We start from the raw sequence: 62,610 nt of genomic DNA, 5'->3' as shown, positions 1-62,610 counted from the left end.
GTGACTACACACTGGCCCGCTCTTTGTATGGCTTCATTTAGTGCGTAACTAGGGCAACCGATGGTATTACTTCGTTCGAGCATGGAACGTTATGAATCGCACCCAGAGCCAGGTCTTTCCCTTTCGAAACTTTCCTTTGCCCGTCCGCCACCATTTTGCGCTGTATGTATTGTAATTATATCAATGTTTGACGTTGTAAGTGTGAATAACCGATTTAATTTTAACGCGATAGCTTAACCCCATTTCGTTTTCGTCCAGCTCTCCGGGGGCAGTACACACATTCGTTTGTTTTGTGGATTTCATGGGCTGCGGTGCACAGAGCACACTCGGCGGTACTCGACGCGGCGCGTACGTTTGGCTATGGGGCAACAATTTTGATCTAGTCATTGGCGGATTTGGTCGATTGCAGACTTTAAATCGTAGCCGCCACCGCGTTCATGAAGCGGCAATCGAAAGCGTTACCGGTAGAGGAAATTGATCAAAATTATGAACAAGAACAAGAATCGCTCAGTAGGCAGTGCTCCAGCCATTGTAAAGACTGTAAATCAAACATTAAAAACGAATCGCTGCGAACCCTCTGGGGTGGTGCGTCCTCCGGATTGTGCTTTGGGATGGGTTGTGAGTGACGACTAACCGGACTTTGAATCGTATTGGCCCCACGGGACCGTGCTTTTTTGTAAATAGCACCGTGAAAAGGACGACAATAAAGAATCTTATACACAACTGGACTAGTTTTGTGAGTAACAGTTACGGGTGGAGCAAACCTTCTGACCGACACAGTATCGCTGCTTGATGCAACGTTGAAGTTTCCCGACCGGACGACGCCTAAATTTATACACGAACTACTCGATCGTTTCAAGGTACATTTATGCAAAACGAAAACGTTACAGTAAGTCACGAAATGGGGCAAAAGATAAGCAATGGAAAACAACATAATCGGTTTCTTTAGCAGCGTTTATTCACCACCATCATGAACGATCTAGCATGATAAACATCTGTTTGTGGCCTGTGAGTGATAAATGATAACAGTTCCTCGTAAGCAGAAATAACTGTATAGGTTTTACGTTTGGCTCTTTGGTTCGTGGTTTCACAGCTGTGTCACAGACGATTTAATGAATGCTTCGGTAATGCTTGATAATTGTCCTACAATGGTTCGGATCACACCGAACACGTGAATACTTGAAACGGAAAATTGGTGCAGACAGCAGCAGTCCGTGTTGAGTTTGCAGGACGAGCAAACAACTGGATGGCCGGGTTCCTGTTATTATTGTTTTGAGGCTGTGTATATTTATATTCTCTCAATCTGATGGCTAGAACTAGAATAATGTGTGAGCACTGATTCAATCTGTTACTGTCCCGCGAACCGTTTTGCCTTACTGGTTAATAGTCCTGTACCGCCTCCCTTAGTGAAGCCGACGTTTTGTAGGAACCACCGCAATCGCAAACCAGTAGCGTGTTCCGGCGGCCAGTGTCGCCACTCAGCTAATAATGATAATGTTGGTTTCCGGGACGCAACGATGACTCAGTACGGTATGCTATGTGTATATCTTTTAACGTTCTATTAAATACTATCTGTGGTGGATTAAAACGAAACTACGCGCCAGCTCCCGGTTACCCAACAATTCCTTTTCGATTTGTGCAGGTTTTAACGATGGTCCGAAAGCCGGTTCAAAAGCCCATCCTGAATAAGAACTGGTTGAAATCCGGTCATGGTTCGAATGCGGTGCGTGCAAGTTGGATGCGATCAATTCAGGGGGCTCAATTGAACTGATCCTTTCGGGGGGTGGCCGAGATCCGAACCCCATTCGAACCGTAAACGATTTCGTTAACACGGGACGAAACAGTGGGGCTTCTTAAGTATCTGCATTTTGATTCGATTGGGCCCAACGATGGCCGTTGCCTTCGCTGCGGGAAATACGTAGCCATGAAAGCATGGCTTACCGAATGGCTTGCGAATGGGTGGCTGGGCCCGGGTGAAGGCTGCGAACGAAAGTGCGTGCGTTTAGCGTTTTTCTCGGTAGAAACCTGAATGAAGTTCTGGACATTTCGGGGGCAACAATAGTGTTCCACGCGATTTAATAGGCTACCACCACACTCGCGACGCTCAGACTCCAAAGGGGTGCTATGCTTGGCAATTTCCAACTATTCTACACATTCATCAGTCACCGCGTCGTGGCACGAGAGACGACTCTATGAAACCATTTTAATTTTGTAATGGGTCTGGGCCAGCTCAGGTTGGTTCTTCAACAAACCATTCCGTCGTGTCCTGGTCCGCACACAGGACCTGTTCGTTCTGTGGCTGCTAGAAGAGTCGATACCTTGTGTCGCTAGCGTGTGTATGGTTGACGACCAACTTTTTATGTAACAACGGGATGTGGATATTGGGCGTATTTGTGCAATTTGCGACCGCCACCAGTAAGCCGCTGCTTACAGTGGCGTCAGTACGGAGTTGCGCAGATCGTCCTGCTCGAGTTTGTCCTTCATGCTCAGCTCCTGCAGGTCTTGCTGGATCTGGTCGAAGATGCTCATCCCGGGCAGCGTGCCGCCGCCGTCGGGCGCATCCCCTGCGGCCGCGGTCGCACTCGGGTCCGGATCATCGCTCGGCGAAAGTCCTTCTTCGTCCTCTTCGTTCGAGGACTGCAGTTGCCGCACCCGTTCCTGGGCGCTCTCGCTGGGCCGCGTGACAACGGCCGCAGCGATGGCCGCACTCGGGTGCATCTTCGTCGCGATGGCCGTCGGTTTCTTGCCCGGCTCGTTGCTCGGGTAGTGGTAGTGGTGCGACTGGACGTGCGTTCCGGTGAGGTTCGTCAGCGGGATCCGGTAGATCCGCAGCGGCTTACTGTTGGAGCCGTTCGAGGGCGACGTTTCGCCGTCGGCCGGTCCCGATTTGCCCAGGTTCAGCGTTGGCTGCCGGATGAAGGACTTGCGCGTCGGTGAGCTGGGTGAGGTGCCCTTCACGATGGTGCTGTTGCGGGGCGAGTTGGGCGGTACCGAGGCCTCTCCGAAGTGCCGGCACAGGTCCTTCGTGTTCGGTAGCGGCTGGGCACCGAAGTGCTTCGCCAGGTCCTTGCTGCACGTCGTGGTCGGTATGGAGAACGAGGAACCAGCCTCGCCGTACGAGTTACTCTTGGACATCGAACGCTTCAGGTCGTCCACGGAGAGGGTCGTCGCTTCTTTCGCCTTGCCACCGCCGGCACCGGCCTCCGGTTCCGGTTTGGGGTTTTGTAACGACTTCGCACGCTGTATCTGTGGCGCTGCGAGTGAACTGGCTCCACTGGCCGCCGGCTCCTTGCTGGCATCACTCGGATCCCCTTCCGAGACGGTCGCCGAAGGCGAGGCATCCTCATCGGAGCTCAGCCGGCTGCGGCCAGGGCTCCCACCGGACGAATCGTCCCCGGGTGCTACGCGACTCTCCTCGATCCGCGGCTTGCTCATCTGCTCGTGGTCCTCCGCGTCGAAACCGCGCAGTTTGGCACCTTTGGGAATGAACTCGGGAGCGGTCGTGACGAAGAAGATGTCCTTCTTCGAGGTGATCAGCTGCAGCTCGGCCATCGTCACCGTGTGCACCAGGTTCCCGTTCACCAGCAACCGGATCTCCATCGTGTCCGGGGTGAACGCGATGATATACGGGAAGGCGCACACCACCGACGACGGTGGCGTATTGAACTGGAAGTCGAACTCGGTGCTGTTGTTGCACTCTTCCGACAGCTTCTGAAAGTGGCATGTATCTGGAAAAAGGAGGATCGGAGGAGTTCATCGGAACCAGTTGTCGATCGGTCTCACGGCCACTTACGGTTATAGCACAGCAGGATCTCCGTGTCCTGCCCGTCATACAAATCGAGGGCCGCCACCAGGTGGGTCTGGGAACGCTTCAGCGTGTCGGTCTCGTGCAGCTTCGTGGCGTGCCCGCTCAGCTCGGAAACGATCTCGAAGTGGTGCCGGTAACCGACACAGATCAGTAGACCCGCATTCGGACACGAGCCCTCCAGAATGGTCATGATCGTCGGCGAGTCGTGCAGGTGTATCTCCTTCAGAAACAGGAACCCCTCGACCGTGTCATTGTCGCTGTTGGGGCACCACGAGGTCCACGCTGCCGTGTGTTTCCACTGGTAGATGAGCAACTTCCGGCCGACGGCTACGGCCATCCGGAGGTGCGCCTCACCGGCTCTCGAGATCGCGTACAGATGGCACCCGCGGGTCTTCTCAATCCGGCGCTCCTTCACGTCAACCCGCGAACGCTGAACGAGCCGCTCGTCCGTGAACTCGTTCAACCGGAACACGTGCATCCGGTGGCCATCCTTCTGCACGGCCGATCCCCCCCGGACCAGCATGATGCCGTGGTCTTCCACCACGTTCATCTGCCGCACGCAGAGTGTCCGGTCGAACACGGCCCGGTGCGTTTGATCCTCCTTGATCAGATATGTACCCTCGTCCGAGGCGAGAAACAGCTGGTCCTGACCCCAGCTATCACCGACCAGATCGTTCCGCGGCTGGAACGTCGGATAGAAGCACTGCGGTTCCCACGGTGGCCGTTTGAACACCGTGCCCGCCGAGGCTATGCTCGTCGGGGCGTCCCCGCGCACGATCGCCTCCAGCTTCAGGGCCTGGCCGATGCGCACAAACTCAACTTGCCGGGCGTCCTCCTTCAGCTTGGACGTACGCGGCACATCGTACAGCACCTCCGAGAAGGCCCTCCTGTTAAGCATATTCTGTTTGGCGTGAAAGAGAAAGAAAATAGCGTTATTAATTACACATGGTTCGACGGGCCAAGAGATTAGATGGTTCCAGCGACAGACTCCGGCGAAAGTCTTCCTGGACGGAAGAAGATTAGTATTTTCCCGCCCTGACCCTGGGGGTGACTCGTCCACATCGAAAATGAGACGCAATAGTGGGATGTGGGGCGGGCGAACTGATGCCAAAGAGCGTACCGTATGGCCGTTCGGTTTTATGGCCCGAACTAAGACAATCATTTATCTTTTCGGCTGTTCTTTTTCGACCCAACGCCCCGTGGTCCTGGGAAGCGGGATATTACACTCCATTCCCGCAGCGCGGCCAGGTGCGTAGTAATTGCGACCCAGCACGGCAGTGGGACCGCTTTGGAGCACAAACACAGACACACAGAGAAGGGACTTACCATTTTATTGTCGTGTACGTACTCCTCGTACAGGTCCTTGATCAGCATCTCGAGCGTCCGTTCGCGTTTCCGGGCGAAGGTTGGCGTTTGGAAGGTGGCCTTCTCGCCGTTGATCAGCTTCACCAGCAGAAAGTCCCGGAAGACGGCCGGATCCTGTCGTAGTTGATGATGGTGAGCAGGAAAAACCCATTTTCAGGTTGATTACTATTCACTTGGATCCAAATTTCGATCTCGCTTTAATGTGCGTGCGGTCCGTTTTTCACGAACCGGAAGCTTTATTTGAGGGAAGGCCGTAGATAGCTTGCTGTGAGTTGCGCCGGGAAAATCATCAATCATGGCAACATTTGAGACCTGACCTGCTTCTGTCGCGGCAGGGTTCGTTTTCAAACGGATTCATTGTGGGCCTTCTACGCTCATAGAGGCGAATGAACGAGCTGTCCACTACTTTAGCAGGATATGTCTGCTTGGAACCTTGCAACAGTAGCATAATCTGGATATTGAACATTAATCGTTCAACGAGGAATCCCCAAAGTGATTTATAAACCGGCCTTAGTACTAAACGGCTATTGCATTTTGAACTTGAAAAATTTATTTCCAAAGTGGGAGGTCCTCAACTCAAACAGTAAGATATTTAAAAAGCTCAGTCCCTCCTAGGTGGTTATGTTTATGGGCATAATTGCTATTTTTTGGGTTCGGAAAACACACACATCGTGCAAGAGAAGCCCCAATGCACCCAAAACGAGTGACTGTTTGGTGTGGAATTTGGTCTGGCGATATCATCGGCTCATTTTGATCGAAAATTAAGAAGGAGTCGCCATAACCGTTGACAGCGTAGGCTATCGAGAGTGGTTCTTCGACGAAATTAAAGCTGAGATCTTGGATGAGATTTGATCGTAAAAGGATGGCGCTATCTGCCAGCCACAATCAATACTCTGCGCCCCATCTTGTAAAATTGAATAATCAGCAGAAATGGTGCAGTCTATAACTGTAATGAATAAACCTTTCTCATAAAAGTTCTAGCATCGAAAAATATTAGGCCGTTTTATTTAAAACTAAATGAATAAAGAACCTTGAATTGACCACCCTGTACTAAGGACGAGAACTGAGGCGGAACTGCTCCATTCGTCCTTCTAAAATTGTCGACGCAACAAACCACTTCATCCAAAATGGGACACCATTATTGCGGGATAACTGTAAGTTTTCAATTTTGGACAAAACCCCAACAAAATGTTACTATTTAAAGTTCACGGTCCCAGAAACAGTCGACGTGGCGTTGCTGCAATTTTGCTAATTCAGCGTGTATCGTTAACGCTGGTTGTGCCAATGTCCGGTGGAAACGGTGGCGAGTGCAACAATGTTCATCACAATTGGATTACCCGGAATGCCAGTTAGCCATTACGATGCGAACAACGGCCGTCCGTCCGTCCACCCGCCCGCCTTCCGGTTCCGGTGGTCGTGGCCGGAGAAAGGTCCCCGACTTTGTCTCTGACGAACTTTTCTGCTTTGTAACACCGGCGGGGGGTTTCCGGATCCGGATTAGTCACTAGACGTACATGAATATGCATTGTATCGCCGTCGGCACGATTCCGGAGAACTCTCCAGACGCTGGCCCCAGATTGCAGCCATATGGTGGTTCGCTGCTCTTTGGTTTTTATGTGCTTCGTAAACCATTCAGTGGCGGCTATAATCCTCACTAATCCATAAGCAAACCACCAATCTGGGCGCGTGCGACATCAAGACGGTCACTCCCAGGTCTGGGGGTTGGGAACGTCCTTGAACGCGCCCCATTTCGGAGGTGCGGCGTTAGCGAAGGACAACACCCTGTAACCGACCTACGACATTCGCCGCCAACACGCTGCTGCTGCTGCTGGTGCTGCTTGTGTCAGTCAATTTATTGAGGAAGTGGCATAGAGCGATCCCACCCCGGGCCACACTTTGGTGGTCTGACTCGCCCAATGTCCGCACTTTAACGCTGCGAGCAGGATGCGAGTAGAAACGGTCAATCAACACAACAATGAGATTTAGATGCCACCCAATTAAGGCACCGTTAAAAGGCCGACCACACAAAAAGCACACGGCAGGCAGTGCCTCACGTGGCCCGACGGCATGACAGGTGAGTGTTTCGTGACACGCCATCATTTTCGGGGGTGGGTCCCCTTTTCGGAGAAAGGTGCGAAAGGGTCCTCGGCGATGGAGCACCGTACCTACCTCGAACTCGGGCGGGTTGGGTAGCGTTGGTCCGAACGGGGGAACCGTTTCGTCGCAGTACACGGCCAGCCGGTAGCGTGTCCCTCGCTTCGTCACCACGGCGAAAACATCTAAAGTGGGAAGGTGAGGGAAAAAGATAATCAACAGAACGGTCCTTTGAACGTAACGGACGTAGGTGTGTGATCCGGTTGAGTGAAAATGATTTATTACTAGATGCGCGATGTGACGCCGTGGACCAGATTGACCCAAGGGACTCGCCTAATGAAATTGTAGCGAAAAGCCACAACAACGACCTTTAATCTGCGTGAGTCTCTTATGGCCTAATATGCGACATGTCAAACAATTTAATCGTCGAAAGAACGGCGATTGTAGCAATTTGCTGTTTATGGGCCAAGTCTGTGACTTTTAATGTGTGTTCTATCTACAAATGAAGAACTAAAACTAGAATAAGGATTTTTGTAAGGAAAAAGTCCACAATTTTCACCGAAATCTCAGCAATAGTTGGGGCATTCTGAAGCAGAATCAAATCAAAGAGGATAGCAGCGAGTGGCGAATGCGACCCACGTTTGCGATTAGGAACCTCCCAATGTAACGACGATACTTACGTGTAAATTGACTCTTTACGTTATTTGGAATGAACTCCGTCGTCTCCTCGCTCCCGGTGTCGTCGTCGATGAAGATGATGTTGACGATGTCATTCCCGATATGTCGCTTGCGCTCCACCTTTGGAATTGGAAATCGAAACCGGACGGACGGACATGCCGTGGGAAATTAACAATCACGGTAATGGAACGGTAACGACCGACAGGTAAGCTCTACAAAGTACCACCACCCGAAATCGATCGAGTCTTATCGTGCGGCCACCGGCGGCCGCGCATAAATTAGCGGCCAACTCACCTGCTGCCGATTATCTCTGCTGAAGGGCAGCAGCGTCGATACGTGGAACATAATTTCGTGACCTTCGTACAGCGTGTAGACAGAGTACTTTCCCGTCATGTCCCCTAGAAGCGGAATAGAGGGAACGATAGACAGGTTAGCTGGGTTAATTTTAGGAACCGAACTGCGTACACGCCCCGTTATTATTAGCTCAAACAACGAAAAGAAAAGAAAAACCCACGAAAACGATTAACACTTTCGTGGCGTTCTACCTACCTTTAACGTCCAGCCCACCACGGTACCGTTCCCATTCTTTTAGGCGTATTCTCTCGCCCAGCAGGGCCAGGAAATCGTCAAACTCCGCACTTCCGGTTTCTGTGTGGCGCACGGATTTCACGGAGGAAGAAGAAGAGAGAAACGTTGTAATGGCACCAAAAATTTCAGTTCGCATCCCAACCGACCATTGCTCAGCATTTCGTCGTCCATTTTCTGGCCGGCCTTCATGTAAACGACCCCGAACTTGAAGTTCACCGAGCCCTCCTGCTCCTCGAGCAGCAGCAGGTCCTTCTGTATGTCGGCCGAGAAGATTTCCTTCGGCGATTTGTTCGCGTCCATGAGCGTGAAGTTGGACAGGATCTGCTTCACCGTCAGCTTCTGCTGGGGGTTGTAGGGCAGCGCCAGCTTCTGTGCACCCTGGGGGAAAGACACGACGCCGGAATTATTAGCATGGATCGCCCCCCGAACCCAACGTGATAACCGTGATATATCCCCCAGACGCTACCCACGGAATGTTTCTGCTCCATGTTCTAAGCCCACGCTCCCCACGGACTGGTCGCCACTTTACATGCTCCGTGACGTCACGGAGAACCGTTGCAAACATGCTGCGTGTGGTTGTGTGTGTTTGTGTTCAACATAACCGCTTACACGGCACGTTGCGGGCGGAAACATCAAAGTGAGTGAAAGATTTGGAAAATTACTCTTCTATTCGCCGTTTTTCTTCTGCGTTATTTTCAAGGCGCGGTACAGCAAAAATCGTATCCTTGATACTTGAATCTGAGCTTCGATGTGGTGGTCTGGGAATTTTAACAGACCACGAGTGCCCTACTTAGCACCCGGGAAGCCCCTTGTTTTTCGGGTGTACCTTTGGGACTTGGGCTCGGCAGCAAACGGGTTCCGTTTTGGCCAATCCATACGAATCAATAAATGTCAGCTCGACACGAGTTTGCTTTTCCGGGAAGTGAGGTTCCTGTGAATGGCCGGTTCTATTACATCCATTACATATTTATGCTCCTTCCTTCATTTGCGTTTTGTTTGAATAATTTTGCAGCATCATATTCTGTTACTAAATACGGCCAAACTTGCGACGCATTACATTGCTGCACTGGCGATAGAGAAAAGGCTTGATGTCGGTGAAGCACGTGTCGTATGGGCCCGTGGAGGCTTTTGGCGCCGATCGATTGACAAATTTTCACCTTTGCCCCTTCGAACGGTGGCCTAAAAATAGACGAAGATCTACGACTGTTACCGCTGGGGACGTACGCCATCGCCGAACACTAACGTGCCGGGCGTCCTTTTGGCCGTAGCCGCCTTGGAGTGGTTCGTTGTCTCCAGGCACGCACCAGGAACAAAGCCTGCGGCCCTACGTGTACCTAATATCCATCCCTGCGCATCCATTTTCAATTTGCCAACCCTCGGGAGCCGCCGCCGGCCGGAAACCGACATCGACAAATCGTCCGTAAAACGAGGCGGCCGGCTCCGAACCGAAAACGAATGGCACGAAACTTTCAGTGGCCGGAACATCAACGTTCGGACATTTATCTCCGGCAGCCGGCCACGTGGGCCGGAAGCGTTTCTCGGCTTAGGACTCCCCAATGCCCTTTATCTTCCCGATGGCTAGGGCAGTCACCTGAGAACCGGCCTAGGTTAGTACGTCTACGTCAAGTGGGATATTTCCCGCCTAGTTGGCTTGGCCACCCTGGTCCAGAAATGCTGACACCGGAGACAGCGAAAATAATGGTGGGCACATTGAATGTTATTATGTTCTCGGACACAGATGACGGCAGGGTAAGAGAAACCCCCGAGATCTTGAGGGACACTTTCGGGGCACATTTAATTAGTCTCTGCGGGTCGGCAAAAGGCCGCCAAAAAGTCCATCCATGGATCGTGGGGCGTAGGAGATTGGTGAACTATGTTGAAGAATTATGCACGCCACAGTGCCCATTCTGAGAGATATGTCTTCTTTAACAGCAAAGTATAAAAAGTAATAAATGGCGAAGGGTGTAGTTACCTGCTTCCGGAACAGCATGACCCGATACAGCGGCATGCACTTGCTGCCCGAGTCCTGTGAGACGATCGACAGAAAGTATGGATTCTTCTCCGAGTCGATGCCGACGTAATTCTGATGCACTGCAAAAGGTAAACGGTAAAGCACAATGCGGAGAAGTTATTGAAGGAGTTTTCCAATAGCCAGCCACATTACGTCGTAAAATATTTCATCGGAAACGTATAACGAGAAGGAAGCGAATTAAACTGTTAGGACCTTGAAAGACCTTCCACGAAACGGACCAGGCCCGCCAGGAAGTGCAGCTGTCAGGTGCAAGGTTATATATAAAAATAAAATCAACAAACCAGCCGATGAGCACGGCGAGTGATAAAAATGGCGTCTTACTTACACTTTCCGAGAAAATACTTGAAGTACCATCGCGTTTGATGTTCCGGATTCTCGAGAATGGGTATGCTGGGTGAACCGAATACCTTTTTTCCGGCCAGGCGAACGTCAGCAGAGCACCACGGTTCGTTCCGTTCGTGGCGCGTTCCATTTCCGGGAGAAGGAAGAGAAAAAAAAGGGAAAACTTTCAATGAGCATCTCGCTCGACGGACGTTTCCCGAAGCCCCGAAGCCCGGGGCCCCAACCGTGGCTCAGCTTTCTCGTTTCTGTTTTGTTTTACATCAAAATAAGTATAAGCACCATGCGAAAGTATTGAAAAGCGATAAAAACGTGGGGCGTAAATTGGAATTTTCGGGCGGCCTTCGCCGGTGATTTAAGGAACCACCGAGTGGCACCAGACCCACTGAAGTTGAAGGTTGAAGACAGAAAGGATCGAATGGTTCCCCTATCGCCGTTCGGGGCCGTTGCTTCCGGGAAACTTGTCATTCTTTTCGACTTTAAAATTGCGCGCGATGCTCTCTTTGCGATGGCCTTCTTGAGTTCCGCCACGCAAGCGGCAACGTAATTCATTCGAATTACCGACAAAGTTTTTGAAAGAAAATTGATCTTCGTGCCGAGATTATTATTGACTGAAGGCAAATAGAGAAGGAAAAGCCAATTTAATATACGAGGCGCCGCTATGGAAGACTCGACGAGCCGCTTACGCCACGTACGTTCTCGAGTGCTGTAAGACGATTGTGTAATGATGTCGGAGCTTGGGCACGCCGGGAAAGTTTCGAACCGTTCTCGCGATGTGCTCGTCCACGTGATCCATTGACAGGAACCGGCGATGCAATTTACTGTAATGGTGTAAAGCTGCAGCAATGTTCTAAAGTAAATCTTACAACACAACACAGTGGAGCGGAGTGTTTTGTTGAACAAAACAAGTCATGGATAAATTCGAACCAAACAAGACGCTACAAACTAGACAAACTTATTATGGGCGGTAAAATCTACGGTCAACGCTACGTACCTCATCCTTTTCGGCTAGCGACTCTCCGTTCTCCAGGCGAAACCGACGACAGTTGGGATCGAGTCCGTCAATTTCCGACTGCGGCAGCTGTGACGGGGAAGCCGACAGGAAACAAACCGGAAACGAAGAAACAAATCAGAAACTGATGCGAGGCCCTAGGGAAGGCCCTCAAGCGTGCTGCTGGCTGTGCGCCGGTTGAAGTACGCTCGTCGTGTGCCTTCAAACCAAACCGCCATAAACTCAAAGCTAGACCAGCCGGGGCCGAGGATATAGGTCTATTCCGGTGTGGCGTGGTTATGTCCTACGCCCAGCCACTCAGATGAGAGATTGAGATAGGGCGGCCGTTCTGGTGAATAATTAAAAACCATTGTCCTGCTCCCGGTGTAGCACGACTCGGGCAATTATGACGTACGATTGCGCTCCACCGAGCTTAGGTGCTACGCGGGCGCACCATTCCTATCAGGACCGCTGCGCTGCGCCCATAAAGAACGTTCAAATCTCTTTTGTCATCATTTCTTTTGCTGCCGGTTCACGCGGCCCACGGCAAGCAACCAGTGGTGTAGCAGCGGACCGAGGTTCTGCTGACTGCTGCTGCTGCTGCTGCGGGAGCTCGGAGCAACGTCAAGGACACGGCCTGTGGGCCACGAAATGTATAATTCATTACGAAAAGATTGCCCATTCGCTATGGTAATTTGGTGTGTCAAACAAGATGACACCTTAGCGCCCGAGCGTTGCCACAGCGGGTCACAGCGGTAAGAAGCCGACTCCACGTGGCTCTTCCGGGGCGCACAGATGGCGAACGGCGCGCAGATCACACAGGAACCACGCGGTCCAATTTCAAATGGCTACCCATCAATAATGGGTGAAGGTTACGCCAGCTGCGAGCCCGTGAAGTGTGCCCGTACCATCCGGTTTCCGATCACTGCTGCTGCTGTTTCCACTTTTTCGTGTTCCGATATCCCAGAAATTGATGAAACGAATGCTGTAACGCTACATCTGCTTGTCCCCTTGTTCCTTTGGCCTTGGCTTTGGCGCAGTGAAAAGCTAATGAGAAGCTTCGGATGCGACGGTTACACTGTTCGGTCTGCTCTGTTCCGTCACCACACTGACACGGTTTTTATTGAAAAATCGACCGACCGAATGTGGAAACGTGCCCTATCGGGGACCAAGAGGTAGTAAATTGTGTCTCGTCCTGTCGTGTCACTCGGGGCAAAGCGGAACCGGAACAATCCATTTCCCTCACGCAAACGGTTCATTTTTGGAGGACCAATTCAAATGTTATTGTTTGCAAGACATCGACTTCCCTTAGCGACCCCTTAACGGTCACTTCTTCCTGTTTCGAAAAATCCAATCACTCTACTGGACCCGTTGCAGCCACAGCTCAGGGTCCGGCGAAGCGAGTTGCATCGTATGAATTAAACATGAAGCATGAAGCGGCCATGTCATGTCACAACAAGTGGAACCTCCCCGATCGGGTCTTTGGAGCGTGTGATAGCAACTTTTCCCACTCGAGGGATGCGATAAAAGGCATCCAGACGCTGGCCAAAACTTTTGGGCCGCCGATCACAAACCGAAACGACCGGGATGCACTCGGCCAACGGGTTGACGTTGAGAGCTAACACTTCTTTAATGTGAAAAAGTGCTAAAAACAAAAAAACTCCCTCGCTGAGCATAAACTCGGATGGGAATTAAACCGAATAAATGACCACTTTTCGTGCCGTGCTCTTTTGTGTCTCTCTCTCCAGTTTAAAAGTGTTGGACACCATCCAACAAAGCGCATCCAAAGCGTTTGCCCGCCCCAATTTTATGACCTCGGCGAGGGCGATGTTTTTTTGTTTTCTACTTTGTCAACAGGTCGTCCCGCGGCGTGATAATTTGATCAACTTTGGCGCCAGCAAGCAATCATTTTCGGTGCATCGCTAAAGTGGGCCAGTTGTGCTACCAAACGTACTAGGTTGTTCATTAAATTCGGAGCTTCGATAGGAAAAACCTTTTTTGTGGATTGAAATGCTCTTCAATATTCAGTATAGCCTTCCTGAACATCAATATACTTGTTCGAAGGAGACTCCAATTTATAAATACCATCCCTGAAGTGATGAACTGAAAGGGCTTCAAAATACGCTTCCACATCTATTATGACGTCATCATTTGATGAAAAACGCTTTCCACGCATGATTTTGGTTTAGTCTGAAAACAGATGAAAGTCGCTAGGTGAGGATGGAGAATGAAGATTAAACATTTACAAAACGGTGACACGGTCCATTATCCGGGTGAAAAGGATGTTTTTCTTCTTCAAACCGGGTCGTTTTTCACAGGGACCCGGTATTTTAATTTTCAGTAACCCGTTTTGCAAACAGCTTTCTGAAACCCAATACTTCAGTCCAAATATTGGTTACACTGCTCAATAACATGGCTGGGCCTTATGCTCAATCTCTTTCAGGGATTCGACGATTTTCCAATACGATATCATGTATTTTATCTACGATTTCAGGTGTTGTGTCTGTTTTTTCGACGTTTTTGACATGGATCATCTTGAGGGCCACGTTTAAACTCAGAAACCGCCTTTTTCATTTTCTAATTGAAGGCAAAGAGTCTTTATATAATTTCAATATCCGTTCAGTAATATCCTTTGCTTTTAAACCTTCCAAAAATAAAAATTCCATCGCTGCACGATACTTGATTTATGACATTGATTTCTGTGACATGTCGGTACAAAATGGCTTGTAAAAATAATTAAAGAGACCGATTCAAATGAAACTTCGCATACGTTCATATGAAGAGTTTACCAATGTAACATAAAAAAGGCTCGTAGTACCGCTCTCTGTTATCGAGGCTCCGAATTTAATGAACAACCTAGTAGAATTGACAATGTGACATGATGGCCGCGGAATGTGACTCAATTTTGCAATGTGCCTTAAATTCAATCACTTTCGCTCGACGGCTGTATGTTTTCGGAGCGCTGGGTGCATCCTAGCGCCTTAAAACAACACAAAGTCGTGCCACCATAAAGAGTTCAGCGACACTCCGGACATGGTCGTCGAGCGGCGACATTGTTGACCGATTAAAATCAATTTTAATTGAAACCATTTAACCCACGGCTCCCACGGCCCCAGTCGCGGGCGCTTCGCGTGGCAACCCGCGGGGGGTTCATGCGAAAAATGGCGCCACCTTATGCTGCCGTCGTCGTCGTCGTCGTGGTCGTCGTTCATTGATGCCAATTGATTGACACTCCCAGGCCAGCAGCCCGGCCATGGTCAGGCCAGAGTGGGTATAAATATTACTGGCCCGGCGCGACCGCGAGCAACATTGTATCCGGCCGCCGTCGTTGCTGTGCGTGTTCTGCATCGTTTACACATCCCGCGGGATAGTTTCGTCCTTCGTCTGGTGCACTGCGTGGCGTGTGACTTTTTGGGAGTGTCCGCCCCGTGAGGACTACAGTGAGTTTTGTGTGAGAGAAAGTCATTTCAGTGACGGTGAGAAAGTGCCCGCCATCAATCGGGCGCGTTCGGAGTAATGAAGACGGCAAACGGATCCTTGCCCCGGGCGGCCCTGTACGTGCTGTGGCTGTCGAGCGTCCTGGCGGTCCTGGTCCGTGCGCACGGCTCGAAGGAATCGCTCACCGGGGGCACCAAGTACGACAACCATCTGAACGCCAGCCAAGCGTTTGTGGAACCGGACATGATCTCCGTCAGCCGGTACGACTCGTCGGCCGACGGAGTCCACAGTGATGGGGCCGATTCACCGTTCGGCAACCACCAGCATCACCACCACCACCACCACCAGTTTAGCTGCCAGGCGTGCCAGTATCGGAACGTGTACGCGATGGCTTCGCTGAAGTCGATCAAGGCGCACTTCCTGATGAAGCTCGGCATCGAGTACACGCCGAACCGGACACGCTACCCGGAGGTGCCGGAGCGCATCCTGAACAGCTTCCACGACAAGCTGGCGCACCGCCAGTCCAGCCCGGCCAGCCAGCTGAAGGACAGCTTCGACTACCAGGGCGACGAACCGTCCAGCATGCAGGCGGACGAGCCCGAGGAGGCAGAGGACGACTACGACTACTATCAGATCACGAACAAAATCTTCATCCTGCCGAACCGTGAGTAGCAGGCCGGCCACCGGAAGCGCATACTAATCTCCGTGCTGCTGTTGGGTCAGCCCGCGTTTCTGATTGATCTATTCGCAGGAACGCTAAACCACACCGAAACCACTCGAATCACCGTCAACCGAACTCTGTTACATAAACGTTTTAATTACTTTTACGGGGCATTTTCAAAAGAACACTTCTTCTAACCCTAATGCGTTTTGCAGCGACAGCGTCAATTTACGTCTCTCTTTCCAGCACCGCATCGTTTCCGATTTCCGTTCCAGGCATTTCACACTACCCACTCATCGGCACTGTAATCAAGATTGATTCCCTTTTCCAGAACCGGGACCATCGGCCAAGGTGCGAGATGCACAACCCATTCGGATGTTCCCTTGTGCCGAGCAAGCATTTTCGCCCCGCTTTACGGGCACGGGATTTCCCTTCCCAAGTCCCAATTAATGCGGATTAATTCGTGTAAACGGAGCACGGACTGCACGGCGCAGTTTGTGATAAATGAACATTACGGACCGTTCTCCGGTTTCACGAACGGTCTATTCGGTCCAACGTCCGGCCAGCCCACGGTGAACACGGTTTGGAGATTGTCTAGATATCAGCTCAGTTTTAAAATTTGTGGCCAGGCCAAAGGAGACTCATTTTTTGCCTAATAAAGAGATCGGATGAAACCGAAAAAACCTGACTGTTTGGCGTTGTTCGTGGAAAGTTAAAACAATGTAAAATCACTAGGGTAAAATCGTGAAAGACACCTATTAGATGAATTGAACGTAATTTGCATTAGGCAACATAAATTGTCCGGTGAGTATCATTACGTTTTTTACCCTATTACTAACGACTAGCCAACCAGTCGTAGCGAGTGGCGGCGATCGTGTCGTTTTCGGCTTTTCCACAGTCAACGTACTAAGCGTGAACTTTAGCGTTCTTTAAACGTCTTTCCAACACGTTTCCAGCACGCTTTTGGAATGTTAATTATCACTTACCTGGTCCACCGATCCATAGTGCCGCCTGGAGAAGACACCTCTCCTCGATATAAGTTCGGTAGCGGAAGTGCTGTAAGTGAAAAAAGTAAACCCACGGAAATTAGTATTTTTTGTCACCTCCGGGGCCGGTGCCGTCCTGGCGAAGGCAAAAGGTGGAATAGTGTTTCGACAACGAAAGGAAAAAAAAACAACGATCGTTATAAAGGATCTGCAGAACCGGAGAAATGATGATTCCGTCCAACGGGCGATGCGACGACTGCAGCTGTCTGCGTTTCTTGCTCCAATTATCATTAACTAGACTTTGCCGGAATCTGCCATGCGCTTTTGTGAGAGGAATGCAAACGGTGGCCATCAACCGAACGAACAAACTGTGCAGCCAGTGCGATGTTCTTTTAATCCCGTTTCGGAGGCGACCATTAATCAGTGTCAACCGTGTCCGTCCACAGTGCGATGGTTCGTGATCTTCCTGTCGGTAGTCTGGTGACTTTTGGGTACCTCAAGCCACAATAGTGGCGGCCGCTGAAAGAAGTTGCCATTGAATCATCCCATTTTAATTTTCATTTACACATTTTTTTTCTTTTCGATGTTTTCGCTAAAAATGTTAGGAACGAGACAGGCTTATCGATTAAACACAGCGCACCGGAAGCGTTGCTCGACCGGTAACCTGTAGCACCGGCCAACATAGTTACATTCGTCGGCAACGCCGAACGCCGAGCCGATATTTCGCCAAGCATCTGTTTATGTAGGCCAACCGCAAACATAAACATCAGCTGGCACGGAACGGAACGTAGAACCGTAATGTGTTTTTGGCGTTTTTCGGCCCCAAACCTAAAACGGGCGGTCGGTCGGCAATCTCTTTTGCGATGACTCGGCAGAACCAACCGCCCCCGGTGGAGGTCGGTGCTGCCGACTCCTGCTGGCTTTATGTTGCGGAATCGACACGGTTTGGGATGTGGCTTTATGGTTGAAGGTGTGCCACGCTCCGTGAAGCCGAAAGGAAGATTATGAACTATCGTTGCAGCCGACTTGCTGAGTGCACAACTGGATTCGACCGATCCCGGCTCATTCCTGATTAGGTGCAGCGAAGCGCAGCCCATTTATGCTGTCGTATTCGAGTTCTTTTGGGAGCCACAAAACTCGGTGTTCTTGGTTTCCTAAATAAAACCCCAGAGATGATGCCTTTTTTGATGCTCCCTTTACGGAGTAACTTTTAGCGATCGAGATTCGGTCAAGTGTTGTTATCAAAATGAGCCTTCCAAAAACACGTGAAGCATATCGTAATGGCGTCACCGGCTGACTGCGCCATTGCCAGGCGACGGCATCACAGTCCCAACAGGAACCGGAAATTAAAACGCTTCTCGTTAATTGCCATTACGAGATAAAGGCAGCAGCATCCTCTCGGCCGTATCCTTGACGTTTTCGTTTGTTTTGTTAGAACGGGGTCTCGAATGACGTGGCTCGAAATGTGCCACTCACTCGATCGAAATCTTAAGCACCCGCATTCCAAAGTTTCGTCAAGCAAAACCCCGTGGCCACACGGGAACATGGCACGGGGCCGCCAATTCGGTGCTCACCGAAATGACGTCTTAACGTAGCAAAGCTGGGCGGGCTGGGCGCGTGCTGATTCATGCGGAAGGCTGTGTTTTATGTACGGGGATTTATGGCAGTTCGTGTCTGCGCGCCGTATGCAGTGTACTCTGAGGTCACGTGGCGGATTTTATCGGCACAAAAATAAGGTGCATTACAGCACATAAAACGGGGCAAATAAGCTGGAAGTTGTTGTGGGAAAAAGTGTTCGTGGTAGGAACCGAATAGAGCTTCTCCTTGGTTTGCCTACACTTCCGGGCATCTCAGTCGTTCGTTATTATGTTTTATGTTCACTCGAGTTGGCAAATGTTTTCATAGATAGCGACCTGTTAGAGGAAAATTTAAAAGGGCAACAGAAAAAAGGAGGTTGACACCTCTGCCAAGCGGTAAGCATAACTTTAGGCGTTTTGGGCAGGGCAAACTCAGGCATCAGACTCAGCCTATTGACCGTTAAACAACTCTGTGCGTTGCTCTTTTAATAAATGAAACCTCCGTCGACAGGGTAAATAAATAATGATCGCCCGCAAAGTGCGAAGCCGAGTTGTAAGCTCCCCGTATCGCTAATGTGCCGTTAATGGGCAAACAACGTGGTACGCTATTTACACCCCGTACAGGAACCAACATTGTGTAGGTCCAGCTGGGTTTTCGCATTAAGCGAGCAGCCGGAAACTTACATAACGCTCGATGCACGCCGCTGCAGGACCCGCAGTGCACCGATGTCCCGGTGCGGGGCCCTCGGTGGTGGGGTGAACAAACTTTGGCTCCGATCGCGCACAGGATCCGTTTCCCGGTACGCCCGGAAGATGGTCGCTATTTTCAGATTGAAGCACAACATTCTGTCCACTGGTCCACAGCTTTCGGCAAAGCGAAGGGTAGGGCCCTTCACCTACGCAAACCCCTCATTACGCGCAGCGGGACCGTACGAAACTTTGTAACGGAGAAGTGTCAGCCAAAACCGCCACCGTCAATCGAGACGCAATCGAGGACTCGCAATTGGTTGTAACTGCTCGGACAGGGGCAACTCCTTGCTGCTGACGTCGATCGGCCGCTGCTCGTGATACGAACTGGATTCCGGATCAGGACACTCACACGCACACACAGACACTATCCGGTTAACGCTCCCCGGGAGACTGTTTATGGTCGGAAACACTTTGGCGCGGTTGTTGTTTACTTGGAAATTCAATTTCCGTTAACACATCGCCGGGCGGCTGGTCCCATGGACGTCACACTAGGCTTCGCTGTTCGGGAAACTCATAACCTGGTAATGGTCCACACAGATCATTGGATTAGGACAGCGCGGAGGGTGGCGTGACAAGTGACAGTAAACCATTCTCTTCGACTGCGACCTTCACGAGTAACGTCACCGAAAGTAATGGGAACAGAGGAGCCGTGATAACTTCAGTGCGGTCTGGCCACTCCGACTTGCATCGGAACAGATCCTGAAGTTGTCAACGTCAGCTGCCAAGCCAGGGTGGTGCAACTATCGACTCAATCTCGGTTCGCAGCACGTGCCAAATCCGCTCGCACTTATCGAACGCAGCCCCTGTCAAGTTCATGGCGCTCGGTGCGCTGAGCCCTCAGCTCTGCTCGTAATTAACTGGGCCGGTTAAATATGCTCTTAACATGCGGCACAAGACTTATGCAGCTGGGATGGGTGGGGGGCGACATACTGAGAATCGATGCGCCCCACGGCAAAGTAATTTATACGCCGAAACGGCTCATTTACGTCGGTCCGGAGCCGGCCCGGAATGGGTTTTGGGATTTGAGCAATTTCGGAGTGGCCATTCCGTGAAAAGTACAACCCCGAAGGGACAGCTCGAAGGTTCTGTAATTGGAAATCTAAACGATGCAATTAATCGAAACGTTTAATTGCTTCCCGAGAGCGTTATGGGGCCCAGGGCGAGGCGGCCTTCGAAATGCAACTCTGGAAAACGGACTTCGCGCGGAGGGATAATTTTATGGTTTCGCCTTTCGAGAACAGTTTTGGGACCACCACTTTTTATCAAATGGGCACATTAATCGGAAGCCAAATGGTTTCGAATAAAGACGCTAAACGCACATGGTGTCCAGTTGGTATTTAAGTTTGCATAAACATTGCTAACAATGGGTCCTAACCATGCCAAAGTGCACGCGAAAACGAACAAAAAATCCGCATTTCGATCATGGACAAGAGTTTTCTCATTTGCACGCTTTGGCTGCACCTCTTGTCAAGTGTCAGTCCTGTGACTCTCTGGAAGGAATCGATCTATTTGCTCCACTCTCGGTATTTTGGATTAGTTTTTCCAACACCATAGTGTCCCGGACCGGTGATGGGACGGCCCATAGACCATGATTTCCTGATGGGCAGCAATTTTTTGCTCCCCAGTTTTTCCACTATCCTTCTGGCCCAGTGTCACGCCTGGCGGTGACCTGAACCACACCCGGCGTGATGGACAAAGGATGCCCAGGCACACAACGATGACCTTATTTGCTTACCAACGCATAACAGTGTTTTTTAACGCTTTACCAGCACACACTGGCGGGGCACACTGTAAAGCCAGTACGGAACGTATGGGCCACAACCGGGCGGTCCTGGAACGTGAGGTTGTTCCGATGGTCAAGAAACGATGTACTTCCGATGTAGGGCATAGCAAGTCGTCTGTGGGCGAGAGTGGTGCGTACCTTACGCTTGTTTAGCATCCCTTCTCCGTTGCGTTTACCCTCTTCTGTTGGCTTCATTTTCTGGCAGATTGAATCCTTTATAATCGTCTCCCGGAGACGATAACAAAACGGGTGTGGATCTGAAAAGAACTTTTCACGCTCCTTTTGATGAGCAAATCAGCAATTACTCGATCCATCGCAACGTGCACCGTTCGAGTGACGCCAATATTGTTGCACGCCCCAAGCTAATGGCTCGTAAATCGTTCAAAATTCTCTGAAGTGCGTACTTCAATCGAAACGGTTACATCTCTGCACAACGTGAGCCAACGTGAATGTAGTTACAAAGAAAAACGATGTAAGCTCTAGTGAATGAAAATGGTGAGCAGAATAATTAAATCAAAGTCCCAAAGCCACGGTCTTACGTGGACGTGTCGATAGGAAAATTAATTATCCAATCACCGTCGGTCGGGCCGGTGTTTTGCAAATAGAAAATTAATTACCACTACCGGTGTTTTCGGTGCGTGAGGTACGAAGCCAATTACGCGAACGTGCCCCGTCGATGGTGTTGATCCGCTTTTAATTAATCACTCGAACGTAAGCGATTCGAAGCGATCTCAAGTGGCACTTCGCGTCGCTGTAAGCAGATTGTAAGTGCTCGACCATCAAATCTGTGCCATTTCGCGGGTTGTGCGTTATTTATCGCACTGCCGGGATGGAGCCAAGTGGGTCGCTAGGACCCAGGGAATAGATGAGCTCATGGTGCGCTGTGAGTTCATTATCACTTTGGTGCTGAACCGATTCCAACCGATTTGGCTGGTGGTACGCGTATGCGGATCACGATGCATGTGCACTTTAAAATTATATCCTCTCCCATCATGCATTTTTCCGGAGCCTGTGCTCCATTTTGGGCTTCTGCTGTTCGCCCAGTAAACATAACCCTGGCGAACAGCATCACACGGATGACCCGGATTGGGGCAGCAAAGTACAATGACCTACAATGGCACCGAGTCCGTCCGGAAGTGCGAGTCACCAAGTGTGCTAGGAGCTGCTAGGAGGAGCTGTGGCCGGAGTTTACTGGCCAATTTTTGGCATGCCCTTCGGTTGCGGTGGGATTCCCTGCGGTGCGATCTAGTTTTAAACTGAACATTCACATTCCGGTGCGCTCTCATGGGTCGCCAGAGTACACAGGAAATGATATGATATGTTATTTTAAGCGCCAGCGCCATAAGGTGCATCGGGAGGGAAAACGAGGCTTCCTTTGTGTCGCCGTCGTCGAGGAATTTCACCGGAAATGGTAACTCTGAAAGAGTTCCGCGCTTTAAAGTAAACAGGCTCCCAAACACATTCGGATGCAAATGTAATTTTGTCTTCGTGGAAACCGTGAAATGTGCCGGACTTAAGTTTCGTTTTTGACCTCACGGAAAGCCGCCGTGATCAAAAGTTTGTAATTTAAAAAAAACCATCCCATTGCGTATTTGTACAGTACCGGCATGATTTTCTTGAGATTGAATTTAGAAAAACTTTTAGCTCTGCTTTCCGAATATGTGCCAAATCTTACTGGTCTTAAGGGCTATCGTGTTGTCGATTCAGTCCCTCTCAATACACCACAAAGCGTCCAAATTGGAAAGCATCGTATTCGAACATTAGTCCAATTTGTTTCCAGAATCCGGCAGGTAGTGCTTAGTACCTTTTCGGGATATTCCCGGTTGAACCGATTGAAGCTGCTAGTTGATTGATGGCCGAAAGCTATACCAGAATGTGAACGACCCACCATCGGCCCAAGTGCTACTCAAGAAGACTCGGGCCACTTCGGAACCACCAAAGTACGTAACGAAAGAGGCAAAAGGTACAAACTCCGGTACCGGTAATGAAGAACGATATGCTTTTGGGCTTCAGGAGAGGCACTTCAAGTACCGATCGATTGGTTTCGCTCTTCATCTTCAGTCCACCTCGCGGCACGACTCGAATTTCTGAAGCACGCCAAACTTGTAAGTCGAAACTTTGGCCGTCAGCCGGCCGGAGATCGTTGATTTTCTTCACTTACGAGATCGAGATTTTCCGATTCGGACTAGACTCACCCGTATTGGTGGGAGCGATTTCTCTCACGTTCCATCGTACAAAAGACCGCTTCATCTCCGCACGAGATTCGTGATTACGAGGGACACAAAAAAAATTTTATCGGACCGGAAAAACCGATCCATCGTGTCTAGTCAAACGATTGATTACTTCAAACTTTTGTGCGACCCCGTTCGTGGAAGCATGGGCCCCGCAGATTGAATGTTACAATCAATCGATTCTTAGCACTTTTAGTCACAAATCGACACATTCAATGTAAAATATTATTTGTTTTAATTTATCATACTTTGTTTTTTATATAAATTGTATGAGAACCATGCGACCATTGCGTGTAACCATTATACTTTAGGAACTAAATTTAGTACCACCCCGAACGTTTGTGCCGAAAAAGGGCAGGGATGGTTCATTAATTGCTCCATTAAGCTGAAACGCAACAGCACACAACGCTCGCCATAACCTTGGTCAGGCTTCGTAAGGGCATCATGTAATGACCCCTTGGTTACACTATCTCTTCGTTCTGGGATGATGGCGTTTTAATAGTTTTCCATCGAGCGACCCGATTGCTCAATTACTAAGAAGTTTCACGTGGCGCTTGCAACTAGCTGTGGCTTGAGTGGCTTGGTGGTCCTAACGTTTACGTCGCCAGTCATTCATTCGCCTCAATTGAAGGCTCCAGGCCCGTTGACAGCCACGCCGACTAAATTAATCATTTTGGTCGGCTCGGAGGAGCAGCAACAAGACCCATCCATACAGGCGGCGGCCTCCGTGAACAATGAGCAGGATTAGAGGAGGAAAGCGTTACATTAATGTTGGCAGTTTATAATTAAGAATAATTGTCGTCCCGTAGCTCCGTTTAACACTCGGTTGGCATGCGAGACTCGCGGATTACGATCGCAACGGATTACGCAGAAAAATGGGTTAATCCTTACGGGAACTGAGCCCCGTATCGTAGCTCCTAGTTATGGAAAGCAAATTGGAACTTTGTATAGGCCCACCGCGTGAAGGTCACGTGCACCAAAGTTAAGACCCGTTAAGGTTGCGAATTTATTGCAAGTGTCAAAATCAGATACCCTTTAAATTATAACATTGCTCATAGTCATGATTACTAATACGAATGGGAGAACCAACATCTTTATATCGCTTTAAATCCAATATCGTGCCATGAAGCAAAGTGAGTGGAATTGAAAAACTCCATTGCCTTCGTAGCAAACGCCCAGAACTTTGCTGTTCCTTTTATGCCTCACTGGCTGCGTCGATTTCAAAACATCCACCATCGCCAGCAAGAAGTAAAATAAGTTTCAAGCAGTCCCATATTTTTGCAACAATTCCCGGTTGGATCTTTTTCCCCGTCGGTTGACGAGCTGAAATAGTTGAAAACTCATTTTATTTCCGCTTGGAAGCATGGCCCGTTTTTGTGGGGACTGGAAAAGCGCTTTTGTTGGCAGACGCTAAAGTTGCGAAACAATTCGTTTTGCTGCAAAAAATCGTCCCCAACGTGTCAGCTAATCATCGCAACAGATTAATCAAAAACTACAGCCACGAGGACACACCAAGGGTTTTCAACTAGCAGGATCGCAAAAATAGCAGCTTCTGAGAATCCGAAAAGTTATTTTACCTTCAACATTTTGCCTATATCCATAAGAGCTTGAAAGACAAATAAAGTTTAATAAGCCAGTTTCTGTATTTATGTATACAGGATAAAAATCAATTCAATTCGAAACTTTGCTTCACGATTCCCGTTCCCTGTTTGGCGGATGTGCGATGCATCGGAGATTAGAAAATTCAGTCCTCCAGAACCGCCACGAAAGATTGCTTCGGCAAACAAGACGAATCCCATTCGAGCGATCGACCTAAACCGGTTGAAGCCATGTTTGCACGGACGGCCAAAGTGCAAGGCAATATCCCTGTATCGCCGTTTGATACCTACCAGGCGCCTCCATCGCCGTGGTACGGGCAGCAGCAGCAACGATTGAGCTTATTCCTTTGTTATTCGCCTCCCAGAGTGGCAAAATGGGATGGTAGATGACATGAGCTGACTGTTGAAAGTACCGGCCCGGACGGGCGTACAAAGGAAAGAAGTCGATTGGGATCGCAATCGAAGCGATTCGCGTGCCAGGTTGGTGGCGCATCTGCCTGAATCGGCACCGTCGTGTAACGTGAGCTATCATCTCTGCAGACGGCAGGTAACGTGATGAGCGCTTCCGGGAATTGAAGGCTGGCTCGTGGCTCCGTGCGCACCACGTGAGAACTTCGCCCAGGATACGGATAGCTCCGGCTGTGGGCCAGAGTTATGATCACGGTGAAGGGCACGCTCGGGGGACAAATAATGCAGCCCATTGATGACGCAACACGCACTCAGCCCAGCAGAGGGTAGTTCGAGCGGATTGTCAAGCAGCGGCCCAGACAAATGTGCCCCATAAGGCCATCGCATTTCGTGCCTTTATTATAAAAGCGTACAGTTGCGAGTGTACTATCGAACAGAAGGAAATTCGTCGTTTTTCCAGCAACCTGAACGGCTTCAAAGGGAAAGTGAGAAAAGCTCGGCAACTGTTAGTGACTGATGGTGATTGACAAACGGAAGCTGACGTTTCAGTCCAGATTTCCCTTGGGCGTCTCGGCGTCCCATCAGAGCGTATTGAAACATCGTAGCAGAAGCACCAGAATATCCATGGCACATTAATTTTTATTTTAAGTGTGTGTTATCCTTTCATAAATCGTATAAATCGAATCAAAAAATAGAAAATCACAATGAATCCCAGGAAGTCCCAAAGGTGATGAATGGATAACAATGTTACGTAAACGCAAGACGATTTACTTCATTTGGGGTGCCTTCGTTTGCGCCAGTCCACGCCAAGAATTTGGTTGCAAATTCGTTTATCATGAAAATGGGTCCAACACTGGCCAGTCGGACCGAAAAAAAATCAAAACATGTTATGACTTTCCCATAAATTGATTCCATTCATGCCATGCCTGCATTAAGGGGCTTGATACAATCAATCCCTCCATTCCGAGAACACCAGCACCAGCAGACCATCAATTTCGCACCAGTCTTCGGTTCAGCAGCATCCCGATCCCGGCCCGAAAGGTCCATCTGCAACCAATGTTGCCGCCGAAGGTTGTATACGATCCGTTATTTCGGAATATTGAGTAGTTCGAATACATTATGCGATTCCGCTTGGGACACTTGCGGACTTTTTTCCATATACATATCCCGGGGACTTAATGAGGGGCGACTACCGTTATTGACAGCCCCCAAAATGGACACCGACGACGTGTCAGCCTTTGGGGGGTACTAAAAATAAATCAAGAGGTCGATCACCAACCGGACAGGAGTCTTTCGGGAAAACACCGTCCGTCCTGTGTCCCCAACACGTGGAATTGAAGAAAGCTACTTGAATACTTGAGCACTCGAGGTCCTTGCCGGACGTGTAGAAAGTCTTTAAAACATTCTCTCGAAATGCCCCGCACATTTGAACTCGACTCAACTGGACCCAACTGCCAGAGAACCGTGCCATTTTCGCTACCCATCGTTCCGCGAGTTTTTGTAGCCGACTTCCGGAATGGTGCGGTTCTGTTTGTATTCCGGTTGTCGGTGCCCAACCCGGGATTCGCTGCTTTTTGCTTCCCAACTGGTGTGCTCCAGTGGTGTGTCTCTCTAATTTTGGTCGATGTAAATTTTGCCATTTTTGTCCACCCAATCCTTTGTGTGCCCAATTTTTCGCCCCGGACCCTGTAGGATACGGAACAAGGGTCGCAGGACGTTGGGTTCGCGCAACTGCGCCCATTTGTCTATGGATAGTGATTAATTTAAATTTTTGTAAATGAACGTTCGGTTCGCGCAGTCTGCTAAAAAAACGAAGACTAACCGCCGGTCTGACGAACAATGTTTAATTGTGTTTCAAAGTTGTAATAGGAAAAAAATCACCCTCCCCAAATCGAGTTTACTGCCCAAAAACGGCGGATCGACGGTTCGACTCGAGCGGTAATCTAATAGAGGCTTAGTGACTTTGCCCCGCCAAGCAGCCGAGTGCGGCAAATTTCCACTCGGTGCCGACGGCCGTGACGGCAGCGGGTCTCAGGAGATTTGAAATTGATTTTACTATTTTAGCATCCCACCGAAAACGAACCGCGGGGAAACGGGGAAATCCCATCGACACTTTGGCGTTGCCCTTTCGTCACATGCTCGATCAAACGTCCATTAGCCGGTGCCGGTTCACTCATCAGCATCCAGGAAGGATAGAGAAACGAAGCAACAAACGATCAACTTCGCGCGCTCGCTCCGAAACCCGTCACCCTCAGAGGTCCCGATCCGCCCCCGTGACACCAAGAGTTGCACATTTTTTGCTTGTTTTTTTCGCCCTCAGGGAAGTCATTTTACTCACATGCCGTGCAGTTCGAGCGACCCATTTCGGAGAACTGTCTCTTCGTTTTTTGTTTGGCCAAAGTACCGTTTTCCCACTCAAGGACACGCGGCAGCCGGTTCGCGACCGACTCCTAAATTTCCCACCCTTTACAGCAGCCCGAGTCCGAGGCACGTAGGCGAAGGTAATTAAAACTTTGACCCATAACACGTTTGTGTGTGGTTAGGCTGTGGGCCGTGCGGGGGAAACTTTTGCAAAGGGCCATCAGCTCGCGAACATCAAATGGGTCCTTAAACACGCTTTGAAGCAGCTACCGATGCCGATTATGGTTTGCAGCTGGAACTAATGATGTTTTGAGCCGGATGCAATGCGAAGTATTAACGACTCCTTAGCATTCTTTTTTGGAACGACCAGTGATTGAGGACAGTGTCGGTAAACGTACTGCTGCTCGCGGAAAGCAAGGAACGTAAGCCTTCCTCGAGGGCTTATCTTCCCCGGTCATAATTTCATTTGTAACTCCCCGGGAAATTACAGTCACGTAATAAGCGCATTGACGAAGCGGATGTCGCATAGTGACTGATGATAGAGCCAATTTTGACCAGACATGGTGGGCTACAAAAGTGAGGTTGTGTAGTATTTTTGCCCAAACGAGTGGGTCACCCCAAGTTTACAATCAGGGCCACTTTACGGATAACGTTCTCCATGCAAAACAAATCAATTTCGTAACACTGAAAAGAATCACGGTTTGTTTCCCCACATTTGCAGCCACATAAAACATTTCAACCATGCGTTGAGTGTTGGCATAACGATTGGCACAACGGCTGGCTCCCGGTTTGCCCACCGGGCCGTAGTCAATTAGGGGTCGGCGACACACAATTCGACACCTCCCCGTCGTGACACGTGACCCAAACGCAATCACGCTCGATCATGGGGTTTCCACCACCGGGAAAAACCACATTTTCCCATTAAAACGAGTGCTCACAATGCTCACATTGCCGACCTATAATGCGCCGCACTAACACGCGTCGTCACCTGGATGGGTGCGTTACCGGGAAAATTCAATCTTCGAACCGTGTTTGATTACCGTCGGCGGTTCGCGATGGTGTCAATTAATCGGCCATCATCGGTGGTCGGTGATGGGTCGGCGTTGGGACTGACCTCAGCGTTGATCAATGTCAAGCACCGGTTCCGGTTGGCCCGCCAGAGCACTACTCATCGCAGATGTAATTTGATGCCAATCCGAACCAATTCCCTACCGTTTGTTATGAATAATGAATGCAACAGCCTTTGCGGCCACAGAAAAAAATGTGATTCCAGGGAAGAAGCCCAACATGGCAGCGAAACAAATGCGAAGCTCAACCACGCTGCCGGCCCCTATTATTGGTTATTGGTACGCTCGGTGAACGAAACAACGTCGTACTGATTCAATTATCGAGCTTTCGGTTAATTGATACCGTATCGTTCGCCGACGAAAGAATCCGCCCGGTTGCGCCCCCAAAGGGCCGATGACTGGAGATGAATAAATTACAGCTGTGGCCAACTCTTAAACCTGCAGAGAGTAACGGACTCGGAGGGGACTGTGGTCATGTGTTCGAGGTCGGAAGAGGAACTTTGGCTCCAAATTTGGCCACTTGTTCGAAGAATGATTTATTCAGCCCCTCTTTCGGTGACCTTATTCACTGAGATGGTTAGATCCCTCCCAGTGAAACTCCGAAACTTCACGCGGTTTTGCAATGGAAATACGTTCCGGCCATAACTGGCGTGCCGTCCAACAAATCTGCAATCCGTTCCACAGTTAACTAGTCACTGCCAGGGCACTCAGTGTTTAGGGAAACCTTCATTTCCTCGCTGCTCACACTATTCACCATCCCACCTGAGGCGTAAAACCAAACGAGAGACACACACAAACACGATATGTAGAACGGCCGAGAGGTGTGGTCCCTAGATCCCTGTCACCAATGCAGGTTGTTTGGCGCTTTCGGAGAACTGCCACCCGGACTCGCTGACCATTCACTTTCCGTTCCGTTGCCCACGTTCCACGAAACAAACACGCATCGATTGGCACACCAGTGGACGAGTCGAAGGAAGACCACGGGTAACGACTCACTTTGGCGCGCCGGAAAATTGTGAAAAGCGAAAAGCGCGATACCGGTCCGGGTCCGTGTCGGTCGAAAGCTCGTCGAAAACTGACTGCCGAAGCGTGGCGCGTTGTCCGAAATAGCGTTAGCCGGATCCTTCCTGCCCGTGTCTCCGCCTCGGCGACGGCGGCTGAATCCTGCGCGCTGCGGGATCGGCGGGAAATGGAGAGAAAATCGAGAGGGAAAATCGGTGGTGCTCTGCCGACGGAAAGCGTCATCGATTGGATGGGCGGGCGGACGGGTGGTCGGCTGGCGCAGTTGTGGAATCGACCCAGGCCCAGGATGAAGCGGATGAGGTGAGGCCGTTAGGGTGAGGCCGAAGTGCCGACAAATACTATCGGCCGTGCACACTAACACACACACAGGGTCCTAGATAACCCATGCGGTACCAATGCGGACGGCACAGACGCTTTTCATTCATTACGCTCCGGTGTACGGTGTGTTCGTGATGGCGCCCATCTCACCAACACCGGGGTAAGCGGCGGGTCGTCGTGATGTGTTTGTAAACAAATGGGCGCCACGAAGCCATGCCACGTGCTTGGCGTGCGGTTCGGGATCCGAAGTTCGGGTCGGCCATCCTGCTGGGGCGATGAAAACGTGGAAAATACGATGAGCTTTTCATCGACACGGTGATGATTTCTGTGAGTTTTCTCACGAACCACGGCCAAGCTCTCGAAGTGCCAGAAGCTGAGCAGCTCCGTCGGAAGCTCAGGTTTTCATCGAAGTAATCAATTTGCTATGGCGATGAAATATTTCAAGACGTTTTGGAAGATTTCATTCGAGTTTCGTTTTCAAATCGACGACCGAATTGGTTAACATTTTTCCGGGCACCAACGACATTTCAGGATGTGGCACGACACAATGAGATTCTAGGGAAAATTCCGAATATTTTCCGAGACTTTTTCAATAGAGTGTACGAGAATCCAACCAGTTAGATAGCTCAGTGTCCAGTTAACATTAGGTCTAACAGTTCGACGTGCGCTTCCTTCAACTGTTCGGTAACGGACCCATTGAGAAAGCAATTGAGTGACTAGTTTTCAATAAACATCACATCAATTCACATTTCAATATCCACTAATCCAATATCCCTGCCATCAACCTGATCGCAAAACTTAAAGTTGATGCTTAGCAAGGTCCTGTCCATGCCAACAGTTGTTTGTCATCATTTCTGGCGTCATGTGCATATGTTTTAATCTTTGGTTTGGATTGTTACGCTTTGGCAAGGATTCGGAACTGCGAATCTGTAGCTATTTACATAAGCTGATCCACCGAATTATGCACGGCCACTTCTCACCAGGGAACTCATGCCATTAGTGACACACCGTGTCGTGGGAGACTCACGGATGGCGCAAGGTACACTATGTGTATGAATAATTTATGCAAATCAACTTCATCGCCTTAAATTGCCACTACCTGTTGGGAGAATTATTGCGCTCGACGATACGGCTGTTGGTCTACACAGAATGGATATTGTGTCCGTCACGATCACTATTTGTGTAATCGTCGTCAACTAATTGGACAAGTGCTCCACTCCGTTAATATAATCTCTTTCCGGAATTGCCAACAATACGGAAAAAAGTTCAAATGTTGATCGAAGGGCGAAAACATTCAAAACCAATACCATCATCGGATGACAGCCGTTGGATCAAAGGTAACGAAATCCATTAATTGGCTGATGTAATAAAACGGCACTGCAGTTTGGTGCAACTCTATCGGCCAGCGTTTGAAATATGTTCATCCTGTCCAAGGGTTCATAATTGAGTCTCTGTCGTTCCCAACGTCCGTTCGAGCGTGCGTACGTAGAATTGATGGACAATCAACAGACAAACACGGTGTGATGAAACGGGACACGTGGCGATGTCACCAATTGTGCTGTTGCGTAATCCGATTCGACTCGCTCGGCTATTTGCTTTTCGGAATTCGTTTCGGAGGCGTAACACGATTCTCGCGTTCAGGTCAACAGCTATCAACACTATCGAACATCTCCAAATAGTGAGCAATGTTTGCACAACAAGTGACTCTTGCGTCCATTCTAGGAACTGAATAACTTTGTATCTTCGGAAAAAAGCCCACCAGTGAACCGTAAAAATCACACCCGATAGGACGTCGGAACATTGCGTTCTAGCGAGACCAACCCCGATGCGTGGCTTGTGTCGCACTAATGGCGCCTAGGACTGCTTGTTAGGGCGACACTTTCATTATTCTGGCTCTTCTCACTATTCCAACAGTGGGTGATCTCTGCTCCGTCCACCCATTGACCGACAAGCGTGCGGTGACATTGTGTGGCAGAATTATTGTGTCCTTCGGAATGTGGGAAAAAACTTGGCCCACCAACTCACCAGGGATGCCCATGGAAAAAATGAGGACACAATAGGGAGGGGAAGAAGGACCAGCCACTCGCAAATCACACAAATCTCCAACGCCATTTATCAGCGACGATGATTAACGGATTTGGCTGCGTTCGTTCGGATCGCGAGCCCGGAAACGGCCTGTCACGGTCAACGCATCCATCCAAAGTTCGCACAGGCGTTCGGCGGGGATGTCGATTCAAACCGAATCACATTTATCAATCCACTTCGCAGCTCCATTGTTTGACAGTTTTGGGCTAGTTTTGGGGTCGTTTTTCGAGGCGATAAAAAAATTAATCTCTCCTTCGTCGCGTCTCGAGTCAATCACGAGTGAGGTGCTGAGAAGCGGATACCCGGCGGACGGCCTCTGAGGATCGATCTGAGAGTGGAGCAAACAATTTGTTATCAATAGAGAGCATTTTTACCACAACCGGGGCGGCCTGGGCCACCTGGGACGTAAATTGCTTTCCCCCCGGGGTGGCTACTTTTGAACTATCATCGAGCCCATGTTGCTCGATTAGCCCTTGCGAAGAGTGATGACTAATGCGAGGCAATAAATAACTGGTTGTTGGGCGGAAGTGGCAAATTCCAAATCTGGACCACGGAGCGTAGCGAGCTCGGGCTGCTCGGGGATCCAATGGGGATCATGCCATTAATTTTGCATTAGCATTAGGCCGCTCGCAGCCCGGTGGTCAGTTCACCTGGGCACGGTATCTCACCTGTGCTGGCCGTTCCATCGTTCGATCGAAATGCTGCTACTGCGGGACCGGAAGCGCTCCTTCTGTAGCTGCCGCAGCTGCCGCAGTTCCTCGCAGTACGCACCGAGCGACTGGTGCCCCGGGCCCGGATCCGTATCGCTAGTCATTGGTGGTGCTGGCTCCCGGCCGATACTCCGTAGCGTGGCCGGTCGGCTGAGCTGCGGTCGTACCACACCACCGTTGCCGGCCGGCCTTTCGGGCGCGTAGAATAGGGCCGTCGACGAGGTCGGTTTGGGTCCGACGGACTGGAAAATCTTTTTCGATCTCACAAACTTCGGGGACGAGGCGAGCAGCCGATCGCCGAAGCTCTGCGTGCGGAAGAACTTCGGTGGCGGGTGGCCTTGCGGACCACCGGGGACCTCCGTGTCCTGCTCCGTCCGGTGCGCTAGCTGCTGCTCGTCGAAACTTCCGGTCCGCAGGGCCACACTCTGACGGCGGGCCGCCGCCGACGGAGACGCCGAACTCGATGCGGTCACACGGTCCTTCGAAGGTTTCGTCGGCGGACGAGACATGCTGGAGATTCACTCAACCCGGAAACATACGGACCACGGTTCCGCCAGAGCGATTGATGCAATCGAGATGCAGTTCACAAACACGCTAAAACACGACAGAACACTAGAAAAAAGAAGGGCGCATCACCCCGGGGACCGAAGAATCTGATTACGGACGGCACACACCGATTGCTTCACTTCCGGGCGCGGCGCTACTAAATCACTAGCGATCCGGTGGCGCGATGCTGGCGCCCCAATCGACGCTCATGCTCGGCAGCGCACCAACTGGGCCGTACGTAATCGGGAGCAGACGATGACGATGAGTTCGATAACGTGTGCGCCCGACGACGGGGTGGCTCGGTTCACCCGCTAGAACATCCGGTTGCGCCCAGGATGCGCCCACCCAGGAATCCCCTCCGAGAGGAGTGAGGCTGCAGCACTCGATAATGAACAACTTTATAGATCGCCTCATCCAGATCCACTTCCGGGTAAACCACTTTGCGCTGTGTCCCATCTTGCCCATTGTTTTCCCGCCATGTTTTCGCGCTCACTCCACCGCGCTCTTCCGCGGGCGGTAGTAGAGCGGAGCGTGGCGGGCACCGGCTTTTCATTATCCTTATCCACCGTACCCACAAACCGGTGGGGGAGGTTGGCACGGATTTTTCGTTCAACTAAACTTTGCCGTCCATGCTGCTGCTGCATTTTCCATTTCACCGTCGCGTTCGTCATCGATCGAGATCGACCAGCCACCTATGGCCTGGCAGTGCTAGCGGGCCGTGATTATGTGACACGCTCGCAGGCACGCTCCTGACTGTAGTGTGCCACCATTGTTCGCCCCGAGAGAGAAAGAGAGAGAGACAGTAGCAAAAAAAAGGATACACAAACCGCGTCGACAGCGCGGCCCTTAACCGTCCTTGGATTGTTGTTTTTTGTTTGTTTCTCTTTTATGGCGCTGCTATCCGACGATTATTGTTCGCGTCATTTTATCAAAATTGATGAGCTGCTGAAGGGTGTAATAAAATACGCGCCATCATCATCATCGTGCGATCGTCCCTGACAGGCGAAAGGCGCCACCGGAAGACTCTACAGATTTTCTCGAACATTAAGTTCGGACGACTGTCACGGTCGTCCCGGGACTATCATCGTCGTCTGGACCAACAAACTCATAAAACGTTCGGTGGCCATGACAGGGAGCGACCGAATCAGAACCGCCCAGAATGAAGCCTTCTGGTGCGGAAAGGATTTAATCAACAGATAATGCGGATGAAATGGGAATAAAAACACAAATTAATCCGAATCCACTATTGCACTATGCGCAATAGTTAGTGCTCTTTTGTTGCGACTTCTACTTCATTAGCGATTTCTTTACATAAAACCGGGGGTCATTACAAAACACAGCTTGATCGGAACGGCTTTTGGTTCCGAGCGCTGGCTTTTCTCTAATTTCGAACTTGCGTGACTGCGGCGGTGCATTCGAAAGATGACCGTAATCCTGTGACCCCCCCCAGTACTTCGCGGTCATTACGCGCTCCTTTCTGTTGCACTTTAATCGGTGAGTCGTGCCCACGAATCGGTGGCTTCCATCTTGTGGTGGCGATTTAAATGCCGTCACTTTGCCCTTAATTATGGTACCCATTAGCTAAACGAACCGTGCGCGGAAGTGGGCCACAAATGAAGCTTAAATGGTTTAACATTAACCGACGGAGCTAGCCATCCGCAACGGGCCACCGGCACGTGGTGCAGCTCACAACCGATCAAGCTTCAAAAGTCGGACGCAGACACCATTTGCACGATTTGCAGTGGAGTGGATGTTTTCTGATGGAATTTCGTTTGCTTCCACCTCAAGGCTGACGCCGACGGGTCGTCGGAGAAATTTGCGAGCCACAAACGAACTGGCCACAGGATGCTGTCAGGATCATGAACCGTCACCAGCACGCCGACACAGCAACAGCGTCAACAAACAATCGCACAACGAATGGCACAAGCACAACGATTTTTTTCCGCCAGAAAAATAAATACCCCGCCGAAGGCACGGAACGGAAGCGGAAGTTATTACACTGCAGAGCCGACTGTCACGCGATATGCAACCGTTCATCGTTCTTTTCGGACCGGACGGTCGTCCGGATTTGCCGCAGATTTTCGTCCCGATTTTTGAGATCCTTTCCGCTTCTGGTCCGGCTGCTTGCACAATGCTCGAAAGGACCTGGATGGCCTGGACGAGCCCGGTCTGGGCAACCCGAACCGACGCTGGCAGCTTCTGGCACGTTACTGTCACACAGCGTGGCTCGGTGACCACGACCAGCTCCACCAGGACAACGAGGACGACGCCACCGACGACGGCACCGACTCCGAGGGCCAGGGGCAGGAAGGGAGCCTGGTTGATCTATTTGCTTTACCCCTACCCACACGCCAACCCCCCCAACCGGAAACTGGGTGGCCGCCGGTGGGGTTAGGATAAGCGGCCATCTCGCCGCCCACCAACCGGCACAGAGGGCAGGGCGGGATTTGCCAGCCACCGCGCTGTCTGTGGTCCTGTTGCTCACTCGCACACACACAGTCACTCGCAGACACACGCTCACCGAGAAAGAAATTATCCTTCGTGGCCCCGGGGCCGGAGCGATGGATCGAGCGACCGTCGAAAAGTGGCGAAGAATCAAAACGCTTCCCGAGTGGCGTTGTGTGTGTGTGGGTGTGCTCGTCCTGCCGCCGGTCGCCGTGTCGCCGATCCGGATCTGTGTCGCCGGATGGTTGGCCATTTACAGTCTATCTGTGTTTTTTTTTCTTCCGCGAGTCTCTCGTGCTGGGCTCGTTGGGGGTTGGCTGAACCGTGATTGGGGCCCTTGGACTGGTGAACACTACAGAGACGCGGTGGGGCCGGGAGGGGATAGTTTACGATCGGAAGCACCCCCACCCCAGCCCGGTTCGTTGTCAGTAATTTCGGCCCATTTCGCGCCCCCCCGCTGGGTTTGTTTGAGTTTCCCGGTAATTGGGCTCATTTACGGTGGCGACTAATCTCGGACAGTGCCGCTGGCGGGGCGTGAAATTAAGGGTGTTGGAGTTGCAGGTGACCACGGTAAAAGAACTCCGAGCGTAACGAGGGGGCCCGGAGGCCAGCATCCTGGTCGCCGGAGCTGCATCGGCAAAGATAAGCAGCCGCTGGAGGTGAAAATTGTTTTATCCATTTCGGTTAACGATGCGTAAACGGCAACAGCAGGATCTAGCCTCGCACCGGAAGTCAACCCCCCTGGTTGGTCTAGTTTTGGTTTTAAAAAGGATACAAATTTTAGGTTATGTTTGAAGGGACGAGAACTCTTTAACTCCGATTTGGTGGGATCAGCTGGGAGTTATCCATTACAAAGTACTGGACAAGCACCACAAGGCCAAATCAATGCAAACCAACCACCGGAACCACGGAACGATGGAAAGAATCGGAAAACCATGTTCGGTAAACTGTCGATCCAGCCTTCGCCACTGTCTGCCAGCTCTGCCAGCCCCAAAGACAAGCGGTGTGTGGGTCTGCGTGAAACTGAAACGCTCCAGACGGCTGGCTGCTAAGCGGATTTCCATCCCTTCGTTCGCAGCGTGCCACCGGCCCCGTTGGCAGTGTGTTCGGTTTCGGGAAAAGCATATTTTTATCACACCACCACCACCACGCTCACGCAAACACGAGCCGGCAGCCTGTTTTATGTTTCTGTTTCATTATTATCATCTCCCGTGCTCTTTCGCCGGTCGCGATGTTCTGGTGGCGTCTCCCGTAGGTTGGGCTTTTCTTGAACCCCTGCGGCACCTGCGAGGCACAATAGGCAAGCAAGCCTGGTCGGCCGCTGGAACTCGTGTCAATAGCGCTCTGACACCGACACTCAGCCTGCCGACTGACTGCCGTGTTGCCCGTCAGCACGTCAGCACGACTTTGACGAGTGTCGGTCCGGGCCCGTTCCGAGTTTCAATCGGTATTCGAAATCCCGTCCAGTCCGGGGGGCCAGCAACTAGGTTGTGATGCACGTACCCGAACCGGATACGCACGAACAGTCACACCGGGCCGGGCCGAGCGGAACGTTCCTTGCCGGGGATCCGCAAGACCAATATCCGGTGCCATCTTCTCGAAAGCTTTCGAAACCGTTCTCAGCGTTACGGTTGCCCGGTTTGTCGATTGACATTTCGGTTTGGTCGCCGTCGGTTTAAATTTGCAACATTGACGACGTTCCCCTTGCAGAGGACCTGAAGCAGAGCTAGGATGGAGACGTGTCAGGTGAAGGAGTTTGTACCAACCCCGGCCACCGATCACCGTCCGGGGCAGTATCTTTGCATAATCGCCTTCAGTCGTTCGGTGCTTTGCTTAATTTCCGCAAACTTTATTGGATCTGTCAGGCGGACGCAGGACCTATAGATCCCGTCTGCTGTTGTCCGCGATAGCCATCGACATAAATCATGCAAATCGAATAGCTAGTTAGCTTAGTTTGAAGCGATCACTTTCCTAATGACTTTTCCGTTCCGGTTGAAGGGCAGTCCGCAAAAGAATCAGCCTAATTACATCGGAACACAAATTAGTGCTAGAACTCAGTCCGGGTCACAGACACATCACCAGAAGCATCACGGTTGAGTGATTCAGATGGAATTTGGAACCTGAAACGAAGACGTGCCTCCGACCAACATTTTGCATAGACTCTGTCGGTCGTTGGACACCCGAAAAAGAAGTCTTCGTGGCCTCAGATACACCATTGTGAGGCGCCATAAAAAAGTTTGCTAACTAAATTCGCGTTCCTTGCGCGTCCTGCGTAAGGCAATGGAGACGAAGTATCACTTCGCACTCGGGACCAAGTTCAGCGAACCTGCTCCGGCTACGATGCCAACGGTCGGCAGCACGGCAAAACTTGTTGATATGTGGCTTACTCGGACGGAAGGTGTAGAGTGGCACTCTTGCGGATGGGTTGCTTCCGTTCTGAAAGGAATGTACCGGCTTCCGGCCACACTTCCGGCGGCGACGTCGGTGCTCTCTCTCTCTCGCCCTCTCTTTGTGTGTTCTGGGATCCTTTGCGAGCCGTCCGGAAGGACATGCCGAGCCTTCGGCACCGTAAGCCAGCTTACCGCCTGGGCCATAAGCTAGGCCAAAGTACACACCATCAAGCCTTCCACTTTAATGGGAAAAGCTGGCATCTCCTCGCCTCGCCTGTCCTTCGATCCCCGTTCCCCGGCAGAAGCGAGTATCAGGTCTGCACCCTAGTTGCTCAGCCACCTAGTTTACTTTAATTGTTTCTCTTCACTTTTATCGCTCGGCCCCTTCGTTGGTCGACTCGTCCAGGGGCCAGACTCGGGAGAGATTTTTCACCTCCATTTTGGTTGTTTGTTTGCCGGAATCATTTTGCCCCTTCTTCTCGACAAACAACTCGGGTGGGGGTCTCTCGCCAAATGTACATAAATCAAACCCTGCCCTCAAGACCCAGGGCCAAGCTGCCGTCATCCCGTCAGTGGGCCATTTCGGTCTTTTATTCGGGTCCTTTCTCGAAAATCTCGAAACAATGCCCATCCCTGGTTGCCCAGGCCAGGGTCTGCGTGCCTGCTGCCCAGCCCAGACACCACACGTTCCATCGGTGGTCGGCAGTGGTTGGTTCCAATAGAGTACACGACGCTACGCAGTGGCCCCGGACTCGCCTAGAACGCCTGACAGGAAATCTAATTTAGCCGTTTTCACAACCAATTTACGCAAAGCTGCCGGTGGAATATTATTGGCGCAAAAGGGTCTCCGGGTGGCGGGGACCCGGGTGCGGCATATGAGCCCGAGAGCACGATTCGGAATTGCCTTTCACCCGAATGATGGTCGTGGCAGGCAGGATTGGTCGCGTACCGATGGATAAATCTGCTTGCCGGCGTCATCCAATAAGCTGGCATCTCCCGAGGGAGTGCATCTCGTGGAAATCGTGACGTAGATTCAAACTGTGGATGTGTTTTTTATGTCGTACCGGGCGGTCCTTTTATGCCGGCAAAATGAAGCTTCGGACGAAGCAGAAAGCGTAATAGTAATTTGTAGCGTGTATGTTAACATGACTTGCTGCTAATCGGTCTCATACAAACGCCGACATTTTTGAACGAATGGAGCTTACATTTTCACTCTCACTATAAAGATAAGGCGTAAACTCTAAATATCGCAACCCAAACATCAAATCCATAGTCAGATGGTTTGGCGCTTTCGCATGTGTCAACCTTTGAAAGGCACCGTCGTGAGACGTCCTCAGTAAAAGCAGGGCCGTAGGCAACAATATTTCCCATAACGAATTCACGGCAACACATTTGCTGCCTATTTACGAATGATTTCATTAGCACACGTGCTCCATTTGGGCATTCATAAACGTTCGAAGCCGCAGGGACCATCGCCGGTCGGTCGATCGAGTGCGGCACTCACGCTTTCCCGGTGTGCACTCGAAGCAACATGTTGACACTCTGCAGCATGTCAGCATGTTGATTTTATGCCCATGAATACTTTTACATACTTACGGTTCGGGCAGAACTGTTTACTTTGCCCATCGACTGCTACGTACCTGGAATGGAAAGAAGGAAATTCACTTTAGCAATTCATTCAATCAATCATCAACCGCAAAACTCCTGGAATAAGGAATGATTAATCATCAACCGGCGAGCGGTGAAACAAAAAAAGGCCGAGCCAATGTTTGCAAAACGACGGAAACTGGCACAATTGAATAATAACCTATTTTCGTTTGAACAACAGCAATTCGGGCCAAGCTTTCGCACGGGGGTAAAAAAAACAACAACCACCACCGCAGCATAACCTAATGCGAAATCGAATCAATGACCCCTAACGGGATTCCCTCGGCCCAGGGGATGAAGGTGAAGAACCTTTCCCGTGTGCCTGTCTGCCGACCTGCCATCAGTCTTCGTTCCCGAGCGTTCCGAGTGCCGTTGTTGTGTGTCAAACATCACGAGCCCGTCACGAGGCCCCGTGATCGGTTGGTGAAAACCGAGCCTGATTGGGGAAAGCGATCCATCGATCCATTTCGGATCCAGTCGGTTGGGTGAACGGTGAACGATTACCCGCTTCACCGGTAGAGCCACTTGCCGGTGTGCGGAATCCTTACGAAAAGCCGCTACAAGCCGGGACCGTTGGCCATTAAAACCTGGTGGTGCCGCTTTGGTGTGGTTAAGACGCCACGGTGAATCGAGCATCGAGCCCGATTGATTGATTTATGGACGAGCATAATTGAAAACGAATTAGATTAATCGCCACTTCACCTTCGATCCGGTTGGCCCGACTCGAACCGGTTGGCGATGTTTTTTTTTTCTTTTCGCTGGGCGATGTTTGTCATTGCGGTGACATTTGCTAATTTTGCTTGATTAATTGTACTCCCTGCAAATTGCGCTGACGTGCGATGACGAAGAAATAGATTGCCACGTCGCGGACGTGTGAATTCACATGCCCGGTTCGGTTGATCAAAATCGATCACGTACATTAACGTCCGTTGGAGCGCGGTTTTAAGCAGCTCCTTGGCACGGAAAGTCGGCCTTCGGTTGCTTGTTCAATGCTCCATTCAATTTGCTCCCCATGGTTGAGTTTGCATGCGGGAATCACATCTGGAAACCGTACTTGAACATTTCCGCTTTCCAGTGAAGAGAAATCACCCAAACAACACCCACAGTGAGGGAGAGATGCACGGCTAACATGGGCACCCGGCTCGTAGTTTGGTGAAACTTTTGAGCGAAACATTATAAAAGCCATTAAAAACCGCTCCATCTTACGGCAAGGACCGCCCCGGGAGACTGGTGACTGTAAGGCGGTAAGAATAACCTGCTGTATGGTACAATTAATTTCGCTTCACTCCTGGTACGGCCGCTCGGCGCGACAAGTAAAGGCATTAAAATTAATCTTCACACTCCGTTCCCGCGAGTGCATCTGTGGGAAAAATTATGTTTCTAATAATTTTTAATGCCAACCCGGACCGGACGGACTAAAAATAACTCTCCGGTGTTCCGCATCGAACGGTGGGCTACAAATTAGATTAGGCATCCGTTAGCAGTGTGGCCTAATGTTAGGTATAAAAAATGTAGTGACTTTTTGACCTTTTTCGGGATCCAGCCATGGCAAACTTTACGCTTTTCGATGGCAAAATTATGGGAAGGTTTTACGGGCACCCGGCCCAAACAAGGAGCGCTGCGCTTAATCTGCTTTCCGCGTCTTTTATACAATGTATTAAATTAACATTCTAGTAATTAAATTTAACACACCCTGAATCCGATGTTTGAATCCCCTCTTCAGAAGCGAAGTTTCGGAAGTGAAAATCATCGAAATTAGGGGGTTGGTGTAAACATAATTTACGACCGGCTGGTTGGTTGGTAAATTCGTCTGATTAGCCCCCAACCGCCCGAAGTTTGCGGAGGGATAAGAAAAACATCGACAAGGATGGTTGCAATTTCACAATGCCCAAGGCTCGGTTTTTGCGGATTTTTGGGTTTTCTCGTATTCAGGAGATCATTTTTCACTTAATTACCCAACTCGTAAACGATAAGAAGCGACTGGGTTTGTTTCTATTTATCTTAGCGCTAGCTGTTCTGTTTTTGAAAATCTTTTGGCTCGATCGAATTGCTGATTAAAGGCTGATGCGGAAAACGGCTTCAACTTTTGCTGTTCAGCCAAACTCAGCCAAGGTTTTGTCACTTTACGCTTTAACGGTTTGGATTTGAAATCCTTCGACATTCCATTGAATCTCGCCAGTCGCTCGTTGAGCATGGAGCGGAAATTTATTGGTTTACTGATGTATTTAATCAATTATGAACCATTCCTTTCGCGTGACCGTTGATACTTTTGAGACAAGCGTTCATGCATGAGTAATGCCGGAGAGCTGTGTTACTTTGTACTTTGCCGGCAACCTAATCCACGCGCTTCACATCGCTCGACTTCGAGTTTCCACCGACGGTGAACATGGGTCTTTCTGTCGGCGAACAAAACCAATGCCACAGACCAGTGCACGTAGCTTTAAAGCTATTGTTACGTGTTGCTGCACCATTCCTGTTCCTGCACCGTTGGCTAAGCCGCAATGCACTTTCGCACAGAGCCACCGTAGAAGCTTCCCTGCGGACGAGTCACTTCACTTTCCGGTTTACTGAAATTCCAATGCGTCGCAAATGATGCCACAGGAAGTTGTCTGTAGCCAGTAAACACATACACAACAACATCATCGTCGAGGGGTTGGTCGGGCGTCACATTCTTTCTTCAACTTCCACTGTGGGGCTCCATATGCACTGGACTCTCAATCACGCCACAGCCCGACCCGGCGGCGGATGGAAGCGGATTTTAGAAAAGCAATTTATTCAATATGTGGATGTGTCTGGCCCGTTACATCCGTTGCAATTTATAACGAATGGCCGGCGAGGGCCACACATTTCAAACTCATCGATTCCGGTTCCGTTGCGCCATCGCCAGGGCCATCCGTTTCGTCCGAGATACTGTTGCCAGCCGGACCGGGCCAGATCAACGTGGTCATTTGTATGCTAATTAGTGTTCCGCATTTCGGTCACCCCGGGGCCGCTTATCGTCTACCAACCAGTGTACGGTGTAAGCTCGCTCCGAACGAAGGTGCTTGCAGCATCCCATGCATACCGATGGTGCCAAAGTTTCGCGTTGAATGTGTAAACTTTAAACTGTATTCTGGATCACCGAGCACAAAATTTATTTGCTGATCCAACATGCATGCTGTTATGGGTCAAGGTTAAATCAATCTGCTTTACCTTGACCTGCTCTATGAACTTCAACCCGCTTGGAAGGATTCACATAAAGTGGGATGAGTAAATAGTTGGTAAAACCACAAGAGTAGCTGTCGGGCAACATACTAATCTACTTCGGTAGCACGACCCGTTCGGAACACTCACAGTAACTTTAATTTCGTCCCTTCGGCAAAGCCGATCCAGGGCGCCCCTAGGTGGTGGTGGGACTAACGTAAAGTAATTATATTTATAATTCCACCGAACTTGGTAACCAAAAGTTTCCGAAGCCTTCGCTTTTGAAGGTGCAAACGACTCGTTACAGGCTCTCGCGCCAACGTTTGCGTGCTTTTGGCAAGCGTTTCAAAATGAAACTAACACGTAACGCGTAAGACAACAGAAGATGCTCGATGATGCATCTGTTTTCAAACAGGTGAGCGCTCCACGCTGGCTGAGAAATCGAAAGCTGCCCTGCTGTTGCAGCCTGCGGGTCTATTTCACTACGGACAGGTTTTCAGTGGAAGCCGCCGTGGTCAAAACCGCTGTTCCGGAGCACTTTTTGCTGTCAGCCAACCATCACCAACATTGCTCAGCTTTGCAAAGTTTAGCAAACCTCAAAGGTTTTGCAGACCGGCCTTCTACTCACCGCGGATCGCGCCACGTCAAGTTCGGCGGAAATCTCGTCTATCTACGGACACGAACACGGGCCCCGCATAGTTGGTTCGCTTGCCAACCACAGGATTCCATCGACCTGCTCTACCCATTCGCACTAATTTCTGCTATCTGGTGGCCACACAGTGAGGTCCTCGCGTACCTTTGGTTCGCGGATCACTGCTTTGCGTTTTGAACCATTTACACCGACAGCGTCGAGCCGAATGGGACACTGAAACAGGTCCCTTAGAGACCTAGGGAATGGTTGTTAAATGGACGCAGTGAGTCGCGTAATTTCAGATCCTGCCACAAAAAGGTATAATGGCAAAAAAGCATTCCGTACGACCATTGTAAGAAATCTTAAATTTTTGATAACGTTATAAACAAACTCCCCCGCCTGTCTGATGATGATGGGTACCAGATTGGTTTGGCCACAGATTCAAAACAGCAAACAATCCCTTCCGGTGGTGGGCAGACCAAAACCAAGCGCTCAAGTTTTTGGGCAAACAACTTGTAAATAAAATTTTAAACAAAGTTTTCCATCTACCAGCCCGTTGCCGGTGAAAACGGTTACCACCCGGAGCCTTTTCAGTCCGCCTTTCATCCACTTTGGCCAGTGTCAAAAGTCACCTTTCTGTCAACAGTTAAACATCGACAATGGAAAGTAGTCTTCCGTACGGAACGTCAATGCTTTTTCTTTTTGGTGTGATGAAATATTTGCCAAAGGAAAATTGTCTGGCCAAAGTGACACGGCGAACGATCCTTTTTTCTGGGAACATTCCAATTTCTTCGACGATTCAACACCGCAAGCCATAGAAATATCGATTGCTCAATCTCTCGATCGATCGCTTGGCTTATTGACAGCGTTCCATTCTTTGGTCGGGTTTGAGTGTGGCCCTCCTTTTCTAATATGGACGTTATTTTATTGGACATTTTCAAACTGAGCGTTATCGAACTGGTGGTTTCTTTTGTGTGGTTATTCGTTTACTTTTTGAACAAATATTGAAAACATTCGAAGGAATAATGGCCATAAGTTTGCTGAAAGAAATGTATTTATTACCCTTTTTCTAACTGATCCGAAAGTTGATATGAACCGAATAGTAACTCGAAGCACGTTAAAGTACCTTGAATCTCACTGAGCCTGTTCAAAAGCTATTCCTTAGCGAAATTCGAAGAAAAAATGACAAAATAAAACTAAAACAAACTTAAACTCGCACAATGTACAATGTGTATCCTAAAACCCCAAACATGCTTTGCAGTACTATAAACCTTCCAGCAACAACTACAAATTTTCTAGCAAGTTCAGCAACAGAACCGTGCTGCTTTTTGTGTTCCAATACCCAGTACTTTTGTTTGGTGTTTTACGCGTTCTATGGTTTAAAACAATATGCAAACTTTTGCAGCACAACGTGCTTTTCGGTCGCTAAATAATCAGGTTATCAGACCGTCGCAGTGAAGCAGACCATGTTCACCCCCGGGTGTTTCTGGCTCTTTGTGAAAGGCCCCTCGGCAATCGTCGTCGCCGTCGCAGAAGACTCAAAGGATCAAACGAAAATGCCGGCAGCAAAAGGAGCAGCTTATTTTCCTTACATAACATTGCCTTTGTCGGACTTCCTCCTTTTGGATTTACAATTAAATACGACTCAGCTCAGCGTTATTCATGAGACTGCACAGTACCCAACTTGGCTAACGCTTGGCGATGGCTCCAAATGCGCTTATGATAACGCAAAGGGCACGCAGTACAACCGAGGAAGGACAACACAATGGCTCAATTTATTCGTTTGAATGAACCAGAGTGTCTGGCACATAAGGCCAATCGCATTTAAATAGTGGAGTACCCCATTTGTTCTGCTTCGGGGTGATAAAATTGAAATTCGAAAGTATTTCAAACAATTCGCACAGATTGGTTTAACCATGTTACAGTTTGAAATACTGCAAAACAGTTGATTGAAGCCTACAAAACTTATTCAAATCCCAGCAACTCAATCGATAAAGTTCTTTGAACGAAAACTTTTACCATTGGTGTTGGATTGCAGTTTGATTGACTTTTTGTTTCAACAGCGCTTCACCGTTTTACTCACCGCTCTGTGAACGAAGAGCCGCGGTTTTGAAGAGAGCAGCCATATTACTTGCCTTTCGAAACTGGAAACAATAACGTTTGTCGCAAAAGTTTTTCGAATATCGTCCAATAAGTAGCAACTTCAAAATTTACTGCTGTTACAACCAAACGCGGCAGCAAATATTGACAGCATGCAGTGCCCAAACACGAGTACACATTAACCGCTTGTTGTTGTGAAACGCCTATGTTATTATTTCATTCTCGTTGTTGTCATTCATTATTCGTGTTTACGTAGCGTTGCCAGTGCGCTCGAACGTTCGTAGTATATAATCAACAGTTTGAGTTTGGGTGTAACAACGCTCATTCCATCTAAAGAATAATTTCAATCAAACTGATTATGCGGACGACTATGCCCTCCACTTTGTGGTCAGATCAAGGCCAATTACTGAAACACTTAAATATACGTTCCGTACGAATTACTCATGGGGCTTTGTTTAATGAATCAAGCATGTACGTTTGCAGACAAAGTGTGAGCTTCTCATTTAAACTATTAATCAACCTTATAATGTTAAGTAGCTTTTAATCAAATTTCCCTTGTGCACCATCATTCCTAACACCCGACATTTCTGTGTCTTTCGTATGACCACACCATACAAGCAATAAAAAGAAACTCGAAGAAGGTTCACAGTCGTAAAGAACAAAAAAGCACCGATGATGGAGATTGGATGCTTGACTTTCACAAACAGAAAGCATAAAGAAAGAGACTTTTGCATGTCAAAATGGTGCTTAGCATTTTGGGGTAATTTTGCTCCCAGTCCAAGATAACTATCATTCGCAACACTAATGCTAATGTCATAACTTGTGCATCTTGGCTGTGCTGGAAAATGACTACAAGAGTTATTGGTATAATAAAACAGCTAGAGAAAAAAGGGGCCATTCGGATGAAGCGACAAGCTCCAATAATAATTCGTCCAGGGTTCATTACATTCAGTAGCCTGCGTAATGTGGAAACCAAGAAAACAAGAGATAATCGATTTGCAAAAAGTGATTTAGTTTGAAAGTGGGTAAAACTGTTGAAGGTCTCTTGCGTATGTTTATGCTAATGATCCGTACCCTTCGCACGTTCAATATCTTCCCAAGCAAATGGAGACGCCTGGTAGCTTGTGAACCTTTCCCCGTTCAATGGAGGCGCACGGTAATGCACAACTTGATACAGCACAAAGGTCGATTCTTTGGGACCATTTCTACTGAAAATATCGAAACCATCAATATCGGACAGCAAATTTACACTAGAGCTAACCCTCGTTAGCAGCTTTTAATGATGGACCATGACTAAGGCGAAGCGGTTGAAAGCCAACAGTTTCCCAACTTTCCGCGTTATCACCATAAACCATTCGTCCGGACACCCATCGTGAGTGCTTTGTTTGTATTCTAATCGTACTATCGTGCACGATGGGATTGAAATCTCATTGAAAAGGACAAATTTAAAAATGAAGCATTCGTAGCCAGCAGCACACAGCACAGCATTAGCGTGAAACAAGGCGCACGACCGTGTGAAACATGCAATCATTCTTATACATATAACAATACATCATTCTTCTCATATGAACAGCTGTCACATTTAATATGCAATCTTATTCTTCGAAACTAACTTTCAAAACCCTCAGAAACACCCAGAATAGCTCCGGGAACCCTACACGACAGCATTATGCATGAGCATTGTTCTCCAAAAAATGCTGCCGGCCAAATTCTTCACATTCGCCGTTCTTCGTGGGTAAGCACGAAGAACCGATCCAATGTGATACCCACCTGGTGCTCTACGGCAGCACACGACCATCCATCTTTTACGGTCTGCCCAGACGGTCCTTGCGTAACCATTGATCTCCTTTCGTGAAATTCTTCACCAAACCTGCGCCTGCGAGAACACCGAAGAACATATGCCTGTTTCACGTAGCCGGCGGAAAGTATGCCAAAAATCCCCAAATGATACAAGTGAGCACGGCCACATATTTTATTGCATGTTGCTTCCTCCACCCCCGCACATCTGACGGCGGAGGCGCGCTCGAGCAATGCTGACCTTTGCTAATGTTTCGCTTTTCTTCCTCCTCACGAAACAATGTTCAACAGGGGCTACCATCCGCCGGCCGCGCAAGGGCCACATCTTGGGACCGTCGTTAACATGCCTCGCCTTCGGTCCGCACGGCCCAACCGGCCCAATTGATGTCTACGATAAAAGAAACTGTCTGTGTTCGTTAGACGCGAGTCCGACCATCTGAGGAAGTGTTTGCCACGGGCCCACCAGCCTGTTACGCAGGTCGTGCAGACGATCAAGCGAACGGTATTTAATTGACAAAGTTATAATTGACAAAATTTTCTTTACAAACCAAACACAGACCCTCAACGTGACCACTCAAAGCTGATTCGATCAACTAACGAATTGTGCTGGAAACATTTCAAACCGTTTGACCGTTCGTTAAACACCAATTTCACCAATCAGGGAAACGAAGCCAAAATTCTTTGCCTTTGAAGTGGGGCAACCAAATGAGTTTTGATTTATTGTTTCCATAATAAGGTGTACCCATCAGCATGCTGATGAAGACAAACGATGAAGCATAATAAATGCTTTTCTTTTGTTTGATGGTAACAAAAAAAATATTAACGTTGCAGAATGTCATTAGCACACCAACCTGCCTAAAAACGATGCCTTTCAACATTCTCTCATTCTAGCAATTGAATTTAAATAATTCCCAAACGCCCTTCAGGGTAATCTTCGGTGCTGGTTAGCGAGTCCCCGAAAGTAGTTACGCGATCACAAACACGATAAATGGTGCGGTGTAGAAAGGGAGCCACCATCGTTTTGGGGGAGAGAAAAATGGTTCTAATTGTAACAGGTGTTTGGAACCATAATTCCATTACGCAATCGTTCCGATTCCATCCTCAGCTCGCTGCGGTTCGCTTCGGGCGAAATAAAACGTTTACCAGCCCGCCGGGCGGGGGGTCGACCGCAAAAATAAAAGAGGCTCCCGGTTGGTCGTCCCGCGGCGTGCGAAAGCTTTCCCACGAAAGAATGCCCAACTTTGATATTACATTTTTTGTGTGCCCTTCATTTTCCGTTTGGCCGGCATAGTCCTTGGCTTCATTTTCTCTGCCCGTTTCTTGTTCGAGCCGACGCTGACGGTTGCTTACCTGGCGGCAACATAATCGCTGGCGTGGTAGGAAGCATTACGGCCCCCTGCGAAGAAGGTCGAGCCACCGGAGCCCCCATCGTCCCAGCTGGTGATCCGAATGGGCCAAACGATCTGGCCGAAGCTGTCGCGGATAAGCGCCTCCCAGGACGAGTACGACGGTGACTGCGACGACTGGGAGCTTTCCGATTGCAGACGCTCCGACCGTTGCAGCCGCGCCCTACGCCGCGGGGATAGAGAGCTCTGGTGACCTGCACCCGGCCCGACGGGTCCTGCCCCGGCAACAGGTTGCACCGCCACACCCGAGCTCGTTGCCGAAGTTGCTGCTGAAAACGGCGAGCGCTGCTTGGCACCACTAGCGGCATTTGGCAAAACCGCTGACGAGGTCGGTGACAGCCGGGCGGCAGAGGCGCTACTGTTGGTGCCTGGATCCATGCCACTAACGACTGCTGCAACAGCGATGCGGCGATGATGGGAGTGTTTCTGATACGGGCTTTCTTCGTTGCAACGCTTCTTGGAACGCCCGACACGACACGATTATCCCGAAAACCCGACAACGCACTCAACTTGTTAACTCGGAGCCCCAGACATCCTGGGCGACTTCAACTCGATGATGGATGGGCACAGGGCGTTTTCCCCTTTGGGTTGCGAGAAACCCGGTTCGTCATTAGCAAACTAACCGACTATTACGTGCGGAGTGTGGTGCTTGGTCCATCGACCTTGTAGCGGTTTTCACGGTTAATTTGGAGTCCGGCTACTCCGCCTGTTAAGTGCCCCGCACTAGCCACAACTCGTTTGCTGTGATGCAACTGCGGTTACGTACCACGTGGACCACAATCATCGCTCTGTTAACGGCAGTGGTTCGGTGGAAAAACTTTTACCCTGTTGCACCCGCGCGTAAATGACCGACAAACCACAAGATTCGCGACCGATCGTCCTTGCTGGAGCTCGGCCTCCGCCACGACACTTCCGCAGGAAACCCTGTAAATCACCGAGGGCATTAATTGGGAGCGCTTTCGCCTGCGTACTGGAGCGTGCAGTAGTGCCGCCACGGGAAAAGATTGGAATCGCCCTGCTCTCACTTTGCTGTGGGAAAAGTGCACCACATCGAATTAAAGGAAACAGCAACGAACAACAGCGCACACCATCGCGGGACACGTGGGACACGAATGCTGCAGTGCAGGCGAACGGAACGGCGCACAGGGCACAGGATATGAACCGTGAAACGGCGAAACGCAACCGAACGCGAACCGGAAAAAATCCCATGAAAAATGGTAAGCAAGTAAAAAGCAATAACCATAAACCAGTTGCACAGTGGACCGGGCGCGAACTTACGGGCGGGCGAGCGTGAAAAAAGGCGAAAACCATACAATATATAAATTCTACACTGGCAGGCACCAAAAAACGCGAGACGGGAACAGCTGTGGCAACAGTTGCCCGTTGGACTGCGGCGCGATGTTATCCGGAAGTGAAATAAAGCACCGAGCGAGAATGGACCTCACGGATAACGCACTCGAAGGGGGCTCGTCCCTTCGGCACACCCATACACACAGGCACGGCACTAAGCGGAGAGCGAAGCACGGAACCGAACCGTTACCGTGCAGCGGCCGAACACGAATGGCAGCGCGCTTTCGCTCCGGTTAGATGCTGCAGGATTTGCGGATGAATGAAATTACGACAACAACCATCACGGCGAGCGCGCAAGGACGCAAAGGGAACGCATAAGGTTACGTGCGTTTCGCAAACACACCACCTTGTTGCGCCGTTGTTGTAACACCGAGTGACGCAACGCTACTCCGAAGAGCGTAGCAAACCGTGAGCGAGTACGTAAACGAGAACCCACGATTCCTTTCCGGTCGCACTACAAACAGTAATCATTTTTACGCTTCGACCCAAACGTACGTAACGGAACTTTCCGGGAAAATCCGCTACTCACGTGACGGGGGCTGCGAGGCAACGTTTTCACGAATCGGCGAGCTTGGCGAGCTTTTAAGCTGTTGCAACTGGGAAAGCTTGCCAAAGTGTCGCGCAACAGAACGACTCGACGTGAGCGCCTTTTGTTTATCTCTCAGCCGTGAGACGCCGCGGCACTCACTGATAAGGAGAGGATGTGTGCCATTTCGCCATAACCCATTCGCTACGGGGAAACTTTCTAATGGCCTGCCGGCTGCTGCCGAGTGTTCGTTTTATGGACTTGCTTGATCGGGCACTCGGAGACGATAATCACAATTGGCATTTAATCATTGAGCCAACAACTTTTTCGGTTGCCCCACAAACGGTTCATTACCGATTCTGGGAACTTTTACTGGGTCACACACTGAGACGGGGATATCTAGAATATGTACGAAAACGGATACGCGGCATATCAACAACAATTCAGCTCGAAGTTGTTCACCCGTAGGTTAAATGATAATTTCCTATAAAAACCCCAGATGGTCCCCGACGATTGTGGCGGCTTGAAGGCGGAAATAGAAAACGCTGCGAGATAAAAAGGTCGCTCCGGAACCACCGCCGTCGGGCCCGCGGTGACACGGAAACGGTCGCGCTTCGGTGCTCTAAGGCTTCCGCTATGGACCCCACCGTTGGGCGCTTAATCTTGGACTCTGATCCTGCCGGCGATGCTCAGCGTCTTAGTGATACTTTTCAAACTTCCCGATCTTCCGACCAGGCGGAACGATGAACGGCGCCCGTGCCACCGAGTGCGGCCTAATGAATGACGGCCTCCAATGCCTTCAGGGTCAATTTCAGTAATGACTTGATGGTTCCACTGATAAACGACCGGAAGATGGCGGCGAAAGAAGGTTTGCGGTTTAACGATCGGAGTGGTCTCCCAACTCAATCTCCACAAATTTTGGTGCCGCCTTTTTTAATGCCGCGCGGGATAGCCAAGGATCATTTGTCTGATGATGCGCAACCAATTTATCCAACCCAGTAATGTTCCACTGGGAAATGTTACCTTTCGATCTAATTTATACAAAAGCATCCAAAAGACGCCATCTTAAGTGCCAAACGGTACAAAATATGTTTGAATAATTATGAAATTTATCCGACAGGTTTATGCTCCATGAGAAATAAAATTTATGCACCCAAGATGACAAAGTTTTCGACACAACGACTCCCAGCTTTACCGAACGATGTTTCGTTCATAGAATGCGACATAATTTGTGGTCAAAAAGCAATTCGCAAAGCGTTCGCTTTCAAACGAAGACTTCCGGCCACCCGACCGATGGAAGTGAATTTCGGGAAAGAGTTTTCGAAACAGTTGACGGTGGCCTAGAGCTGAGCACCTCATCAAAATGTCTAAAGAACACACCAGCAGCAGCAAAACGGACGAACTCATATACACCACCGTGGGTGCAGGAAACCACTGACGAAGGAACTTACAGGACCCGATTCCGTACGTGACTCCTGCTGACACTGCAACTTCGAGCGTCAGCCTATCGTTTCTGGCCATCTCCACCGAACTATCTTCCCCAACTGGAGTGCCAACTATTTAAGGATGCTCCTGGGTGGTTCGGCTCGCCACAAACGTGCCCAATTCCGGAGGCACTGGAAACTGGAAAAGATTTACTCGCAGCGAACCCATCGATCCGGGCAATCCTTCCGCAGCGCTTTCCGCGTCACGCCAATTGGCTTCAGCCTCTTTCCGGTTTCGCTGATGTCAGGACATGCCTGGCATGCATGGCACGGGCCACGATTTGTGTGCTGATCCTGCGAGCGGCCACTTGAACCTGGCGACCGCCAGCCAGCCAGCAATTTCACTCTCGAAACAATGCACACTTCCTGCGGCAAAGTCACCATTCCGTGCCGTGCCCTGCCCTGTTCACATTCCAAACCCACGCGCCCTCCAACCCCTTTGTTTTGGGCCCCCCCCCCACCGGTGCCAGGGGAATCGGAAATGCCTTCGCGAGAAATTTCTTCATCAACAATCTTTGCGAAGACGGGCTCATCCCGGGGTCATACCGGGGATGGCGCTGCATACCGAAAACTTATTATCACGGCGCAAGCCAGGAGCGCGCGGAGGGCGTCTTTCGACAATCACTTTCTCGTTATCGTTCACCGTCTTCTCCATCGGTGGTGACTCCGCGAGCTGCTAGCGAAACGGGATGCTGCCAAGACTGGCGGGCAACACTCCCAAGTGGAAAGCGGGTCTTTAAACTTCCCGAACCGACCGCACCCTCCTGGAGCCGTTCGAGATGGGACGGTAAGACAGAAAGTGCTGAGCAACTTCAACACACCTGCACTTAGGAGCATGTGTCGTCCTTTGTTAGACCGGCTTAAAAATCTGCCACATCCACACAGTTATTTGAATTTCTTAAATGCGGACTCGTTAGTATTCATTAGGGTTACAAATGCGGCACATTATGCAAGGCGTGGGCCATACACGCGCGAAAAGGCGGCGGCCCGTATTGTTTGAAACGATTAAATAAGTCTCATACACGAAGTAGAATCCTCTTTTCCCGGATAAAGGATAACAGCTGTGAGTCCTTTCATTCTCCTTCTGATATCTACTCTTATCTCCCTTGCGACTCGGACTGTCCTAGGAATCGTTTTATTTTTTCTGTTCCCAAGATTTAATCAAAACGCAATAAAAAATATGAAAATGCGTAACGTTTTGCGGAGACACCAAAAAGAGAGCTCAAGTTACCATGCCACCTACCGCGTTCCGGTAAGCGCCGATGACATCGTTCGCGATGATCCGATTCAATCGAAAATGTCTGGTTGAAAGAGACCCTGGAAAGGAATCCCTTTTTACACTTCACGACATCTTCATTGTAAGAAAGAGAGAGAAAAAACGTACTTGGTGGAGACATCGGTGCTGGCGTTCGTAGCGACCTAATCCCATCTGCAATCGGATCAAATCGGAAGACTGTGACACTGCCGTTGTCTAGGTTTTTTTTATTAAATTAATAAAATTCCCTTCGGCACGTTCCGTGATACCCCGATTTCCTTCACCCGGATTTCCGTTCCATTCTGTTTCGGTCGCACGTCGTACCTTTATCTTTGCCTCAGCTTCCCTGAGCACGCCAGTAAACAGCGGACCCTTCAATTTCAAGCCCAAACGGTCAAACGATTCTAGGCGCAAAACTTCACGCACCGTTGCACAGAAACACAATCAAACCACGGTGGGGAAGGGTCGTAAAAAATGCAGGACGGAAGATTAACCAGTGGTACGTGATTTGAAACTTGGGCTCGTGGCAAGAACACGGTCCGGAGTTGGATACTGGGGCGTGGCTCGGTCATAAAACAAAATATACTTGCCGGAACAATAATAATGGCGCAGGCCCTGCTGACACGCATCTGTTCACGGACATTCCGATGCTAAACAGTTTTTAATTAGTTCTCTTTCCGTCTGAAAACTTCATGGTCTAACATTTCCAGTCAGTTTATCAATTTATTCGCAAATAAGCTAAGATAATTATTCATTGTGGATCACACAGATGTGGCCAAATGATAGCAAGCAACACCAGAACAAACCAAGTGGTCGGAACTGATATTTGCATGGGAATGATTGCCTGGATCGATGGTTTCCAGTTTCCAGTGCCTCAGAAATTGAGCACGTTTGTGGCGAGCCGAACCCCCCAGGAGCATCCTTCAACAGTTTGCACTCCAGCTGGGGAAGATAGTTCTGTTGAAATACCTTTCTAGCGGCCATACATAGAGGCGAGTGGCGTTTTTGAATTTGCGTTTATTTTTCTTGTACCTCTGTTCGTACCAAAGCTTCAAAAAGTTACTATAGTCAGTTTCAACAGATTTTAATCAATTCAAAACACCATAACAATGGCATAACAATCACTTCGAAACAATGAAACGAAATTACCCGGCACGAGGGCTACATTCCATAAGCCTCAACCGACCAGCATGTGCCAGGCAGCACCACTTTACGAATCGATAAAATCTCGGCAACAGCCTATCCTGCACGTTGCAAAGTATGTTCTTATTATCACCACCGCACCGCCCATCATCAATCTGTGCCAGACGACGATTGTGGGTATTGATTGGGGATGATTTCATCTACGCCGCTCTCGACACTCCAGCACGACAAAGTTTGCCATCTCAGCCACGCTGAGGGTAACAGATGTGGCAGCCGCCGCAGATCGTGTCCTGTTTGCTGATAAATGATGGGCTCAGTATCACAAACGAATCAAATCCCCCCGGGCAGTTGCTCCCCTGCCAACCGATGGACCATTGGAGTTTATCATTTGCGTCCAATGTTTGGTTTGTTGGGGAATTATTTGATCTATTCCGGAGTCCGATTGGTCAGTCGGAGGGAAACAAGAGAAAACGTAACGGCGTCCCACAGTCACTTACGGGACCTACGGGTGTTCATAACATCAAAGACACTCAATAACAGCGTAAGACAAGCAAACGTTTAGGGACCCTCGCACCTAATGGAAGCTTTCCGTTCGGTAATAAATCTTACAACTCTCAACGGTGTCCCGTGACCATTTACCGAAGCCCATTGGCGGCTAACCAAATTGAAGAGGCGTGAAGTACGGTATGCACCAAAGAGTGTTGTAGGAACGTTGTTAAAATGCCCTTTAGAGTGATGGCCACATTACATGAAAAAACGGCTTCGATTAGGTGGGATAGAAGCGGTTCTTCAGGTTCAAATTGTTATCCTCACTCACTGAAAACAAGTCACTCAGTCGATATCACACTTTATTTCAAACATAAACTCATTTCGATGGAACGAGTCAACAACGAAGCCCTACGAAGGTCGAAGGTCTTTGGCATCCAGTTACCACCCCAACACGATAGTGCCCTTCACGGAACACCACTCGAAAAAACAGTTTCGTTTGACTTCGAACCGAGTTGAGAGAGTAATAATTTTCCCTCCACCCTGATGAGCTTCCATTTCGTCACGTTTCACCCCGACACGCTGTGGGAAAATGCAACAATTTGTATATACAGTCAGTATCAGGTTGTGGCCTCGTAGGTCCTGACCCTGACAGTCCCGCCAACCACCGTCATTGCTGACTCTCCACATGGCTCCGGTAACAGGGTGAATACCAGATGTTCGAAAACATCCAAAACCAATCCATGGAAAAAGAACCTTCGCCCAGTATCGTTCTCTTTTCCCGCTGGCACAATGATTGATGATGGCGTAATCAACTAGGAGCTAGTTGAAAGCCAGAGACCAGAATCAGTCGGGCAAACGTCTGGCGTGCGCAGGAAGCCTTTCAATACCACTCGGAACGAATGCAGAACTTCTCTGAAAAGTGAACGAAAGCAAAACGAAAGCACACATGTGCCTGATATAAAGTTGCCGATGCGAAGGCCCACTAGGGGCTCGGGCAGAGCATAAAACAAATTTAATTTAATTTCAACTCTGGCTGCAACTAATAATATTTGGCAGTGACTTAGTTTCAGGTTGTACTCCCCTATTCACTTTTCAAACGAATCAATTTGTACCGGGTTCCGGTGTACTATTTGGTCAAGGATTACAGCCGGGACTCGAGTCGAGGCCTGGCACAGCCCAATCTATCTGCAGCGCTCAACAACTGGTGGCGAAGTGGGCGGTATCCCTGGAGTGATTAATTATCATGTTTACGTTACTCACATACCAGATGATAAAGAAAAACTATAAGATCATACTACGCAGCCAGCAGTTGAATTAGATTTACAACAAACCAACGATCGTTAATTACTGTTTCGTGATAAACAACATAACAATGACACAAACAATGGTACTCCCAAGAGGTTTTCCTTACTGGTCGATACTTGGAATTGATTAAGCTTATTGTGTGCTTGCCAGAGAAAGGTACCGTCTCGCCGGGAAATTCCTCCAGAAATGGTACCTTAACCCACGACGAGCGGAATGCGAGAGGAAAAAAATCGATTCTGCATTCCAGCCGTCACCGTTCTGACCTACTTCCTGGGAAGAGAACTACAGCCACTCACACACGCATGGTGTGGCAGCGAAAAGTTGAGCCAACGACAGGGTGACCGTAACGGCAGCCACTGAGTGTGAGGCTTGTCGGTGGAGGCCTTAGCATGACATCGTTAGGGCGTGATGAGGTACATGACTAACATGCCCGTACAATGGCATGGTCCTTTCGACAATGACAACGACGACGCCAAACGAGGCTCCTTTCGGTAAACAAACGAATGGTAATGCGAACCGTCACACTACGATGCACCGGAAAATTAAGCCGTGACCTCTGTGTGGGCTGCCCTCTGCGTACCGATTGGCTGGGCGCTTCGGACCCGGATGGCGCAAAAATATCATCGTAATGTCCACTAACCTCGCCTAGCTCGGGAAAGCCTCTATGTATTCATGACCGTCACACCGGAACGACCACTGGCCCGTTTATGTAACACACGACACGGAACTCGCCCCATTTTTTATCTCGCCTATCTCGGTGATTCTAGTTATAACGGTGTGCTGTGCCATTGGCAGTAAATTAATATCATTAAACTAATGTTATTTGCACAACATTTTCTGGACCATTTAGAAAGCGAACCGAGCGACCTTTATCTGTGCAGCAGCAGCTGTAGGGATCGTTTCTTTTGATTTACCCTCATACAAAGTGAAGCACCAGGCGCCTCCATTTCGCATTAAGCTCAACCGTTAACCGAAAGCAAGTTTCTGATATCACCTACGCTAAGGATAGTGCGAAATTAAATCTCTGTAAAATGAAAACTCATCGATGGCAATGTTGGAGCTGTAGTGTTCTACACGTACTTGGCACTAAATGATTGCCTCTCGTACAGCGTTCAAAGTGCGCTCGATTCGCTTCAGCCACCCTGGTCAGGTGGCGTGCGAATCACGTGAAAAATATTTGATTCATCGATCCACCGGCACACCGGTTTGGTGTGAAAAGAATCAGGTCAAGTGCACTTGAACAACAATAAACCATACGAGTTCCGTGTGGAGAGGGCGCGAAGCGATGCCCAAGCGTCCCGCTAGAAGCAGCAGCAGAAACTGGTTCCAATCTAACGGCCCAGTGTACGATGCATCGGTTGCAAGGTGCAAACAAGATTTATTGCTACTAATACGAGCGCATCCATCAGAGCGACGGTGGCCGACGGTGTTTGAGTGATTGCACCGATGTGTCAAGATCACCTGCGAGACAGGAAGGATCCCCTGCGTCCCATCAACCGTGTCGTAATTCGCTTACGGTCCGTCCGACATAGCTGAGCACGCACCACGCCACTGGCGGTGCGAACCTCGTAAAGGTGGAACGCATAGTTCCAGCAAGGCTGTTCAGAGTTACCGATATCCAAAACTTGGATGCTTTTTTTCCAATTCCAATTCGAAATCGTCCCTTTTTGTGGGGTGTGCAGTCCGAAAGCTCCTGTCGCTAACGAAACCAATACCTTCCATTAGGCCCGGGACTGTGTTGGAAACTTTGCAACCCACAAAATCCCGTTCGTGGCATCCCGCCTGCTAATGGCGGGACATGAAAATTACAAGACGGATCCTTTGGAGCTATTGCATTGCTCGCTTTCGTTTACATTGCGGCCCTGTTTTATCCCTCGGATTGGGATTTCATTTGGCGGAGATTTAATTTGCAATCTAATTGATTTGCCTTTACGAGCACATCCCGTGACGGGTCCAGCGACGGGTTTCGGGGGACTGGAACGGGAACTCTATTCACCATTTTCTGGGATCTCGGAATTGCAAGCGGTTGAAATGTGTTGAATGTAATGCAATTTGTCCGCAACAGAGTCGTACCGTCATCGTACTCCGTACTCAATAATTAATACGTACGTACATTTCCGAATTCACCTCGAGTTCGGGTTAATCCTCTCAGAAGGTCAGAGAAAAACATTCCGATCCTTCCGGTTACTCAAACGGTCGGAAGCAAATACGTCTGTTCTTGGTATCAGCAGGCTCCATGCTTTGGCCACGCTTAATTAAATAAAACCAACCCGAAACGACAGAAACAAGTGCACGTGCTCGTCAAGACTATATAGTTCAGCATTCAGACACAGATGTACATAATAAATGGCGAATGATTACGAACATACTGTACGAAATGTATACTATGGTCCATGGTTTCTTATTCCGATAAGTAGCTTTCTCGTACTTCGAACAACGCAACTAACGGTGGCGGGCGGTAACGAGAAAACGCCCAAATTTATCCTCCGCCGGGTATCACATTTGGAAGACGACAAAGGCAACGTTGGCAGCTAGCTGTTCCGCCTGTTGAAAAGCGACCCACGACGTAATCCGTCATCTTTGCCGGTTTGCTATCCTAACATTCACTGAAAAGTTATTGCGTTCGCGGCTCCGTTCGTGAGGTAACGTCAATGTGCCACATCTTCATCAAAAACGTAACGCCTGGTTGAAATTTTCCCTTCGCGTGTGTGCATTGTATTCCTTGGTAGGTGGCATTCTTGGAATTGATCGAACAAGATGACGGCTTCCTTTCCCTGGCAACCATTCGCAACGACGCCATCGCAACAGTTGATGTCCCGGTTGGTTCTTCGAACGGGATAATCATAAAGCACGAACCCTTGCCGTATGTTTTATGACAAAATCGATAAACTATCTCCACCACATGTGTGAACAATTCGTCGAACATAAAATCGGGATCTGGAGCGAGCGTTCAGTAAATGTTTATCTCACGGCACACGCACGTGTTGTTTTTATTGCCCATAGTTAAGCGTACCGTGCCGTGCTGGTGAACACTGTATTTCGCACTGGCACCGGCGGAACAGCATAACTGACCACCTGTTACCCAACTGAGCAAAACTATTTACAAAACACACTTAACACATCTTCATTCAACATCATTTAACAAAAGGCGCTCTTTCGGCGCTCGGCGCTTTGAGGGGTCGTAAAGTAAATCGAGGCACGTGGTCGAAGCCGTACACGGAACCCATTAGGAAGCTTCAAACTACGCTCCGGATGGTGATAAAAATCGAACATAAACTGCTTGAGCGAGTTAACAGACCTCTAATCGAATGGTGGTCTTAGACAAACATTTGCTCGAACGCTCTGAAGGGCGGAAAAGTATCGTAGAATAGTAAAATCCTAGCAAAAATGCAGAAGCAAAAGGACAACAACGTAAACAAAACGATCGAAGCAAGAATTACGTTATTTACTCAGGTGCATCTTAAAGCGGGGATCGGCTTATAGCAACATGCGTCAAGTACATAGGTTCTTCTATGTATACTTCATCTTCCTACCACACTTCTTAAGATTACCAACTGTAAGATTTTTAGAAATACAGAACACTTCACGTTTAATGGTCAACGAACACATTTGTCTTGCTCTGAATTCTCTTCGCTCCTAACATGCATCCCGCAACCCGAAGGAACTAAAGTCAACAGTGCCTTTGGCAGTGCTCAGTGTCGTTGTTTCTCCTAATTTTGTGTATAATTCAATTTAGTGACTATTTCTTAGCACATGAAAATGATTCGTTTCCTACCTTTAAATAATCCCTTTTTTCAATTTAAACATTACGACTTGCTTACGTCGCCAGTTCAACACTGTACGGTGTTCTATCAGCCCAACAACGGAAAAGATCCTGCTCAGCTCAGTGGTAGTAGCTGTTATCGGCACTTCTTCAACTCATCGCCAGTGCCGCCCGTAGCAAGTGCTCCTTCAAAAGCCCCTCCGAGTGTATGTATGTGCGGTGACTTAATGGTGTGTTGTGTGCAGCAATACCATGCTCCTCGGAGCAGCGAAACCGGGTCTTCGGGTCTCCGCTTCACATGCTACCGTCAGACGTCGATAAGACAACCAAACGACCGGCTGTTGACCTGCTTAAGCAGTCGTTGAATACCGCTGGGAACGGGCCCATAAATACTACACGACGGCTCGTACGGCTCAGAATTCTTCCCGCTTACGTGCTTGGCGGCGTGCTCCAGTGATATGGACCGTGTTCCAGTGGCCGGCACTTAAAATCGCCCACAACGTAAAATCGCATTAAAAGGCATCACCGAAACAGCGCACACGACTGGCGCAGAACGCACAGGTTCTGTGGACCAGCTTACAGCATTTTATGTCCCGAATATACGCAATGTTTAAAGAGGACCGTTTGCTTTCAGTATTGATTTAAGTTGTTGAAAATTCAATAATTCATTTTATTTTGGGTCTAAATTAATGCCATCCTAGGTCCTGCGAACCATATAGTCGAAAACAGCGGCAGAACAACAGCGTTCAACATATTTAACCTCTGTTCGCGGTCTGTTAAAAATTAAAAGCCCCACGTTCTACTGGCTAGAATCGTTTATACATTCAATTTCCGTCCGTAAGCAGCCACCATGATGCCATCAAAGCCTGTTCCATTTCCCACACATGGCTTGTTCGCGAACGACCGATTAATAATTAAGCAGCATAAGTGAGCAAACGTTCGTTGCCTACAAAGTGGCTGACTTGCTGCAATTAATGGTAGCGAACGTTATGTATCGATACTAACAGCGGCGCGGCGATATCGATTTTTCTCCACCCAACAAATGGCCCCCGATACACACGCCCAGTCGATCAACAATCAGCGGGCATTACTACACCCACCACCGTCGCCGGGATCGGCCAAGGACGGGAGCAAATACGTTTCTTGTTCAATGAATAAATTTTTTCATCCCCCATTACAGAAGGACCCGGTCGTACGGTTTTTTTTTCTCCCCGGAACAAATTTTGTTGTGCTCGAACGTCCGGCCCCACAAGGGACCACAGTGAACCATCCGTCCGTGAGATTCACGGCACGGCACGGCACGGCACCGGTCCGCAATTTCACAGCCACCGGCCAGCCTGCCTGAAGATGATTTCAAATGTAAGCCCTTGGCTTGTGTGCGCTGGCTGGCCAGTGGATAGGCAAACAAGGGCGAGCCTACAAGATGCCCGTCCGACCCGTTTCCGGTACGTGCGCCCCTTGTATGTTTCTTCCAGCGAAGCGGGCATGGAGCAACAACATTTCCATCACTGCCAGAATAACATTTTCACATCCGCCCACGGTGTGTGCTTCACGCCCATTGTTTTCCCCCTCGGGCTGGCGCTGGAATCCTGGCTGCCCGGGACGGGCGATGGCGTCCTGCAAGAATGCAACCGACGGGCATCTTGTTTCTTTGTGTCCCGAGCAGGGCAAGGCAAACAAACGTCACACAAAGGGGGCCGGGGCCGTGTGGTGCCGTGTATTCAATTGTGGAATGTAAATTTCTTAAGCCTCTCGCCTGTGTTCCCCTGTTCCGGGCCTGGTCGGTCGGTTCACGAGACCATGCACACCACGGTGTGAGTCAACTGAAGGTGACTTCAAAAGGCGGGTCTTGTGCGGGCATCGGGCACGAGGAACGCTGTGACATCATTTACAATGTTGATTATGGCCACAAATCTTTGTCTGTCGCGTAAACACCAGAAGTGCACCGCCAAGAGGACGGAACCCCAGAGGACAAGCTGAGCTGGGTGACGGGCGGTTGTTAGTGGTTAGGGCTGTCTGTTATTTTTCCACCTTACCGGCTTGGAGCGTTACAGATCGACGGGTTCGTCGATAGACTCCCATCAAAAGCGTGTCAGCTGTCAGGCTCCGTGCGATAGGAACACTCCCGTCCATAATCATTACGGCGTTCCGTTTTCGGGTCCTCTTCCGCGGGATTCGAGCCCGAAGATTCATTATCGGACCGGGCAGACGGGGGCGCCGTTATGTGGGTGACTGATCATCGCCGCCGTGCCACGTGTG

General features: G+C 49.6%; 1 protein-coding gene across 1 annotated transcript; it reads right to left on the bottom strand.

The window, feature by feature from the left end:
• Window positions 1-2,427: 2,427 nt before the first annotated feature.
• LOC131207078 (GTPase-activating Rap/Ran-GAP domain-like protein 3) lies at window positions 2,428-33,400 on the bottom strand. Its single transcript, XM_058199686.1, has 14 exons — window positions 32,850-33,400; window positions 23,424-23,432; window positions 16,981-17,050; window positions 11,899-11,985; window positions 10,891-10,972; window positions 10,506-10,624; window positions 8,680-8,911; window positions 8,495-8,593; window positions 8,240-8,343; window positions 7,948-8,065; window positions 7,343-7,452; window positions 5,135-5,287; window positions 3,794-4,709; window positions 2,428-3,728 (listed from the first exon to the last, which is right to left on the bottom strand). The coding sequence occupies exons 1-14, from the start codon at window positions 33,398-33,400 to the stop codon at window positions 2,428-2,430; spliced, it is 3,951 nt and encodes a 1,316-aa protein (XP_058055669.1).
• Between the last annotated feature and the right edge of the window lie 29,210 nt (window positions 33,401-62,610).

The sequence above is a fragment of the Anopheles bellator genome, chromosome 2 (genome assembly GCF_943735745.2).
Source record: "Anopheles bellator chromosome 2, idAnoBellAS_SP24_06.2, whole genome shotgun sequence".
Lineage (NCBI taxonomy): Eukaryota > Metazoa > Arthropoda > Insecta > Diptera > Culicidae > Anopheles > Anopheles bellator.
Note: the sequence above shows the minus strand (reverse complement) of the source record. Positions and strands in the feature narration are given on the sequence as shown.

Excerpts from the sequence above, each read along its gene's own strand:
- LOC131207078 (XM_058199686.1), bottom strand. The coding sequence starts at position 33,400 with ATGTCTCGTCCGCCGACGAAACCTTCGAAGGACCGTGTGACCGCATCG. Across the intron at positions 8,594-8,679 it reads CGACGAAATGCTGAGCAATG|AAACCGGAAGTGCGGAGTTT; the intron begins GTCGGTTGGGAT and ends TGCGCCACACAG. Across the intron at positions 4,710-5,134 it reads ACGTACACGACAATAAAATG|AATATGCTTAACAGGAGGGC; the intron begins GTAAGTCCCTTC and ends CACGCCAAACAG.